General features: G+C 60.5%; 1 protein-coding gene across 1 annotated transcript; it reads right to left on the reverse strand.

Annotated features, from left to right (window-relative positions):
• Positions 1–697: 697 nt before the first annotated feature.
• UMODL1 (uromodulin like 1) lies at positions 698–57,099 on the reverse strand (the record flags this gene model as incomplete). The annotated part of the gene is made up of 24 exons (XM_080822410.1): positions 698–879; positions 7,394–7,454; positions 8,889–9,048; positions 9,271–9,507; positions 10,022–10,167; positions 14,366–14,703; positions 16,094–16,231; positions 18,490–18,703; positions 21,097–21,209; positions 23,127–23,384; positions 24,519–25,061; positions 25,513–25,644; positions 26,678–26,763; positions 27,318–27,419; positions 27,577–27,799; positions 29,514–29,733; positions 31,098–31,210; positions 33,519–33,773; positions 42,364–42,504; positions 44,365–44,551; positions 46,193–46,311; positions 47,236–47,397; positions 53,237–53,479; positions 57,024–57,099. The coding sequence occupies 24 exons, from the start codon at positions 57,097–57,099 to the stop codon at positions 698–700; spliced, it is 4,449 nt and encodes a 1,482-aa protein (XP_080678536.1).
• Positions 57,100–69,968: the final 12,869 nt, after the last annotated feature.

Here is a 69,968-nt window from a genome sequence, read left to right on the forward strand (position 1 = left end):
GAGAGGGCCAGTGGGTCACATACACGCTGGTCTAGGGAGGGCCTGTCGGTCCTGCACGCACTAGTCCAAGGAGGGCCTATGAGTCACGCACACGCTAGCCTAGGGAGGGCCCGTGTGTCGTGCGCGCGCTAGTCTAGGGAGGGCCCCGTGGGTCATGCACACTAGTCTAGGGAGGGTCCATGGATCACGCACACGCGCTAGTCTAGGGAGGGACCGTGGGTCACGGGTGCGCTGGTCTAAGGAGGGCCCGTGGGTCACGCGCACGCTAGTCTAGGGAGGGCCCGTGGGTCATGTGCACTTTGGTCTAAGGAGGGCCAGCCGCTCATGTCTAGTCTAAGGCACTGTAGCCCTGCAGCTAAGAGAACGGACCCCAGACCCAAATTCCAGCTCCGTCCCCTCCTAGCTACATTCCCAGGGCAGTCCTTTACCCCCCTGCCCCAGGTCCCCATCTGTAAAAGTGGTCATAACAACCTCACGCAGTTGGGGCGCACCTGGGCCTGACCCCGATCCCACCCCACCCCGCACTGCCCCAGGCTCCGTGGGCTTAGCGCTTGTGCAAATCGACAGAACCCAGTCCCTGACAACGGATGGTCCATTTCCCCGCCCGGGACCCGTCTTGTGGCTTTCCACCGTGAGGGTAGGATGCGGGCATGGGAGGCGCCCGGCTCCTCACCCACCTCCAGGCCAGCAGGGCCTCCTACTCATAGAAGGCCTGGTAGCTGACGGCGTCCGATGCGGCTCTGAAGCTGTATTTGCCGGTCATTCTCTGGTGGTGCACAAGGACGAGGGCACCTGCTCCTGCCACCAAGGCAAAGACGGCCACTGCGATGAGGACGAGGTAGCCGGTTCCCAGGCCTAGCTCCACCCCTGGACGCTCCCCTGCAGGGAACGAGACAGGCGCAGGTGGAGGGTCTGCCCCAACCCCGAGGGGCGCGTCTCCTAGTGCCCAGGGCCGCCTGTGGCCCCAGCACTCCGACCTCACGGTGCGGGCGGAACAGAGGGTGTGGGACGGAACAGCCACGGAGCAAGCGCTCCACGGGGGTCGGCTGCTTCGTGCCGTGTCATCTGGATTTGACCGATCCGGAGCACACGTGCCCATGTGCACACGGGGGTCCTGAGGGTAACTAAGCAGGCGCCCCGACCCCAAGAGAAGGGCGCGTGGAGCAGGACAGTTTGACCCGCCCAGCGTTCTGGACCATGGCTAGGGGAGGTGGAGGGCTCAGGGGGGCTTGGCATGTGGACACGTGGCTCGCCCGGCACAGAGAGCCACGAGCCTTCCCCACACCCAGAGGGCCAATACAATAGAGGAGAACACAGACCCAAAACAGCTGGAGATCGGGACTCGCATCCCCAGACACCCATGTTCATAGCCGTGGTATCCACAGCGCCCGAAGCTGGACACAACCCCCGTGTCCGCCAAAGGAGGGACCGATCAGCAAAGTGGGGTCCCTCCGCACAATGGGATATTGTCAGGCATAAAAAGGAACATGAAGCTCCAAACCTCACGCTGAGTGAGAGAGGACAGTCACAAAGGACCCCACATAGCAGGACCCTGCTTGTGGAACTACCCGGAACCAGCAAAACCAGAGGCAGAAAGCACACCGGTGTCATGTTCTGAGGGAAGGGGGCAGGGAGGGACCCCAAACTGATGCAGAGCCGCTTTGGGGGTGATGGAAATGTTTTGAGCCTCGAGAGGTGGTGGGTGTAGAGCGCGGTGAATGGGTGCCATGCCGCTGGGTTGTTGATTTTAAGGTAGTTCCCGTATGGCGTGTGAATTTCCCCTCAGTTCTGCCGCAGGAGAAACCCACATGGCCAGAGAGAGAAGGAGGCCACCAGCCGGCCCTCTGGCCTGACCCCCCACACCCCAGGGGAGAGAGCCGCCCACCCCCATGAGGAAGGTGGGTGTCACGGGGCCCCGAGCATGTGAGTGTGACCCACGGACAGGGCGGCGGTATCACGTTCACTTCCGTCCTCCTCCATCATGGGATGTCCACCTGGGGGACAAGGGGCACCCGGATCCTGTTTCCTGTGCAGTTCCTTGTGTAGACGCTGCTCTGGGTCTCCCAGGGTGTGGCACGGGTGTGCACAGTTAGCAAGGTGGTCCAACAGCAACATTGGGGACCCCCTCCTGGCTGCCTGGGACTTAGGTCGTCCCCTCCTCCAGAAGGAGGAAGACCCTGGGGACAGTTGCCCCAAGTTTCAAACCTCCGCAGGCGCCCATCTGGGACAGCCAGCTTCCCCAACAACAACCGCACAGCCGGTCTCCAGGTCCAGCCTCTGCGGGGTGCTGATGGGCCCCTGCCCCCCTCCTGTGCCTCGGGTGCGGGACATCTTGCTAGTGGACCGTAATGGAGCAGGAGGACAGGAGAGCTAGCCCCTGCCATGCAGGGGAGCCCAGAGCCAGCCCCGGTAGCCGGGGGGCGGTGCTGGCTTGCGGACCCCGCCTGGAGCTGCTCCGGGTCAGTGGGTCGTTAGGAGCCTTTCGCTGCGGGGAACAGGAAACCAAACCATTTGTCCGTGGAGCCGGCATTCTGGGGCTGGCTCTGGGCTCCCCTGCAGGGCAGGGGCTAGCTCTCCGGGGCTCGGGAATGGTCACCGGTGCACGTGAGACAGCTAGAAATGGAGAGCGAACACATGCTGGAACATGACCTTTGCCAACAGTGGGGGCGTCCCCAGTCCAGAAGAGACCAAGTGCGTGTTGTGAGCCGCACGTGGGTCACGCAGGTGGACCACCTGTCAGTCTTTTAATAAAAACCTGGCCCTCCACCGGGATAGGTTGGGCAGCCCGCACCCACCTGCAGGACGGTTACCGGGGTCGCTCTGCAAACATCATTTTGCAAAGACACTAAGCCATCAGGGCCTTGGTGAAGAGGATAAGGGAACATTTGAGCATTGGGCAGACATCACCTAAACTATTTCTTCCTCTTTGGACAAAGAAACTCTAGGGGGGGAGCGATAATGAGGTATCTAGCAAAGCTAATGGCCACGGAAGAGTTCCAAAAATTAAATTGGAAAACTGTGATGCTGCTATGAGCTTGTGGGCAGCACACAGTTGGGGACAATGTCCAGATGGGTTCTTCCATAACATCACCAGTGCGCGGTGCCGCGTGTGTCCTCCAAAAAGATACGTTGAGGTCCTAACCCCCCGTACCGCAGCACATGATGTTATTTGGAAATAGGGTCATTGCAGATGGAATGGGTTAGCTTCAGATGAGGTCACGCTGAAGCCAGAGAGGCCCCCGATCCAAGAGGACCCACGTCCTTATAAGAAGACAGCCACGTGAAGACACAGAGGCAGAGGGAGAACGCCGTGTGAGGACAGAGGCAGAGACGCGGTGATGGGATCGTACAAGTCGGGGAGAGCCAGAGCAGCAAATGCCGGGAGCTGAGAGCCCGGAACAGCCCCCCCCCCTCACTGCTCTAGCAGGAACAGCCCTGTGACACCTTGACCTTGAATTTCTGGCGTCCCGTTTTAAGCCCCCCAGTCTGTGCACTTAGTTTCCTGTGGCACCAGCGCCAGAGAACTAACACCAGTGGTGCCCATGCACTGGCGCTTATGGGCAAACGGAGCCCAGGAGGAGGCCGGGTGGATTAGAAGCTGGGGACTGCTCCGAGAAGCCCCGCCTGTCCAGGTACCAGCCTGTGAGCTTGGCCGCCTTCCCGGGAATCCCCAAGTATTCTCGGTCTTCCCCGCCGTGGGAGTCAGGGTGATGGCAGAGCCAGAGTGTGGGCACCCGTCGGGGGCAGAGCGTGGGCACACAGAGGGGCAGAGTGTGGGCACACGTGGGGGTGCAGAGCATGGGCGTATGTGGGGGGCAGAGTGTGGGCACATGGGGGGGAGACCGTGGGTACACATGGGGGTACACTGTGGGCACACACACGGGGGCAGAGTGTGGGTGCATGTGGGGGCAGAGCATGGGGACATGGGGTAGAGCGTGGGCGCACGTAGGGGGCAGAATGTGAACGCACATGGGTGGTAGAGTGTGGTGCATGTTGGGGGGCAGAGCATAGATGCATGTCGGGGTAGAGTGTGGGTGCACGTGGGGGACAGAGTATGGATGCATGTCAGGGGTAGAGCGTGGGCACCTATGAGGGGGCAGAGTGTGGCGCATGTGGGGGGCAGAGCATGGGTGCACATGGGTGGATAGACCGTGGGTGTGCATTAGGGGTGGGGGCCGAGTGTGATGCGCAGGAAACAGAGTGTGGGCACAGTGTGGGAGGGGGGCAATCCTGAGGGGATCTGTCTGCCTGTCTTTCTCACCCCTGTAGTCTCCAACGTTATTTCCGTTCATGTGCACAATTAAAATATGAAGCTTCGACCAGCTGGGAGATGCCATGTTTCGAAATGCTTTTTATATATATTTGTGTGGCACGGTTATGGCGCAAACGGAAGCTAATAATACAATAAGAAAGAATGATGGACAAGATGAATAATTACGGTTCTTGTTTTTGAGCCCGGCGATTTCTAGCCTCATTCTATTTGTTGTTCTCTGCAGTGGTTGTTAGTGTGGTGCTCTAACGGTTACAGATGATAACAACGAACACTTGTCCAGTAATTTTGATGGACAAGGCACTGTATGAAGTAGAAATTATTATTGTTCCCATTTTATAGATGAGGGAAATGAGGCACAATGTGGCACATGTGCACATGTTGCAGAGAAAAAGGAGAGTGCTGGACACTCAGTAGGGATGTATGCCTGTCACATAGACAGATGAAATAATGAGTAAGTGCGTGCACAGATCGATGGATGGAGGGATGCTGGGTGGATGGATAGATGGAGGAAGGAATGCTGGATAACTGGATGGATGTGTGGATGGGTGGGTGGATGGATGGATGGGTGGATGGGTGAGTGGATGGGTGGGTGGATGGGTGGGTGGATGGGTGGGTGGGTGGATGGGTGGGTGGGTGGATGGATGGATGGGTGGATGGGTGAGTGGATGGGTGGGTGGATGGGTGGATGGATGGGTGGGTGGGTGGATGGGTGGGTGGGTGGATGGATGGGTGGGTGGATGGGTGAGTGGATGGGTGGGTGGATGGGTGGGTGGATGGGTGGGTGGGTGGATGGGTGGGTGGATGGATGGGTGGGTGGTTGGATGGGTGGGTGGATGGATGGGTGGATGGTTGGATGGGTGGGTGGACGGGTGGGTGGGTGTGTGGGTGGGTGGATGGATGGGTGGGTGGATGGGTGGGTGGGTGGATGGGTGGGTGGGTGGATGGATGGGTGGGTGGTTGGATGGATGGGTGGGTGGATGGATGGGTGGAGGGTTGGATGGGTGGGTGGACGGGTGGCTGGGTGGGTGGGTGGGAGGATGGAGGAACAATGGAAGGATGGTTTGGATCCAGAAGACTCAGTAATTTTCCCAAGACCACACATCTAGACGCACTATATTCAAACTCGGGTCTCTTATCTCCAAGTCCAGTGCTTTTTCCACTCCAGCAGTTTTGACCTTATCTATAATATTTATGAATAAATAGAAGTCCCATTTCTATAAATGAAAATGCCGAATAGGACCACCTGGTCAACCAGTTCTCCTTAGAAGTTTGAGAAAATGAAGAGTGTAGAAGAAACACGCAGTCCTAGGATGGGCCCTGTAACCCCCTGATGACCAGTGAAGACCCCAGAACCTGGAGCCCAGCTCCAGAAATGCACCATCCATAGGCCCCCAAACCTGGAATCTTTTAAATTTCACAAATACTTGGGATGAGAACCAGCAGTCGGGATTACCAGCCAAGAGGCCCTGCTTCCCTCTTCCTGCTCCCTCAGCCTCCTTCCCAAGCCGTGAACAGCCTCGGACTCAGGCTCCAACCCCACATCCAAGACCCCCGAAGGTCTTGTGCAGGAAGATACAGAGAGGCAAGGAGAGCCGTCAACGTCAGGGAGGAAAACAACAAAAAAAGGAGAAAAAAACCAAAGTAGCAGAAACAGAGATCATGGAAGTTTCATTCTTTCTGGCACAGAACTCGGCGGTCGGAGGCCCGGGCTGACACACTCGCTCTGCGGTGTCTTTGGGAACGGGGCTCCTTCCAGCTCCTGTCCCCAAGGCCTTCAGGGTCTGCCAGGCCGAGGACTGCAGCCTTCCCCACCCCACCCCTGTGCCCACCAGGCAAGAGGAAGACAGGGACGCGTGAGGGGCAGCCCTGCGGGACCTGTCACTCCACCCCCCCGTTTGCACCTCATTGGCCAGAATTTACTCACACGCCACACTGGGCTGCCAGGCTGGCTGGGGATGACAGCATTTATCCCAGCAGCCACCTACCAGGGAAAACCTGGGGGTTCCGTGACTATGAAGGAGGAGGACAGATGTCGGGACCCAGCTAGCAGTTTCTGTCTTAATATCCAAAGCCCACCATTTCCCCCATCCAATTAAAGAGAACAACAGCAACAATAAAATGAGTCTCAAAGGAAATAAAATGCTTTTCTGGGAAGGTGATGGTGGCCTTGGGAATCACACGGGATGTCATCGACTGGTGGGAGTTTTGTACCAAGGGAGAAAGCTGTGCCCTTTTTTTTTCTCTTTTGCATCTTCTGCTGTAGCCAAGCCCAGAATAGAGAGCTTTCTCGTGCGTGCGCACACTGGTACACGCACACACACGTGCGCGTGCATACACACAGAACCCGACCTGGTGCAGCCCACCTTCCTACCCCCGCCGCCACCACCACCCACGCGGTGTATCAATACCACATCAGGAAACTTCACCGGTTTCGTGGGACGCAACTCAAAATACCGCTTTGTCCAAGAGCGAGCTGACTGCCCGCAGCGCCCGCCGTTCCTTCTGCAGCAGCGTGAGGACATGAGGACCGCGAGGGCTCCTCCTGCCTGGGGCTCCCGGGAGGGTCGGCCCCACTCTGCGTGCGGAGGCCGGAATCGAGGCTCTCCGTGAACCCAGTGCCGCGTCCGCTGTGATGGGTCGACGGAGCGTCCCGGCCGTGGCTCCTGGTCGCGGCAGGCAGGCTCCCGCGCGGGGGAGACGGAACCCGGTTCCATCTTTCCTTTAACTGACCCGACCGAGTCACCGACTCACCTTCAGACCGAATGAGGGGTCCCCAGGACGTCTGGTGCGTTGCAGACGCTTCCCGGCTTCTCGGGGACCGGATGTCATCGCAATTCTGTTGTTTTGAAATGAAGGAAACTTCCAGTTAGTTGAATGGAACTCATCAGCTCTGAGAAATGTGGTCACTGTCGGGGTAAGATTCTGATCCGGACGTTGTAAACCAGCTAGATGAGCTCAGGCAGGGAAGGGGACGAGCGGCCTGGACCGCCAGGACCACGGGGCTCTGCCGGCGCGACGGGAGGGACGGTGGGCAGCAGGGGCTGGAGGAAACAAGGTTCGAGAGAACACCGGCTGAACCATCTCCAGCCCCAGACCCCTTGGCCCCTCGGGCCCTCTGACAACTCTGCATCTCCTTGGTCTTCTCCATGGCCTGCCACAGCCGCTTGGTCCTTTCCACACTCTGCCTCGCAGACAGCTTCAGGGACGTGGTGGGACCCGCTCACCACACACCTGCTCTATGTCCCCCTAAACGATGTTGACGCCCTATGCCCCAGCACCTGCTGATGGGACCTTATTTGGAAACATGGTCTTTGCAGATGAAGTTAAAGTGAGGTCATTGGGGTGGGTCCTAGTCCTACCCAGCTGTGTCCTTGTGAAAAGGGGAGGTTGAACACAGACATGCACAGAGGGAAGCTGTGAAGACACGGGGAGAAGCCGGTGTCTCCGCGCCAAGGACAGAGCCTGGAATGAGTTTCCCTCCGGCCTCGGGGAGAACCGGTCCTGCCACAGCCCCTCGGAGGATGCGGTCCTGCTGCCTGAGCCGCCCTGTGGTGCCCCGTGCTCACAGCCAAGGACAGCAGCACGGCACCCTCCTCCGGGGACGTGGCAGGGACTGTGTAGAGCCGTATCGTAAAGACTCTGGGGACTCGCCACTCCTCACAGAGGTCGTTGTGACAACTAATACCCTTCGCATTTCTGACGGGCTTTAGAGCAGGTGCGTGCCTGGGGCCGCCCTTAGCCGGTGGTCATCCTGGGGTCCGCGTGCCTTTCAGCCCTTTTTTCTGCAAGGTCTACGGGATGAGACAAAGTGACATCAACAAAGTTGGTTCTTCTCCTCTGCGTGTCCTGGGGCTGCTCGGGGGCTGGTCACCGAGGGAGGCTGCAGGGTTCTGCGAGCCGCGTGGGAACGATCCCGGCCCCCAGAAGACGGACACACACGCAGCCGCTGAACCGGGGGCTAGCAGAGCTCTCGACACTGTCCTCGGCACAGACGCCGTGGGACGGTCCGCGACGCACTTGTCTGGTGTGAAGAATGGCTTTCACACCTCAGGACCACAAAGCGTCATTTCACAGTTAAACAGCTAAGGAAACGAGAATATGAAATTATTCAAGATCCCGGTGTGGAGGATGAACAGAGGGGGGAACCCTCTTATCCAGTATCACAGTGGCTGGGACTCCACAGCTTTCCGTCCGTGTTGCTAAAAATAATATGAAATAATATGAAATTAATATGAAATATGAAATTATAACTGTTTTTATACCATGTTTATAACCGCGTTTATACCGCGTTTATACCCGGATACGCATCTCCACAGAGACGAGAAGCCCTGCAGCGCCAGGGGCGGCCCGGGGTGTGCTGTGATGACCAGCAGGTGGCACAGCCTCCAGGCGGAGGGAGCTTAGCCACAACCGCGAGGGTCGCCACCCACGAGCTGCCCGCCGCCCACACCTCCTTTTGTGCCTTTATGGGGCTCTGGCTGTAGGGCCCTGTGTCTCCTCCCAGAACTCGGGCCCCGGCGCCGCGCCGGCCCCGGGCCTCAGCTAACGGAGCGACCCTCCTCGGAGCCGCAGGGACGCGAGTCCAGGCACAAGTTCAGGAAAGCGCAACACCTACTATTTTGCACGGGGTCCCAGGGGAGTCCATGCAGATGCGGAGCCGGCAGTGCAGGTAGACGATGGAGTTGTTGATGAAGGAGAAGATTTTCAGCTTAAACTGGGCCTTGCTGGAGTCCCCGTTCTCGATCACGTGCGTGTGCGTGTTGGGGATGGGACAGCTGGGAAGTGAGGGGCCGGGACTCGTCGGTCAGGAGCTGCCCCCTCCGCACCCCATCCCATTCCCGGTCGGGCTTCCCGGCTGCGCCCCGGCGCACACACCTTCCGTGCTGTGCGTGGGCGGCAGGGACCGCCAGCTCTCCCAGTCCCCCGAGACCTGGGCCGCCTCTCCGTGGGGGTCTGGGAACTCAGAGGCCCCCAAGCAGCGCGCCGCCGGCACCCACCTGTCGTTGATGAAGACGAACATGACCGGGTCCCTGGCGTTGCTGGACGGCGTTGCCCAGCACTCGGTCAGGACCACCTTGAGGTTGCTGTTCTGGTTATAGAGGCCCACCTCGATCTTGATGTCGTCGCTGGCGGACACAGTGTAATTCCGGGGTATAGGGGAGTCCCCGATAAACAGCTGCATCTCGGTGACAAAATTACCGGCGCCGTGGAGGTCCTCGATGATGGTGTAAAGCCTGCCAGAGCAGGTGCGTTGGGCAGGTGCGCTCCTGCGGCCCCGCCCCTCCCCCTGCTCCCCAGGAAGCAACCCGAGGAGGAGGGAAGCAAAGGCAAACCGCCCAGCGGGACCGGCGGGACCGGGCGAGGAGAGGCTGCCTGTTCCGAGCCGGCTGGAGTGCGGCGTCGGCCCCCCGACGTGGGTGTGGAGGAGACTTGAGGACAGGCAGGGGCGGGGTCGGCTTCCCAGTGGGACAGAGAGGCCCCAGGCGGCTGGTGAGGCATGGTCACAGGGAAGCCGTGGGCGGGCGCACCAGGACTGGGGCGTCCCCTGTGACTGGCTAGGGCGCACACTGGCTTTCTTTGGTTGGTGCAGGTTTGCAAGGGAACACAACTTGGCAGTTCCTAACCACGTCTGGCCACTGTCAGTCTCACAAAAGGGTCCTCAAGTGATTGAAACCCCAAAGAAATGCAAAGCGAAGGCGCTAGAGGGGAGAGTGAGCTGGGGAGGGGCGGCAGGACCTCTGCACTCACCCCCACTCCGGGGTGTAGCCCGACGACGTCAGGAGGTCATTCTGGAAGGCACAATGGATGGGGCTCAGGATCTTCAGGTGGTGGATGATGGTGTCGGGGGACAGGTCGTTCCTCAGCGTGGTCCTCACCACCGTACTCGTCATGTTCTGAACACAAACAGGCATCAGTGCGCTCCCGGACCCCAGCAGCCCCCGTCCCCAGCATGGCAGCCACCACGGGGGAGTGCCGGGGGAGGGGTGGCTCTTCCTTAAAGCTCGTCCCCAAATACGAACAATCTGACCATCTTTTCCCGACATCAATTGCCAGAGAGCATGTCAAGAGCTGACCCCTGATTTCGCCTGTGTCCTTTGCCTGTTTTCCCCATCAGAGGAGAACCAGAGGCAAACCAGACCAGCAGATACCCCCAAATGACAAATGGGGCTCCTCCCCAGACAACCCCCAGCACATTTCTGAAAGTGAGAGCGCAAGGCCCTCCCCAAAGAAATCGAGCTAAAATCACGGTGTGGAAGCCTGCGTGGGCCACCAGAGTCCCCTCCCCGTGCCATCATCCGAGCGGAGAACAAGGAGCCCAGGGACCCGGGGACAAGCTCCAGAGAGGGACGGTCATTGTGACGGGGACTCGGGGCGTGGGAGCACATGAGCCCCCAGGGAACAACGCTGAGCCGTTCCTGTGCATGAAGTGAGGCCTGTAGACCAGCACAAAGACCAAGCACACGAGAGTTCCGGAGTTTCTCCGGATCCCAGAACAGAGACGGAGAGCCTGGGGCGGGCAGCTGCCCGATGTGCTCAGTGGACGGACACGTCTGTGAAAACCACCGTCGTTACACTGGAGCCGAGCCAAGGCTGTCGGACCAAACGCCTGAAGTGACATTCGTTCGCGGCGTTTTGCTCGCTCGTGGCTTGGAGTTGGATCGTGGTGGGCTTGCCAAGATCAGCACGCATTTACAGGCACCTCCTACGCTGTCACTAGATCGTGGCCCGGCGCCGGCCAAGGACAGCTGCGGACGGTCCGTGGTTGGCGCATCGCGGTGGATGTGGCAGGGCCTCGGCCGGTCACCGGCCTTGGCGTCTCAGGAGTAGACAAGAGACCGGGGAAACTGTGGAATAGACAAGCCGACCGTCCACGAAGAGGAAGCAGGGGTGCGGCTGAAACCTCACGCTGAGAAGCCGCACCCGGGAGCGTCCACAGAACCACACAGTCACTGAAGCAGGAGCCCACGGACGTGGCGTGGCCAGCAGGGCGTCTGCTCACGGAGAACCTGCCAGGGAACGATGGCTGAAAATAGACACTGGGAGACCAGCCGTGCTGATGGGACCCACAGATCTGATAGAGACACGGACTCCAGGGGCCAGTCAGGCTCTGGCAAGAGAGGGTCACGGCTGGTGCAAAGTCTGCAAGAGCGCGACGAGGAGTGGTCGCTGGCGGAGGCTTCTGGACTGAGTCACCGCAGGGCAGACGTTTTCGGTGGTCCCCCGCTTCTCCGGCTCCCACACCGACTCCTTACTTGCTGCTCGCTCCTGGGAAATTACAGCAAGTGTATTTTCCCTCGTGTGTCCGTGACGCAGACCCGCGCAAGCCCCAGTAAATGGACAACATCAAGAAACCATTAGCTTATATCGAAAGCACCTGGATATTATTGTTGTCTCTAGGTTTTCGTATAAATGGTGAAATTAGAATTACTGAAAACCACGTGGATTCTTGGAACTCATTTTCCTTCGTAGGGACTAGTGACTCCCTAGCTTCGGGGAACAACCTTGCCTACGTTCTTGATTGCATTATCCAAAAACGGAAGCGTGGAAACAGTTTGGCATTTGCACCTGTCTCTGTTGGCGTCTGTCTGCCCCTCCGTATTTTGGAACAGTTCTCTGCATGATGTCTGCAGGTCCGGCGGCTTCTTCCGGCTGAGAAGCAGAGGCTCCTTGGGGAGTAGAGTCATAACCGACGCTACGTCAAGTGTCCGATGGGCCGCGCTCCAGGCACCCTGGCCGGGGTACGTGCTCGCTGCGGCATTTGGTGTCTTTGAAAACTGCTTCGGGAAGCGCCTCAGACCCCCTGGCCAGCTGCCTGCTGTCTCCGCAGAATTTGGGAAGATGGCCATGGACGCTGCTGAGTCTTCTGGGGCGTGGACCGCTGTCTCTGAGCATCGTCGGCACGATCAGCTCACAGCCCCTCAGACTTGGCGGGGGCGGGGGGCGGAGCGTAAAGCCTTAGATTTAGCTTCTAAAAAATTAGGAGGTCAGCACAATTTAACTGCTTAACCACCCCCAAAAATAAGGAAAGAGGAGGAGGCGGCGGAACCTGCTGACTGTACGTGTCCCATCGTATTTGTGTAAGTCCGTCTTTGGAGAATCTTGGGTTTTGGCAACTGCCAGAAACGTCAAGAACTTTCGTGGATGCCGGGGCTGGGATGATTCAGTGGAGACGCATTTCCCTCCACTGTGAACGGGCCCTGAGCCCCACTGGAGGTAACAGGTGGGCCGTTGTGTCCATGCAGCTCGGGGAAACAGAGGCGGAGAGCCAGTGCACTGGCCCACCTGGGACCCCGGTCACCGGTAGGACACTCGCCCCGCACGGCCTGACGGCACCGACCACGTCGTTTCCCGCACCCTTCACTCGGGTCTGCGAGCCTGCAGTGTGCTGACTTGGACCTGAGACCCTCGGGGGCAGCCCTGCCCGTGCCCGCCCTCCAGCCCGTGGCTGCCTCGGGGCTTTGGGGCTCCGAACTGAATCCCCCAAGAAGCTGCCGCCCCCTGTCCACGCAGCCCGCCTCCACGTGAGTCTGAGGAATCCTTAAGAAAGAGAAGCAAGCCCCAGGGCCACGTTGAAGTTGTGCTGGTTGGAGGGTGGGAGGGGGGCTGACGAAGCCTCCGTGGTCACTGGGGACATCCTGGTGGCCCCTTCGACCCAGGACCCCTGAGGAGGCTGGAATCACACTGGAGAGAGGCAAGCAGACCCACTGTGCAAGTGCACCGCCCTGCCATGGCCCCCCACAGGTCCACATGCCCGCTGACCCCACAGTCCTAGCACCTGACCCCCGGCTCACCTGCCCCTCATCTGGCGTGTTATCTGTCACTGAGCCCAGCCCATGCCCTGGGGCCCACGTGTCCCCACGTGGGAGCAAGGACCAGGCTCCAAACAGAAGCATCTGAGCGCAAGGATGCTTCCCCACCTTTTCCTAGGAAACAAGGCCTCCAACTGCTGTCACAAGGTTCTTAGGGGCTAAAGTCCGGGTTCCCGAGTCCCTGCCCAGTGGACCAACTTAGCTAAGGAGGATAACCTCCCCATCCCCACTGCCATGCCAGGCCCCTGCTGACTGTCTCCCAGCCCCCCTGACAACACCAGCCCCTTCCATGCACACCCCCCAACCCAGGGCCCTGCCTCCCAGAACCACGCAGACACTTTCCTCCTGGTCACCCCGCCCAGCTTTCTGCCCCCCTCACCAGCCACTGTCACGAGTTCCCTGGCTGCGCACACAGTCCTCTCCGCACGCATCTGGGGACCATGCCAGTCCTGTCCCAGGGGTGCCCGTTTCTCAGTGCTGCCCTGTCCCCCCATGTCCAGTGAGGCAGGTGCCCAGAGGACACTGGCGTCCTCCTTCCGTGGCTCAGTGCACCCAGTGCAGGGAGGAGGGAGGCAAGAGAGACACGGAGCTTTAACTGTGGCCTCGAGCCAGGCTGGGAAGAACCAGGGCCTGGAGCTGGTCCGCCCAGCACACGGGGGGGGGGGGGGGCACAGACCAGGGGAGGTCACAGGGGAGACAGGAAAAGCTCCCAGCTGGGCGGCCCTAACTGGGCTCCCCTCTGTGCCGGCAGAGGGAGGACCCCGAGCCTGTCGAGGACTCTGTGGTGAAGATAACCATTCGCAGGCCCACGATCCCTCTGCCCAGGTCCTCCTGATCACACCAGCCGCTTGCCCAGTGTGCACAAACACGCACGCACACACTCACACACGTGCACGTTCTCAGACATATGCACCCCTGGGCACTCCTGTGAACACACTTACAGCCTTTTTCCTCTCCCACTGGCCATCTATCCTGCCCACGCTTCAGAGTCACTGGAAGTAGTCTTTAAACCCTGAGGCTGACCCCAGGCCCTTTGCACCAGAACCCTGCAGGGCAGAGCTCAAAACTCCCCCTGATTCCAGGGCACAGTCTGGTCCCTGGTGAGAACTTGCCCTATCCTGTTCCCCCTTTCTTGGGTCCCCCACTTCTAGTCAGAGACCCTGGGGTGCAGAGTCTTGCCTGGTCCCCTGGGACAGTTGTGCCCCCCCCCCCATCTGGTGCTCCTGATGCTGGACGCACTGCCCCGCCCACGTGTCCCCGAGCCCGGCCCCCCAGCCCTTACGCTTTGCACGACGGTCCCGCACTCACTCCACCCGGCCACCAGGAGCACGTGCGTGCTGTTGTGGTCGCTGACGTTGCAGGATGGGTGTCCCAGGTACAGGGAGGACTCGGGGATGGACTCCTGCTGCAGGAAACGCCTCTGGATGGTGATGGCCACCTTCTCAATCTCGCAGAGCACCCTGACCGCCTCGGTCAGGCTCAGCCGCTGCGGTGGCCCCTGGGGGCCCTGGCTGGTCCCTGGCACAGAGGCAGCCCTGGCTCCTGCTGGGGTGGGAAGCTGCTCCGGGCCCGGGACCAGAGAGGGGCCGGGGGCCTGGGTTGTGTTGCTGGGAGAGTCACCTGCGAGGCACAAGGAGATGAAACCCAACGCTGGGTCTGTGTCTGGGGTCCGCTGCCCGAGCCTGGGCTGTGCGGCGCGCACGGGGGAAGAGGACGCAGGGCGGTGAGGGGAGGTCAGATGGGACGAGCAGCCTGTGCCAGGACTGAACATTCCGGCCACGGCCGCACCCACGCACCTGTCGCACGTTCCCGCCAGCCTCCAGCGCGGCCAGGCTGGGCTTGCCGGGGGCTCCCGTGAGCCGGGAAACCAAGGTGCCCTCTGCCCCCCGGACTCTCCCAGGCTGACGCCAGGTGTGGGCCAAGCCCTCGTACTTGCTGGGACAAGCCCTCTAGTCTCTAAGGTGGGTTGATGACGTTTACTCTCAGGATCCCGAGTCCCCAGCTCTGGGTCCAGCGTCCTGCTTCCCCCAAAGCATGGTTTCAACCTCCACTGGACCACAGCCCAGCCCGCTCCCTGTGCCCGGCCCCATCCCCGCCACCCTGGCACCTGTCTTCTCTTCTCTCAAGGTGGGGCTCGCCCACTGCTCTGTCCCCTCGCCTAGCTCCCTTGTCTCCAGGATGCGGTCCAAACCCCTGCCTGTGGCGTTCATCGCCTTCTCAACCGGCCTCGGCTACTTCTTGGCAGCTGGCTTCCCACTCCCTCCCACCCATCTCCTGAAGGCGCCCGCATTTCCGCCAGCCCAGACTGCGCCCAGACCAGGTGTACCACCAGGAGCTCTGTTCTCACTGCTGCATGGGCCCAGCACCCGCTGCCTAGTGCTGTCCTAGCCGGCCTTTAAGGCTGGCTCTAAGACACCTCTTGCAGGAAGCCCTCCCTGACCACACTCACGGGGCTGCCACCACTTAGTCCCTCAGAGCCTCCTGCTTCTACCTCAAGCAGAACACATTCCATATTCCTGGTGACAGATGTTTGCTTGTATAAACGTCTGTCTCGTTCCACTTGACCGCAGATCCCTGGATGGCAAGGGTCCCCTCAGGGTCAACGTTGAATCCACTGAGGCCCCATTTAACAGGAAAAGCACCGTGTGGGGAGAAGGGGCCGAGCAGAAACACTTCCCCCGTGTTGCTTATCACACGGGCTGTAGGCTCTGGAGGTCAACTTCTAGGATGGGAGAGAACACAGCGGCCCTCACATGTGTCGTGTCTCATCAGGGGCACTTGGAGACATGAGGTGTCGCCCAGGAGGCTGGAGACGCATGGGAGAGCGTGAGGGGGCACATGCGTGTGCACGGGCACGCATACACGCACAGGCACACACGTTAGAAAATGAGTCCGGGACATAAAAATATAATGCAGCCCTCGTTAGGAAAGGAAGCACTTTGTGAACAAACATCCTTAAGAGAACAGATTGCCCAACAGGGTCTCAGAAAAGGGATTATGGGAATCTCACCTTCACAGGGTCTTCCAGAATATTCCGGGGGGGAACGGGGGGCGCCGCCCACGCAGCTGCAGATGAAGGAGCCCAGAGTGTTGCGGCAGGACGCGCCCGGCTCACAGTCGTGCTCCTGGTTCTCACACTCGTCGTAATCTGCGCGACATCAGAAGCAAGACAGGACACGGTCACAGGGTCGCGGGGCCTGAGGGCCACACAGCTCCCCCCACGCTGGATGTCGGGCCGCGGAGTTGAAAACTACGGAGTGACAGCAAAGCTGCCGGGTTCTGGGGAGTTCAGGAGACAGGGAGGCACCTGCTTCTGGCCGGCGTCCGGACGTCTGCGGGGGCTGCCGGGGGAAGGAGGGTTCTTGGTCCCCAGGGTGCTGGGCGGGGCAGCAGAGCAGCTCATCGGGGGACGAGCAGGCGGCCAGCCCCAGCCGCAGCCCCTGGCCTCAGGCCCAGACACCCCCCCAGCAAGCCCGTCCCCGCAGACGGCCATCCGCCTCCTGCTTGCTTTGGTCTCTACGCTGAGCTACTCTGACTCAGTCTGCCTGATTTCTCCGCTATGACGGCGCTATCAGCCGCTTGCAACCTTCTGCTTCTCAAGCAAGACGGAGGGTGGGGGTCTTTGTGTATAAACTATGGTCCCAGCTGAGGTCGACTTCCGTAGGCTGAAGTCCTGCCGGGATCTTCTCAGTGAGCGTTGTCAGACCGATTTCCAGGAAGCGCAAGCAAATCCTGTTCGCACCCGAGGCCCGCCTCGGCCCACTCGGCCGTCTCCGGTGCTTCCAGACAGAGCCCCACTGCCCCCGTGGCCCATTTCAGTGTGAACACCCGTGGTTATTACTCTGCCACTCATCCGCGTTTCTTCCGTCCTGCGTCGTCAGCTCAGTCTGGCCTGCATTTATCTCCGTCCTAAAGACGTGCAGGTTCTTGCCCTTATATATTTTTTTAAAGATTTTATTTATTCACTTGACAGACAGAGATCACAAGTAGGCAGAGAGGCAGGCAGAGAGAGAGGAGGAAGCAGGCTCCCTGCTGAGCAGAGAGCCCAATGCGGGGCTCGATCCCAGGACCCTGGGATCATGACCTGAGCCGAAGGCAGAGGCTTTAACCCACGGAGCCCCCCAGGCGCCCTGGTTCTTGCCCTTATTATTGACATGTGGGGGTCCGTCCCTCTACGGGGTTGTAACTCTTCACGTTATTCACGCGATGTTTTGGGGTGTTGCTTTCTTCACAATGGGGCCTTTATTGTGTATAATATAAAAGTGACATTTTATGCAGTCAACTATCTTAGCCTTTGCCTCGGTGGGCTTGTTTGCCGTCCATTTTTAACTTAGAAAACCCTTCTCATCCCCCAAACCGGAAGAGTAACGTATATGGTCTCTGATTGTTTTTGTGCACGTAACTCTTAAGTTTTTTGTCATTTATTTTCAAGTATGCTACGTGCTATGAACTGAACTGTGCCCCCAAAATGCATATGTTGGGGTTCCTGGGGGGCTCAGTGGGTTGAGCATCAGACTTCGGCTCAGATCATGATCCCAGTGTCCTGGGATCGAGTCCCATGTCGGGCTTCCTGCTCAGCGGGGAGCCTGCTTCTCCCTCTGCCCCTCCCCCTGCTGGTACTCGCTCCATTAAATAAATAAATAAATAAATAAATAAAATATTTTTTAAAAATGCATACGCTGAAGCCCCAGCTGCTACTGTGACCGTATTTGCAGATGGGGTGTTGAGAAGGTCATTGAGACTAAATGAGCCCATAAAGTGGGACCCTTCTAAGAGGGGGCACCAGGGCTCTGTGCGCACCCAGGGGAGAGGTCAGAGCAAGGAGGCTCTGTCCACACGGCAGGGAGAGGCTCACCCCAGAAAACAAGCCAGCCAGCCCGTGGATCCTGGACGTCCGGCCTCCAGGGCCAAGAACTACATGTGTGCTGCGGAAACCGCCCCGTTTGTGGCATTGGGTTCCGACAGCTCCAGCCGACGACTACGACTTGAGAGAAAAATCTAAATTGCCTTCTCTCCCTGCTTTTCTTTTCCATTATTTTTATCAGGATCTCCCTGGAAACTGTGCTTGGGAGGAAGTGTGGTCTCAGAGAGAGACAGGTGTGTCCCCAGCCCGGTCACTTGGGTGCCGAGGAGGCCCAGAGCGGGGCATGGCCGCTGGAAGGGGACAGCATCTCCGGGCATCTGCACAGCCTCAGGCCAGAACGTTTCCGGCCCCTAAGCCTGCAGAAACTACGCAGAAGCGGTAAGAGAGCTGAGGGTCCTGTCTGCTCCCGGCTTTTACCTCCCACCTGGGGACCCTGACAGAAGACACTGGGGGTGACATCTTCCAAAAGAAAGCAGAAGGCAGGCTCTGTCCGCCTCTCTTCCAGACACGGTGAGTCTCCGGGGGGCCCGGCCTCCACCTACCCTGGATGAAGGTGTCCCCTCCAGACACCTCCAGCAGAGACGCGTTCTGAAAGGCCACGAGGAACGCGGCAGACACCTCGTGGACATCCACGTCTGCGGTGATCAGCAGGTTAAACTCCACCACGACGCTGCCGTTGGTGAGGCTGGTCACCTCCAACTGGACCCCGCCGGTGTCCACGAGCCGGAGCATGGCGGCCGGCAAGGACGCCCGCACCTTTGGAGAGACCGCATGTGAAAAGAGCCGCCCGCCGAGGGGAAGCCGGGCCCCTGACCCAAGGGGCAGCTCCTGGGAGTCTGGCCAGCGGCAAAAGGGCCAAAGCCAACAGCCAGTTCTGGGCCTGGGCCTGTGTTCCGTGTCCCAAGCCCAGCACACGTGCCGGTGGGTCCTGAGGCCCTGGGGAGAGTCCCGTTCCCTCCCCGCCACCCTGAGGGGAGGGCACGTCTGCTGGCCTGTGCGGGCAAGATGCGACAGCCCTTCCTGGGGGGACACATTCCCCGAGGGGGGTTGGGACGGCATCTAGAATCTGCTACTCTCGGCGCACGGCCATGGCAGGGCGGGGGCTGGGCGGGTGGTCATGGCGGGACACCTCTCTCTCACTGTGTGTTTTCTAGAACAAACCCCCTACTCCTGATCCTACAGAACAGCTCCCGCCCCCTTCTCCCCTCCCTCCCCGACACTGCGTCCCGGTGAGCCTTCCTGCAGGGACAGGAGCTCCCGGCCTTGCTTTCCGCCACCTTGAACGGAACCTGCCTCGAATGCTGTGGGGTTTTCCTGGCCCCTCACGGCCAGAATGCCCAGAGAGACACACGACCGTGTCACGGCTTTAAGCAGTCCACACAGCGCGAGTCTCCAGGGTCCGGCCGCACAGAAACCCTCTCCTCATCTGGACCCCGGAGGGGGCGGCCCCAGGCACAGGCTCATGGATTCCCTTCCCAGCGTTGGGACAGCTGTGAGCAAATCCGCTGTCACCCACGGCTGCCTGGACCGTCACACAGGGATCACACAGGGATGGCTGGCTCTTCTCTGTCTGTCTGTCTCTGTCCTCTGTCTGTCTCTCTTTTTCTGCCTGGGACTTCCAGAGAGGGATCCGTTACGGGCTTGGGCTAAAGACATTTTGGGTTGCATTTCGAATCCGTCTCAAAGCAAAGTTCCAGGCCCCCCGCGAAGAAGTGACAAGGGACACGGCGTCCCGTGAGCCCACAACCTCCCGAAACGTGTCCTCGAGTCCTAGCTCTGTGACATGTTGCAGTTATTTGCTATCCTGAACTCTAGACAAACCGACAACCGTCCCGAGAAGCAGGAGAGCGAGGCCGCGGTTTGGAGAGGAAGGGGTCACGCAGACAGTGGGGTGGAGGTGGGGTCGCACGTGCCCCCGGAGCTCTGGGCACTGATGCTTAGTTGGTCCTACATGACCATCTCGGAAACAAAGAAGCCAGAGCCCGGAACAGGCAACAGCTCTTGACTCCACGCACCGTGCCGGGAGCAGTGCACCCGGAACAAGGCAGGATCCCAGGTCCCAGGTCCCAGGTCCCAGGTCCCAGGTCCAGAGGCGCACTCCCTGGAGGCGACAGGACCCCTCTCACGGGCTAGTACTGCCCTTGGGCTCCGTGGAATCCGGGCCGCGCCCTGCCACGCTCCGCCTCCAGGTGGCGCTGCCAAGCCCCCGTCCTGGGTCTTCAGCCCCGGAGCCGGGAAACGCTGGAACGGACGAGACGTCCCAGGTCCAGACAAGACCACAGGGTCGAGACGAGGGCACCCTCGGTGCGTCAAAGGGGAATCCAACCTCCAGCCGGAAGGAACACGGGGACGGCCGCCCGGGCTGCCTGTGGCAGGGCCGCCTCTCTGGGAGCGTGCGTGGGGCGGCGGAAAGCCCCAGAACGACGAGGGAGGCTGGCAGCGGCCCCGCTCACGCCGGCCGGGACCGCAAGCACCCCGAGCACCCGATGCACCCCGCGAGGGAATGTGTGCGTCCACACGGTGGGGACTATCCCGCCGAGGGCACGGTGAAGTCCCGCTGAGCCGTGGACGTGCCCCGACACCCGCTCGGAGGTAGAGGCCCGACGCAGAAGGTCCCTTCCTGCGAGATTCTGGGCGCAGGAGAGGGCAGGGCGGACAGAGCCACAGACAGAGCACAGGAGCCGTGGTCAGGGATGCTGGGGGCGGGGGGTAGGGAGGGTTGCCGTGAACGGGCAGGGCCTCCTTTTGGGGGTGATGGGAACGTTCTGGAATGAGCAGTGACCATTGCACAATTTCACAAATAAGACCTCAACCACAACACCAAGCCCTTCAGAAGCGTGAATTTTAGGGTGTGTGAAAAAGATGTCAATTTTTTTAAATGTTTCCTTCCTGAGGCTTCCTGCCCCACGGGGTCCCCCGTCCATGAAGGAGGCTCGCTCCCTGGCTACCAGGGCCAAGGAGGACGCAGCGGGGGGTCAGGGCATGGCTCTCCCCTGCTGAGGCCGCTCGTGGCGGACCCCAGGGGCACCCAGCTTCCTTGGGAGGGGAGGGGTCCCGAGCACCTACAGGTCTAGGTCCTGCTTGGCTGTGACTGGGAATCCCCCCCCCCCCGGCGCGTCCCAAAAGGAGGGGGTGGTTTCCCGACTCACCGTCCTCAGGAATCGCTCGTGGAAGTCCCGGTACTCCTGGCTGCTCGCGTCACGGAAGGCGTCCACGTAGCTGACATCTGCCACTCTCACTCGGCCTCTGAGTTTCTGGGCCACTGCGGGACGGAGAGCAAACACGTCTGTGGTGGTGACGACTAGGGGACGGGAAAAGCGTTGGGTCATGCATTCCGGGACACATCTCAATAGCGACATTCTCGTGGCCAGCAGAAAGACGGTCACATCGAGGCAGACGGTGCCTGGCACGCACAGGCGGAGCCCACCGACCCCCGAGGGTGCCGGCCCACTGTCTGCATCCAGAGGCAGGACCTTCTGGAGGCCGTGCTCCTCCCTGTGCTCCCCCCTGTGCTCCCCCCTGTGCTCCCCCCCTGTGCTCCCCCCTGTGCTCCTCCCTGTGCTCCCCCCTGTGCTCCCCCCCGTGCTCCTCCCCGTGCTCCCCCCCGTGCTCCCCCCTGTGCTCCCCCCTGCCCCCACACGGCTCTGCACACAAGGCGTCCAGGTGATTTACCAGCAGGGATGACTTTGAGAGTGAAAGGAGCCACTATCCGTTAAGTTGACGGATGCCATGGGTGTACCCCTGGCTGTCGTGGGCAAACCAAACCGTGGGGTGGCCCTGCCCTGCCGTGGTCAGAGCCCGCAGCCCACAGCAGACTGCCCAGAGGTCCTTATCCTCTTCTCCCTCCCCCAAGAGCTGTCTCTCTATGGAGTTAAGGACCATCCTTGCTCCATTAGCATCTGTCCCCCCCACGTGGGGTTTCCAGGAGGCCGTGGGACAAGAACGTGGTTCAGGGACATTGCCAGGCCACGTCCTGGGGTCCGGCACGGCGGCCACCTTGTCCAGTCCTTCACCAGATATCTGTGAAGCATGTGCTACGTGCCCAGTGTTCTGGGCAGTGGAGGAAAGGCCAAGGTTCTCCTGGCAAAGGCCGAGAGTCCTGCCCTCATGACTTGTCACCCAGGCCTAGGACAAACCACAAAGCCGTCCCAGGACGCTTGCTGGATGACCCCCAAAGCCGTGTCCTTGGGATTCCTGCTGTCACAGCACCGGAAGGCCAGTGGACCAGTGTTCAGCCTCGTCTAAAAGCCCCAGGAGCGGGACAGGTGCACAGGTGTCCAGGTGAGAAGGGACACGGACCCGCCCCAGGCACGAGTCTCACGCCCACAGGGGACTCCTCCCTCCAGCAGGTGAGACAGTCCGAGGCCACAGCGATGCTGACAGCCCAGCACGGGCTCAACCTGACCGGTGGCCGACACTGACCGCCCCTTCTCCGGAGGCTCACCATGAACCTGCCGGACGACGTCCTTGCACAGCGTCCTCCCTCTGACCTCCCAGCCCACAGCGACTCCGTACTTTAAGGGACACAGACAGAAGCCCTACACGCTTCTTACTGGCATCCCCAAGGGCTGTGCCCCCCACCTTGGAAAACGCTGCCATCAGCCCTGAGGCCACACTGCCCAAGGTCTGAGGACCCACTTGCAACACCAGCCAGCCCGCGGCTGCCCGAGCAAGTTAGACATTCAGGAAAACATCTGGATGACGGGAGCAAAGGAGGAGAAACGAGGCGTTCTCCGGACGCGCAGCGATCAGGACCGCGAGAGCCGAGCTGTCCAACAGTCTGACTCCCCAGTGTCTACCGGTCCCTCCTAGAAGCCAAGTCCAGGTGTGCAGAGAGCGGGACCAGCCAGAGGGCTTGCCGAACGCTCAGCACACCAGCACCGCCCGAGTCTCCCACGGCCGCCCCCTCCGCCGGCAGAGTCCCAAGCGCTTTGCGTCCCCGCCTTGACCGCGGTCTGCCCCGCGCCTTTCCCCGAAACGCGCCGCCTCCTGGCTGGGCTTCGCGAGCCAGCCCCGTGGGACCGGAGTCAGGCACTCCCCGGCCGACGAGAGGACAGAACCCCAGCCCCTCACTAAGGAATGCAGCTCTTTCGCACTGAACGTGCTGCTGAAAGCCGTTCTCACGCTCGTTCCCTCCTTTTAAGAACGAGCAGCAACGAGCGTTTCTGAAACCGGGTACCTGTCCTCACTTTCAGGCGGGCCCGGGCACTTCCTTTCCCACAGGCCTGGGCCGCGATCTCCACCAGGTGCAGGACGCCCGGCTCCAGTCCCAACAGCGTCAGGCTCGCACTCCGGGTCTCCAGGTGCACCGCGGGGCTCCGCACGGGGATCAGGGTGACCTGGAAGGTGGGGTGCAGGGCGAGGTCCGCCGCCCACGCCACGTGGAAGCTGGTGCTGGTCACGTTGGAGACGGTGACCCTTTCGATGGGGGCGGGAACTGTGAAGTGGACGTAAATACCGAGAAGATTGAAATTAATCCAGTTCCGAGGAGAGAGGACCGGAGAAGCCTCACCAAATGCAAACGTCAGATACACCGCTCGGGGCCACGAGAGGGCATCCGGGGACGCCAGGAAGTCCTACGAAGTCCCCTCCTGCCAGCCGTGCGTGCGGTGCCGGCTCCCGAGACGGCCCTCCTGAGCCCGACTCGCTGGGACAGCACTGCTGCCCCTTCTAGTATGGGGTCCTCTCTGCCACCGAGGTCCCTGGTCTTCCGCAGAGTAAACCTCCTGAGCCAATTCTGGGTGGCTCTTCCAGAGGGTTGCCCCTCCACCCCCGAGCGGACGCATGCAGGGGTCAGCAGAAATGGCCCCTGCTGGCTACGGAGTCGTTCCTTCAGGGTGATCCCGGGGGTGCCCGACAGCACTGGCTCACTGGGGATTTAAAGTCTTGTCCCGGGACCTACACCACTCAGCCGAGGGAACACACTGACGGAGCGACATCCAACCGTTAGTTCTGTCTGCACGCGGCCCAGGGTTGGGCCGGCGCAGTGACCTCACAGAGACACCAAGCGTGGCCTCCTCTGTGGGAGCTGTAGGGCCAGGCCCCTTTCCTACACAGGACTGTCTCCCACAGTGTTGCCCCAGGACCTTGGCAACGGGCTAAGGCCTCCGTGTGGTGTAAGCGCAACTGTTGGGGGTTGACACAGCAGGGGGCTCGCCCCGGGCTCAGGGAGACTGTGCTCAAGGGGAGGCGTGGAGATGTCGGGGTGTCCAACACTTCTGGGGGATGTCCCACGGTGCTTGATAGGACACACACCCCCCCCCACCCCGTCCCCTCCCGATGCCTGACTTCCTGCTTCTGCTGTGGGCGGCTGGAAGCCTTGGGGACAGGGAGGAGAGGCCTGGAGAACACACGGGGACAGGTTCCCATCCTAACAAGACAGAAGCCACCGGCAGGGATGCGGATGTGCCATGCCCCGCTTGGCCCTACAGTGAGCCACGCCCCTGACTCTTCACAAAGGTCTTTGACTCAATGATCAAAGTGAGCCTTTGCCAAGTGGAACTCAACAGTTCCCGTTCTGCTGGGGCCTCAGAGCCCACGTGCCCCAGGACACGCCACCCGAGGCACTCACCACAGGCCGCAAGCTTCGGAGACTCCTCAGTGCGGGCTGAGGGCAGGTCTGGGGGAATGGAGGACCCAGGGTCCAAGTCGCGTGGCTCTGTGGGGCCCAGAGGCGCTGGTGGCGTATTCCAAGTGGGGACGCTGGCGTGCCACTCCATGTGGTCTGTGGGGCCCTCGCTAGGGGTGGGCCAGAAGGACGGTTCCGTGCTGGAGTTTCTTGCTAACCATCCCGTGGTGTCCAGCAAGCCCCTCATGGTCCTAGGAGAGGAGCTGGGGATTGTCCCCGGAGTCCTGCTGGCTGTCCACTGGCCGCTCGCCAGGCCTAGGGCCACGCTGGACATCTCGTCCATGCCTTGCCCTGTGCTGTTCCTGTCCTGCTTGACCACGCCGCTGCCCCCTCTCCTGGGTGGGGGCCTTGGGGTCTGGGTCTGGCCTGCTGCAGGGGTGCCCCAGGGGTGCCCAGGGCTGGGCCACAAGGCGGGAGTCTCCCGGCCAAGGGCTGTTCTGCCTGTTGCCGGAGGCAGGACACCCCCCGCAGGGTTCACCACGTCACCTGCCGAGACACACATCCACTCTCAGAGGGGACGTCTGGTCCAAAAACCCTCCCGATGCCACCCTCGGGTGAGAGCTCCCCCGGTGGGCCCCAAGTGGGGACGTGGGCTGTCTCACTGGGGATTATGGGATTACGAACATGTAGTGGGGCCCCTGTCCGCAGCCCCCCACGTGCTCTCAGGTGGGGAGGCAGGGCCTTTCCATTTGGTAAAGGAGACCTCTCTGATGGGCCAAGAGTGAGCACCAGCTGGGAGGCTGCCGAGCCCCAGATAAATCCACAGGGCCCTTGTGCAAACGGGGCAGTTTCTCTAGATCTGTGCTCAGTGTAGGGTTTGGTGCTGGGCACCGTCCCCAGCCTGCCGGACATTACATGACTAAGGAAATCATGTAGGACAGCGGCCTGTGGGCATTAGAAAGGCTATGGGATATCAGGTCCCCGGGCAGGGGCGCACCCTCGCAGGCCCGGCCGGCGCGGGAGGGGTTGGCGTCCCTGGCCGTCGGGCACCGACAGGTGTAGGAGCCCTCCAGGTTGATGCACTGGGCGGTGGGGAAGCAGTCGTGTCCCTCTGCACACTCATCCCAATCTGCCGGGCGGAAGGAAGAGAACCGGGAGCCGGTGAGAAACATCGGAGAACAGAGCAGCAGCGGGACAGAGTTGTCCCCAAGCAGCAAACAGTCGGAGGGATGAAGGTGGGAGTCAGGGGTGTGCCCTTGGCATCCGGCAGCCCCGGGAGGCAGGCCCTGGGCAGAGCCCTCCGCAGAAGCCTGTCCCTGACCCAAGACAGCCCACCGGCCTGTGCCAACCTTCACGCCAGCTGGCCGGTTCGCGGGCAAAGATTAGGGACTGTTGGTTCCTTTTGGAGCAATTAGCACCCAACAGTATGAATATAGGCCTCTCTTGTTTATTCTTTGTCCCCAGGCCCCCAAAGAGGGACACTTGCCCTTCTCTGTGATGCACCAACACCCCTAACGCTTAGCACTTCAGCAAAGAAAAGCGACCGAGCCCATGGGAGTCTGGTCAAGTGTAACACGGACTTTCAGTGACACAGATAGGAACGGCCCTCGAACACCTCTCCCCCGGTCTGGGAAACCGAGAATCCCAAAGGCCTCATGTCCCTGGGAACCCTTCTGAGCTGAGCAAGGAAGAGGGTTAGGTAAGCGAGTCAACCCCCACCCCAGGGCCACCCGCCCCCCACCTACTTGCTCACGCACCGCGCGCACCACAGCCCGGGAATTTCCAACCAGCGGCCGCCAGGACCAGCATCAGCCAAACCCTGAGACTAGGCTCACGGGGACCCCCATTCCCTTCCTTCTCCCGCCTTCTCCAATCCTCTCTTCCAGTCCCCCGGGGACTGCCACCCCCGCTCTAGTAAGGAAACATGGGATGGTCTCCTGCGTTTTGACACTGATTGATGAGGGGCTACGTGTAATACGTGTGATAAACCTTAAGGGATAAATATCTCCAGCTGGGGGGACGGCTTTCCCACGTCCCAGAGTCCATCGTTCAGGTCACTGCCGTCCCACGCGCCCCCAGGGGAGCAGGTGGCGGGGAACGGAGTCACCTCGGCTGGTGGAGCAGGCTGGTCACCCCCCAGGCTGGGCGGCCTGTGCACGCACCCTTCTGTACCAGGTCCCCCCGGAGCTGTAGGCGGAAGTGCCCGACCCGTGCTCGGTGAGCCGGAGGAGCCCGGACTTGGCCCAGACTGAAGTCAAGACAGGGCACGAGTTCAGCTTTGCGCAGAGAAAACTCTGCCTGCACGTGCTGTCCGCGGCGGTGGTGGTTCTCGGTTTTGCTTCATGCGATCTTCACGGAAGCTCACGGCAACAGCTCCCTGAGACCAGCAGACGCGGCAGCTGATGCGACGGTCACCCCCCCCCACGCCCCACCCCTGCCCGGGGCTCCTTCACGGACCTGTCTCCCTGGAGCCCTGCCCCCTCCAGCCTGCAGGCAGCTCGAGCAGGTTCAGGGACGGAGCCCAGGCTGGCGGGGCGGCGGGGACCCGAGGAGACCACAGGTCCCACGGCCCAGACCGGAGCTCCCACTGCTGAACACCTGGTGGCTATTTTCAGTCGGGGTGGTTCACCGAGCCTTGGCTCCCCGGCACGCGGCCGGCAGGCAGGCCCAGCGGCCGGCTCCGACTGCTTTGCTGGGTCCTGCGTGAAAGCCCGAGGTCCGGTGGTTCTGGAGCCCAGAGGGAGGAGGCGGGTCTGCGGTGAGAGCCGCCAGGTGGCACGGGCTCCCTCTGGACGTGCCCACCGAGGCCGCGGGCAGGGCCCCCGAGCGTGGGCCGCACTGTGCTCCCACCAGCCCTGCTGCAGGGGCGAGGGCGGGCGGGCGGGCCCCCGGAGGGTGCGGTTCCTAGGAACGGGGTGCAGCTCAGTGAGGGACACGCCCTCCTGGAGCACGACCAAGGACACGTGGCCACCCAGTGACTCCCCCCGCAACAGATGGACTTTGGGAGAAGCTGAGGTCATGACAACGTGACCCCCCACGCTGCTGGGACGTGTTGACTCACGGCAGGCGAGAGCCCCCAGTCACCAGGAATGCTCCGAGGCCGCCAACAATAGCATTTCTGTGCAAGCCACAGAGGAGGGGCGCTTTCTGGCCCGTGGCCCGGCGCTCCCGCCAAAGGCTCCGTGCGTGCTTCTCCTGTAGGCCCCCGCCCGTGGGGCTGGGGCGCTCCTGGGGAGAACCCGGGCCTGGGCTTCCTGCCAGAGCGGGGGCTGTGCCTGCCAGCCCTGGGGACAGCAGCCAGCGGTCACTGGGTCAGGAGACCCTGCATGGGGTCTGGCATCCCCCCGCCCCAGTCACTGGGCAGAAGAGGGGTCCCGGCCCTGAAGGGCCTCCCACAACGGCCCCTCAGCAAACAGCCCGCCGTGGGGGCAGGGAGCCTGCAGGGCGAGCGCCTGGGGGCCTCCTAACCGTGGAGAGGCTTCCGGAACCTCATGGGGACACGGAACATGACCTGCTAACCACCCTAGAACATGAGTGACAAAGGTGCCTCCTCTCCCTCTGCGTCACTTCTCAGACCCTGCAAGCCTCCCGATGGGCTGGAAACCCCTGATCCGGGACGATCTCAGACCCGTACCTTAATTTTATCTGCAAGGACCCTCTTCCAAACAAAGTCTGAGGTTCTAGGTGGACGTTTCTTTTGGGGGCTACCACTCCATACATGGGCTAAGATCTTGTGCCACCCAGTGCCTGATGCACAGGGACAGGGCTGGGAAGCAGCACGTAGGGACTGGCTGGGTCACCCGGAGGTGGCTCGGATCCGGTCTCAGGGGGTCCTGGGGGTGCCCGGTGAGGACCCACCCACAGAGCGCCCCCATGCCTCCCTGCACGCCGTCCCTGAGCCCAGGTAAGCAGGCGTCCCCTGTGCAGGGGACCGCTGGAATCTCCGTCCCTGCGAGTGAGTGACAGAGCGAGCCCCAGGCTAAGCAGGCAGGGGTATTCCGGGCCTGACTTCCGATGTGACCGTCCCGTGGCCTTCCCTGCATCCTCGGGCCGGGGGGAGGTTGGAACCGCAAGCCGGAAGGCGACCGTGCTCGAAGGAGAGGACGGCCCGCTCTCGGACCCCCGGGGCCCCGGGCAGGCTGCCGGAGTTCTCGCTGCGCGGAATTTCATCCCCGGGTTTGAGTGGCAAGAACTTCCTCACATGTCAGCAGGCTCTCTCTGTGTCTGTGTCTCTCTCTGTCTCTTTCTCACTCTCTGTCTCTCTGTCTCTGTCTCTCTCCATGTCTCTGTCACTCTGTCTCTCTGGCTCTGTCTCTGTTTGTTTCCACGTCTGTGTCTGTCTCTTTCCAGGCCTCTATCTCTATCTCTCTGACTCCGTCTCTCTCTATCTCTATCTCACTATCTCTCTGTCTCTGCCTCTCTCTATGTCTCTGTCTGTCTCTGTCTCTCTGTCTCTACCTCTGTCTCTCTGTCTCTCTCCATATCTCTGTCCCTATCTCTGTCTCTCCCTGTCTATATCTCTGTTTCTCTCTTGTCTGCCTCTCTCTCTGACTCTCTCTCCTCCCCGTCTCTGCCCACCCTCCTGTCTCTCTGTCTCTGGGTCTCTCCCCCTCCCCCACCTGTGACTTCCTGCCTCAAGGCAACATCAAGTAAAATTACGTAACGTTTGGGCCAAGGAACGAGACCCCTACGTGAGCAGGTGGCGTGGTGGCGGTGGGACTGGGCCCTGACACAGTCAGCCCCCAGTGCCCGTCCCCTCCAGGGTCCTCTGGGTCCATCCCACCTTGCGTTCCGGGCCATCTGCGGGAGCGAACTCCCCGGGCGCGGGGGTCCCTCTCCCACCCAGAGCAAGGAGGTGTGGGACGTGGGTGGGCTCCCAGATCCCGTGCAGGAGCACAGAATAAGGAGACGAGTTCATGCCCTTGATCGACCTTTCACAATAAATGTGCACCTGAAAGAACGTGGCCGGGCCAGGCCTGGGTGTGGAGGGGAACCAACCTTGCACACGTGTCCCCCGCGGGTCGATGTGGAACACCGTGCTGGCCAGGAGAGGTGGGAGCATGGGGACGAGCGTGGAGACTCCCACGGGGAACTCGGGGTCCTGAACCGTCAGCCTGAGCGTCACCACCACGCTTCCAGCCCGGAGAGAGACGACCCGCAACCTCAGCTTCCCTCTCCTGTGCAGGTCGGACAGCGCCGGCGGGAGGGAGTTTTCAACCTGGCCAAGAAGAGACGACAGATGTCTCCATCAGCATCCTTCCATGGGACCGACGGTCGGGGCACAGAATCTGTCCCCTTCACGACCGAGAGGAGGTGTCCAGCCGCCAGCCTCTTGGGGCAAACAGAGATGCCCCGGCTCCCTGCACCCCAGCCGGGCCTCCCCCGGGACAGCCGGGCTGGGCCAAGTCGGGCTTTGTGAGAATCCATGGAAACCGACTACTGGGTTTCCCACCACAGAGCAGGAGACGCACAGTCCCCTCTGCGTGCCCGGAAATCGGTGTGCAGGTAACGTGCGTGAGCCAGACCGACAGTGAGTGGCTACTTGGAGCTGCCCCCCTTTACTGGCTGGGTCCCCGGGGAGACACGTGGGCAAGCACGTGCCCAGCGCGGGAGGCCAGCCTTGCCCTGCCCCCACACCATGCCTGCGCACGCGCGAGGATCACCAGGCAGGTGAATGCGGAGAGACACCCGCTTTCCGTCTGCCCTATGGCTGCGCATCTTGCCAGCAGAAGTGCTAACATCCAAAGTCTCCTTCCAAGACGTTCGTGGGGTTAACGGCCTCCGGAGAGAGACAGAGCAAAGGGCAGATCGCATCTCCTCAGCCGCCACAAAGATAGTGTCTCGTTCTGGGGCAACATTTAGGCAGATTTGCCTTCAGCCTTTTACGAGATTCAGTTTCCCTGAGCTCGGGTTTCCTTGGCCGTGATGCAGACCCACAGTGTGCGCCCCATCCCCGCACTCCTCCACGTCAGCCCGGTGGGACTCGCGGGGCAGAGGGAGCTGTCACCGGCACCATGTTCCCGCTGCCCGCCCTGCAGGGGGGATAAAGTCCTCGGTCTCTGACCCCAGAACCCCGACAGGAGCCGACTAACTTGTCAGTTTGCAGAAGGATAAACTCTCAGACCATTCCGAGAGTTCTCGGTCGTGTAGCAAGTCCCTCTGCTCCCTAATTGGCCCATCACCCAAGGGTAGACAGCGCTGGCCACTGGCCTGGTGCTCGAGGACTCCGTGCCACTGTCCCCGGGGAGGCACAGGGAGGGACGGAGGCCGTGGTCCCTGGTGAATGCCTCCCCAGGGAAGTGGCTCCCGTGCCGGGAGACAGATCAACGCCCAGGGCCCCCGGAGGGAAGGCGCCACAGGAAACTCAGGCGCACCAGCAGGAGCCCGCTTGAACCAAAGCATGGTTCCAAGGGCGGCTGCCCCAAACCCAGATCCAGTGCCCGTAACAGGGAGCTCCTGGGTAATTAGTGCGGGGTCTGGACTGCGGCGGCGCGGGCACAGAGAAGGGGCCCCGGAGCTGGAGCGGGTGGTTGTCTCCCTCGGACGCCCCCACGGGGCACCGCGTCTGCGCTCCGGCTTTACCTCGCTGAGCAGCTGTCGAGAGAAGTCCCGGTACTCGGGGCCGCTAAGGCTACGCAGCTCCTCTGTCGCGGTGCGGTTTAGGACCCTGATGGTGACCTGGAAGACGCGGGCGTCTGCAACAGTGGGAACACACACGAGCCAAGCGGTGACGCGCCGTCACATGCTGTGCGCTCCCTGTCCCCCAGAAACGCTCTTCTTCTGGGGGGACGTTGGTTATGTCCTCCGTGACAGACAGAGGCAGGAGTCCTACACGGGGAGCCGTGGTGGGGGACACGGAAGGAAGGAGCCTCCCGACCCTCGCACCCTTCTCAGTCAGAGCAGGGGCGGGCGGGACAGGAGCCGCTGTCCCACGCCAGCGGGGACCGGCTCTCAGCTGCCACAGGTGGGGTCTGAAGGCCCCTCCCGCCAGCCGTCACCCCACCTTCCCGCCCCATTCACAGGCACGGCCAGCCAGGCCCTCACGCCGGACCCCACCCAGGCCCTGGCCCTCAGTGACCAATGCGCCCCATTCACCCAGACCTTTCCAGGGGCGTGCACCAGAAGCCCCACCTGAGGAGCCTCCTCTGTCCCTGCAAACCATCGGGGCGGTCACCCTGCAAGGGAGGCACCCTTCGCTTGGACATAAGCAAAGCTGGAAACTATGACGGGACGGGGGACACGTGTCTCCTTCATCACTGGAGTGAGACCCACATCCATGGCAGGTCCCACTGCGTCTCTGCTTCTCCGACGACTGAACAGCCGCTCCCCCCAGATGAGCAAGGCCGGGCCAGAGGCACAGTTTATCCCCACGGTGTCACACACCTCGACGGGCCACGGAAATGTCACCAGCTCGTGTACCGTGTGTTTCTAGCTCAGGTCAGCCAGAGTCCCTGTGATGTCAGCCTCGACCCTGCCCACAACACGCAGCATCCCAGAAGGGCATGTCACCTGTGCCCGGGAAACCTGGGTTCTCCGGGAGGCTCTGTACGCACTGCGGCCATCATGCCCACCGTCTCCCGAGGCAGCCGGCTCCTAGCATGGCCGAATTAATGCACTAGAGAGCCTTGAAAGTGAACCAAGTTCCTTAGAAGGGCGGTGTGCCCACGAACGGTATTTTGACAATACAAAGAAGGAGAAGAAAACCAAGGCTGGGGAGAGAAGGGGCTGGCATCTCGGGAGTCTTCTGGAACTTTCCTGAGGGCACGGGTGCATCAGTTCCCAGGGCACGTCCTGCTGGACATGAAGTTGCTCCATACATTGTCCTGAGAGGAGCTGGGGAGGGGGCAGGGGACGAGGGACAGTGGTGATGGGATGGGGAGCCCTGGGGTGCGCCCTCATTCCTGGGATGACCTAGGGAGCAGAGTGCTCCCCCCACTTACTCCCCGCAGCCCTTGGAAGAGGGAATGAGCAGATGAGGTGCTCCCTGCCCTGAGATCAGAAACCTCATATATCACGGTTTGCGTGTTTCTTGCTGGGGCTGGTGGGGCATCCTCTGGGTGCCCATGCCATGAGCTATGACAATTTAGCAAGAGTCAGCCCCCAGATCGGCTCACAAAGGGTATAAGGTTGTGTCCTCAAAGGCCTGCTCATTCCATCCCTCTCTCATTCACTGCTACGGTCATTGGCACTCATCTCTACAGGAGACAGACCCATAGGGTCTCCCATGCAGCGATTTCTGTGCACTGTCCCTGGACCAGCATGTCTGGGAGCCCCACTGTTCCCAGCCAGCGGCCAGCCGAGGACACCGCCCCCAGTGCTGGACCTGACCCAGACCTGCCCCAGCCAGGGACCGCTGGGGCCAGGCCAAGAGGAGAGGGAGTCATGGGCGGGCAAGGACAGCCACTGGCAGAGCCCCCTCGGCCACACCAGGCACCCTCTCTGGAACGGAATCCCTGGTTCCCACCTGTAACATGTTCGTTTGGGTGAAAGCAGGCTGCCTCTCGGACCCTCTAGTGGGGACAACATTAGCTTGTCGGGTGTGTCACGTGGGAGAGGAAGCAGGTCCGTGAGGATTTCACGTGAAGCTCACTCTGGTTTGGGGACTCAGTCCTGGGAACTCGGTGTCACGAAAGCTCTTTCAGGCCATGAAGATCGCTGCCACTTTTGCTTTATTACACTTTTTTCTCTGTGCTCTCTGATTGCTTTCTAAGTCCTTCTAACCAGAAGATGGGCTCCCCACAGTCCCGCGTCCGCTCAGGTGTGACAGTGAACCCCCGGGACAGGACGAGATGTAGGGGCACAAGGGGAGCCGCGGAGAGCACAGACAGCCACCAGGGCCCTGCCCCGAGGACGTGGAGCCCCCACAGCCCCGCCAGGAAGGCAACGCCCTACCCTGTCCTGCCCTGAGAACCGGATGAAGGAGGATGTGAATCTCGTGGCCAACAGAACGAAGGTGGGACCAAGACCCACAGTACCGACTGGAGCGCGTGCGAGGGCACTTACCTGTTCTGACGGTCAGCGTGGCGGTGACATTGGCCCCGCACGCCTGGTAGCTGGTCTTCACTGTGTACAGCTCTCCGGCCTCCAGCCCGGCCACCTGCAGGGTCCTCCCCGTGGTCCTGGCACTCCAGACGAGCTCCTCCCCGTTGTAAACCCGCACGTGGAGAGGGCGGCGCCGGGTAGAATTTAAACTCCAAGACACCCGAAAGCTGCTGCTGGTGACATTGAGGATGGCGTAGTCCCGGATGGGAGGGCAGTCTGTGAAACACGGAACAAGCGAGATCAGCGAACCAACGCGAAATTCACCAGTGGGAAAACGGGAAACTAAGACCAAACACCTCGGCACAGCAAGGGAGACCGTGCACGAGGTGAGGAGACGGGCTCCGGGTTGGGAGACGACATTCACGGATCACACATCTGAGAAGGGCCGATATCCAAGACACAGAAAGAACTCGACAATCCAACAGCAAGAAAACCAAAAAACCCTACACAATCCAATTAAAATACGGACCAAGGATCCGAACAGACCTTTCTCCAAAGAAGACATCCGGATGGCCAACAGACACACGAAAAGGTGCTCACCGTCCCTGGTCATCAGGGAAATGCAGATCAAAACCGCAGTGAGATCCCACCGCGCATCCGTCCGAACAGCTAAAATCAAAGCCGCAAGTGATAAGACGCTGGCCAGACGTGGACAGAGGGGAGCCACCCGCGCCGTTGGTGGGAAGGCGGCACAGAGACCTTGGAAACAGTGAGGAAGGTCCTCAGAACATTCAAAACCGGATGGCCGTAGGGTCCCGCAGTCCCTCTGCCTGGCATAGCCGCAGGGACGGAGAGTGCTCACAAGCATGCACTGCACGGCGTGGATTCTGCCATCCTTCGGAGGGACACCTGCCGCCGCCCCCTTCCGGGCCCTTGGGACACCGGCTTTGGACTTCTGTCCCCAGAGCTGGGACAGGGCCGGGTGCTGTGGTTTCCAGCATCCGGCCTGTGCTGCCCTGTCACCGCCGTCCAGGAACTGAGCTCCTCCTCCGAGAGGCGTCAAGGTCTCGACTGGCAGGACCGTGCCACATGCTGGAAGATTGGATGGCGCTGCCCACCAGCCGCCTTTCAACACTGGAAGGCCGACCCCAGCTCTGTGGCCCGGAGGAGATCGTCCTTCGCCTCCTTTCTTCCATCTTCCCTCTGACATGGATTTTTGTCCTTCGGTTGCAGGACACCTTCTCATCGCCCGCTAGTTCTCTGACTTCCTCTTAAAATGTGGCCCCAGAAAATAATGCTCAATTCTCGGCCCTGCGTGATCCGAGAGAATGGCCACCTGAGGCCTCCCCCGTCCGGTGGCCGTGAGCCAGACACAGGACCTGATGTTTGCCGGGGCGTGTCCCCAGGTCTGGGCCCTCGTTTCTTCAGGGCAACCTTGACCCATCTCTGGAGTCCCTGGGGATCCCGCCTTTCCCGTGATCACCCAGGGCGGGCTCTTCTCTCTTCCCTCGGGTCCGTCAGCTTGACACCTGGAGCTTGTAAAGGTAGAAATGCCAAGGATTCGAGCCAAGATTCTGAGCATCCCATGGTCAGAAACCTGACGGCCGGTGAGGAGCACTGGCACGGGTGAACCCCTGCTTCTCGCCACCCTGGCTGCCTCTCCCACCGGCAGCCCTGCCCTCACCAAGCCCCGGGTTCAGGGGACATTTCTTCATGGAGCTGAGTAGCTCTTAGGCTCCTGCTGGGAAGGAGACCGCGTCAGAGGGAGTGCGGGTGACCTTGAACACAGTTCCACCTGATCCTAAAAACAGACCATGTTCCCGGAATAGCAGGCGGGAGCCATGAGGGATTTCTGACGGTTTTGTTTTGTGCAAGGATCCAGCTGCCCTGCGTGTCATTAATTGGATGACTAATTTCCCAAGAAAAGCAGCTGAAACTTGTGCTGTGTTTTCCACGGGTTCGTACCTCCAGCTCCTGCCAGCACTGCTCAGTCATACTGGCCTCTAAATGGAAACCCTATGCTGCTGCCCATAGCCACGGGGATTCACTCTGACATTCGGAGCTGGGAACTGCGTTTGTCTTTTCTGCCTGTTAGAGGAGAGGTCGAGGGGTGCAGCTTCTCCCCATGATGTTTTGCTCCCTAGCGGTTCTTTATCTCGAAGGAAACTCGCAACCCAGGACGTTGAGTGACACGGCACAGTGTGGCTGGCAACGCTCCTAACTGTAATGAGAGTCTGATGTTATCTCAGATCGCGAGCCAGAGCACTTTCGGTTACTGTACTCCCGCCTTCTCGGCTCGCTGACTGTTCGGCACGCTCCCCCGGAGGCCGCGGTGCAGGAGAGGAAGGACGGCCTGCGGGGGCTCCGCGTAAAGCTTGTGGGCACGTTTGCGCAGGGAGGGTAGCGCTGATGCAGAGGAGGGTTCCGTTGCCAGGAGTGGGGCTGGCAGGTGCATTTCTTCAACACCCAAGAACCCTTGGAGTAGCCACCATCCCTCCTGCCTTTCTGTCACTGACAACAAATGTTGGTTGAGCGCCTACTGTTTACTAAGCACAGAGACTCGCCGGCAGTGACCGGGAGACAAACCTTCTTGTTCCGTGAAGCTGCATCTGCTGTGAGATGGAACATTCCAGGAGGGGAAGACTGACCCTGGGCACCCCCACTCCTCGCGTGGTGCTGGGGACCAGCCCGCCTCCCAGCGTCAGCTCGTGGCCTCTGCCCCTTCCCCACAGCAGAGCGGGAGGAGTCCGAGACAGGAACCTTAAATCATCACGCCCGTCAGGCTCTGCAATGGCGAAGAAAAAACCCCATTGCCCTGGAGAGCTGGTCAGATCCTGGTCCTACACACGGATGGGGAGGAACGGGCATGGCCACCGGCCACACGTACCCTGTCACAGCTGTCCCCGCAAGAAGCACCACCGTGGCCCACAGACAGCCCAGGATCAGCGCAGGGCCCTCCCGCCAGAGCGCGCTAGGAAAGGCGGCCTCGGGACCCGGTCGTCTGTTAGAAATGGCTTAGAGACCTCGGACCAACAATTACCTTCTCTCACCTGGCCTTTCTCCTCTGAAGATGAGCGGTGCACCAGCAGGTGCCTCCAGGGGAGTGCTCTAAAGGCTAAATGAGGTGAGACCATACATCGCTTATCAAAAAGCCCGGGGAGAGTTAAGTGCTAAGTAGCTCTCGTCTGTTATGAACAAAGGGAGGGTCCTCACTGTTCCGTCCCTCTAAAAGGGGTTGTGAATTAAGTGACTCATTCAACTCCGCAATTACAATGTGCTCCGTAACAATGTTAACGGAAGTTGCAGTTCTTGAAGCAGAATGTTGGAAACAGAAGGGAAACAGCAAAGAGCCTCAGATCACTGCTGTAGAAGACGATCCGCGGTCCCCCTTATCCGCGGGGGAGGCATCTCAAGGCGGCCGGTGCCTGAGCCGCCGATAGACACGGAGCCTCTTCTAGACCACGTGCTGGCCTATCTACATTGCTATGGTAGGATTCAACTTACAAACCAGGCACCGGAAGAGATTAGCAAGAGTGACGAGAAATGAAAGAGGAATTCTAGCAATATGCTGTAATGAAAGTTACGGGAGTGTTCTCTCTCTCTCTCTCTCTCTCGCTCTCGCTCTCAAACTATATCACGGCCCTGCGTGCGGCCTTCTTGGGATGACAGATGACAAAATGCCCATGGGACAAGGTGAATGGGGGTGAGACACACAGATGTTGTGACCTGGGGTCAGGCTCCCGTTGACCTTCGGACCTCTGTTGACCTTCGGACCACGCGGCCACAGTGGACCACGGGCAAATGACCCCGTGGAAAGCAAAACTGCATATAAGGGGGCCCACTCTGTTGCTCAACCATTGAAAAGCCTAAGGACGAAGACGAGTTGGCTTCCCGGAAAACTTTATATGACATGATGGTGAGTGAAGAAAGCAGGATACAAGACTGTGTCGACGGCAGGATTTCAAGAGTGTAAAAAACTGGGCAGGGAGCGGGGGAAATAAACACACGGTGCTGGGCCACCAAGGGCACCCTACCTTCCCCTGCTGGTGCCGGTTGTTCAAGTAACGAACCAGGTTCCAGAACGACCGAGTTTCCACCGCCGCACGGAGTGGGCTGTCTCTGCCTCTAGCCTGTGTCACCGGAGAGAAGGTCCCAGCCAGCACAAGGCGCAGCCCTGACCTGCAGCCTTCGCTCCGGCAAGCCTGGCCTGTAGTTCGCGCCCCATGGTCCTGGGGAGGCCCGTCCGTCCCCACCCCATCCACCGTCCCATCGCCAGCCACGGCTCCCGCGTACTGCGCTCAGCTGGCAGGCTCCCTGCTTCGTGTCCTGCCTCAACCTCTAAATTAGAGTGGGATCAGCTGCGGCCCATGAGGGGAAAGTCCGCAGGACTGGGCTCCAACTCACAGGTGTACCCCTCATGAGGAGAACATCTGTGGCCGCTCAGGCCCAGGCTCCTCCTCCATCTTCCTCCTCCATCGCTAGGGTCTAACCTCAAGGTCACCCTGTGGCTCAGATGGCGAACAGGGCCTTGGCCCTCATGGGGCCGTGACCACCCTGGTCTCAGCAGAGCCAGCGCCCTTGCCGAGCCTTCCCGGCCCCCGGGAGACCTCTGCTCTCTCTCCTCGGCTACGGTGAGTCACTAAGGAGGTAGAGACACGTAGTCTTTGCTGCGGGGCACATCGCCGTGTGAAACTCCCAGTTTCGTCACTATGGGATCTGGGGTCTGCCATGACCCCCCTGGTCTGGTCTCTGCCCCGCGCCTGAACGCAGGTGCGTCGGGTCGTCCGGTCCGCTGCTGGGCGCCCCCCACAGGCCTGCCTCCCTCAGAGGACGGTCCCCCCGAAGTCCCGCTTGGCGCGTGAGGGAGTCCTGCCAAGCAAGGGTCAAATCTGAGTCTGAATCTGCTGGTGCCTCTGCGTCAGGGGTTCTCGTTTTGGTTTTTTTTTTAGTTTATTCAAATCCAATTAGCCCACATAGAGGGCGTCATTCGTTTCAGAGGCAGACGTCAGTGATTCATCTGTTGCCTGTAACGCCCCGCGCCGGTCCCGTCACGGGCCCTCCTTCACGCTCGTCGCCGAGGTAGGGGTTCTTAACCCGGTCGGGGATCACAGGCAGACATCGGGCGTCCGATGTAGAGGAGATAAAGCATCTCAATTCTCGCTCGCCTCTACCTAGAACGTAGCCTTTCCTTCGGTCGTGAGTTTGGTGCCCGCAGGAACCCCAGAGTCTCGAACCACGGGACAGTGTGGTCTGTCCGAGCATCCCCTGTGCTCCTCGCTCCCACGGCTGAACCCCGTGATTCGTGAAGACATGCCTAGCCTACAAGTCTATGTGGGCTCCCCCTGAGTCAAGGACTCTCAAGCAGGTGCTTCGGGAAACCTGGGCAGCGAGGGGGGGACACAGGGAAAGGAAGGTGGCAGGGAAGGGTCTCTTCCATGACGTTGGGGCCAGAGCAGGCAAGTGCACCTGGTTCCGTCAGGAAGCTCTGGGACTTGATGGCACACGCCTGCCACCTTCCCCGAAGGCTTCTGGTGGGGGGACAGAGCAGCCGAGTCCAGCAACAGACGGCTGACCGAATGGATGGGAGGGGACAGCGTGCTTTGGGACAGCTGAGTCGCCATCTGGCGGGTTGAGATCTCGACAGCTGTGTCTCGGTGCTGTCAGTCTGCTCTGGTATCCCGTGTTTTTGACGCACTTGGGAACATTTTAGGAAGGGGTCCACGGGCCTCGTCGACGTGCAGGGATCCGGGCGCCACCAAAGGACGAGCCGACTGTGGCTTAGAAAGCCCAGTGGATGCGGCCCTGGAGGCCAGTCCGCAGATCCCAGCTCATGGGAAACTCAGCCGGGGGAGGGGGTGCCGGGTCCTCCAGCAATTGCGAGGAGAAACAGAGAGGTGGAGGGAAACCCCCACGTTGCCATTCGAACAAACCATCCGAGAGTTATGATGCTGACGGGGCAGGGAGAAATTTCAACAGACTGGATGTTTGATGAGATTAAGGAACTGTGGTTTGGGGTTTTTAAGGGAAGATACGATCTGGTATTTGGGTTTTGTTTTTTTTTTTTAAATCTCTCTCTCTCATCTCCTAGAGATACATCGTGGAGTACGACAGATGGAGTGATATGTTGAAGGAGGTTCGGAATAATGAGGCCGGGGGCAGCCAGCAGACGGGGAAGGAGGAGCACGGACGGCCTCGAGGGTCAGCGGATGTTCGTTGCTCTCCTCTCTGGGCTTCTCTTTGTCCACAAGTTTCCAGAATAAAGACTTAAGAATCTCCGTGGCTCTATCACCTCTGTGCAGGGTGGGTCCTGCCGGGTCCTGCCCCTGTCCCCGTCCCCTCCTCTGCACTCCGTCCCCACCACCTGCTGGTTCCTGGACTCCATCAGGCACGCGCCCCCGCTGGGGCCTGACCTCAGTCTGTGCCCGAGTTTCCCGAAGCTGCCGTACAAATTAGCACAAAGGTGGTGCTTAAAACAAGAGAAATTCACTCTACTGCTCTGGAGCTCGGAAGTCGAAGACGCAGGCGTGCGCCGTGCTGTGCTCCTTCTGGAGACTCCGGGGGAGAAGCCAGACCTGCCTTTCACCGTCTCCGCGGCCAGTGGTCCCTTCACCTTCAAAGCCACGCACAGCCCCTGTGCCCCCTCTGCTTCCCTTGACCGTCTCCTCTCCCTGCTTCTGAGCCTCCTGCCTCCCTCTTACAAGGACCTTGCGGTGCCACGGCCCCCCCAAATAGTCCCCCACCGACCCCCAGCCCGAGATCATTAGTAAATCCAGAAAGCGCCTTCTGCGGTGAGAGGGGCGGCCGCAGGCCCTGGGTCTGCACGCCGGCGGCTCTGGGGTGTGTTAGCACAATCCTGCCTCGCACGCTCACGCCCGACTTCACTCTGGTCTCTGCCCAAAGGTCACCCTGTCCGGGGGCCTGCCCTGGCCACCACACCTGAGACCACAGCCCCGGGCCCCACCCCTCCCATCACCATCCTTTGTCTTGGAAGCCAACCACCGCCCCACATTTGGTCCACACCTGTGTCTTCCTCACTGACATGAGAGCCAAGGGAGCGAGGGCTCCTGGACACTAAAGAAAGCACCAGAACAACACCTGGCACAGCGCAGACACTCACTAGAGTGTGTTGTATACACAGCGGACGAGAGAATGGATGGATGGATGGGGGATGGGTGGGAGGGAGGGAGGGAGGAAGGATCTAGAATGGACGGATGAATGAATGAGTAGATGGATGGATGAGTGGAAGAATGAATGAATGAATGAAGAGGAATAAGACCGTCGCCGCTCCCTCCACGTTCCAGTTCCAGGGGCTGCTCTCCCCCTCACCACCCTACAGACAGCCCTGCAGCCTACGGGCACCATGCCTGCCCTGAGCCGCACACCAGAGCAGCTGCAGGTGACCGTCATCCCAGCCGGGGACGGCCTGCGGGGAGGGGGAGAGGACATTCCCAGGGCAGCCTCCTGGAGGAGGGAAGGCTGGACCTGGGTCCCGGAGCTGCCCAAATTAGCCAGGGTCTCTCCTCACCAGCACACACGTGTGCTTGGGCATCTCCGGCCTTTTCAAAAGGCCCTCCCGAGAGCCGCACCTCCTCCAAGTCTGCTCGTTTCTCCGAGCCTCTTTGGGTACCCGTCCCCGAGGGATGGTTCCTTCTGGACTGTTGGAGGCTCTTTCCTGCCGTGCTTCCTGCCTCGCCCTGGCCGAGTGTCAGCGCCTCATCCCGCACAGACTCCGGGCCAAGGTCCCCTTCCCCTTCGGAGCGCCAGCACCAAACGTCCAGCTCGGCCAGCCCCTGGCGTGGACCCTGGCTTCCACTACCATCTCACATAATGACTATAATCAAAGACAATGCTACTCACCCGAGCCATCCCCGGTTCCCCCAGAAATCACCACGTATCCGTGGCTCAACCAGGATGTGGGCATGCTGCCTTATCCCGCTTCCTCTCCTGCTCCGAATTAATCAGGGAGTCCCAAGGGCTTCTCTCCCACGGACGCCTCGATTCCACCCCTCCGCATCGCCTTCCGCCCCCCGGACTCCAGGGCTGACCGACGCCACGGCACCTTCAACACGCAGCCACTTCTTACTAGAAGCCCCTTGATGGCAAAAGCCAATCACACATACCCAGCATGTAGACACCTGTCACGTCCCCTGACCCGCCTGGACCAGAGCTAGACCCGTGCTTGTCAGTGTTGTCTAGGTTGACCCTGCGGTCACAGGACAGTCAAGGTCACACCTGTGTCTCAGTGTAAGTGTCAGTCATGTCCCTTTCACTCTCGGAAGGGTCCCGATTTAAGCAGTACGCAAGAGAGGAATCTTCCTAGCCTGCCACGCCGGGCAAGCGTCTGGTGTGTTCTCTTCTGAGTTTCCTGGGAGCAGAGGTTGTGACCTATTTGCATGTGTTTCTTTTTTTTTTTTTTTTAAGATTTTATGTATTTATTTGAGAGAGAGAGAGAGAGGGAGCACAAGCAGGGTGAAAGGCCGGCAGCAGGAGAGGGAGAAGCAGGCTCCCCGCTGAGCAGAGAGCTGGACATGGGGCTTGATCCCAGGACCCCGGGATCATGACCTGAGCCAAAGGCAGCGGCTTAACCGACTGAGCCACCCGGGTGCCCCTTTGCACATGTTTCTATCACCAGCATCCAGCATGGTGGTCGGCACATAAACCAACATCCACCAGCTCCGAGGACGAACGCAGGACTAGCCCACTACGGGATCCAGTATGTTGGAAAGAATGAAGCGACTGTCCTCGGAGCACGAGCCAGTCATTCCCTCTCTGCAAGACAGGAGGGTCCCTGTGGGCTGCCGACCAGTTAGCCTGAGCAGATTCCCTCGGCCGTGCCTCCCCGAGCCGGGAGGGCCTGGTCACTCACCTCCACACGTGCGGTCCAGCTTCTGGGGAGCTGAGGCCAGAGGCTCCGGGTGACAGGTGCACTGGGACGAGCCCTCCACGTTCAAACACTGGTCCTTCCCAGAGCAGGCACTGAGTTCATCGATGAAGCATTCGTCGACATCTGTTGACAAGAGGAGTAGGTGAGACGCTTGTCATAGCCCTTGTCACACCACTTGTCACAGCCCTAACCACCTCATCATTCGCGATAACCTCCAGACGGGCGTCACACGGGCTGAAGAAGGGGCGTGGGCAGTGGTCTCAGAGCAACTTCGGGAGCTCTGTCTTAAAGAGCTCTGGGGCCCGCCAGGCGCCTTCATCCACGCAGGTGGCCCACGTCTCAGGCCACGTGCAGCCCCGTGGGCTGGGGTCAGGTGGAGCTGCGGCCACCAGCAAGTCTGAAGGGTCCTGAAATGATGGGGTCCGAACCTCCTGCCCAGGAATAACCCTTGTGGCCGGGTAGTTCTCCAGACCAGAAAGAGAACGGAGCCGCCCCTGGTGTCCAGAAGAGGCCTGTCACCCCCCCCCCCCGACAGCTGGACACCTCGGCAGCACACAGGCCCGGACAAGGCTGCTCCATGACCCGGATAAAGCTGGCAGAGCAAGACGACGTCACAGTTCTATCCCAGCCGGACGGGACACACAGACGCCGAGTCACCTGCAAACCACCACCCCACTTGCTTTCCTCTTGACCGACTGTGGCTCCTCTTTGAGCTGCGGGGCCCCTCCTTCCCGACAAGATGTGCTGAGACGCCCCGTCTCGGCTCCGTGCCCGCTCTCTGAGAGGGTCCAACCTAGAGCAAAGCCCCACTCCCTTGGACCTCCCCCAGCTGTCCCCGGGTAGACTCCTGACACCGCTACGAGATGGCCCAGGTGCCCCTGCTGGGAACAGTCTCCGCCTCGGGTCGCAAGCCCCACTTGCTCGCCGCAGGCGCCTTCCCTTACGGGCGCGGCTCAATCAGGTCTTTAAGAACGTCTTGGATTTTGAAGGGAGTGAAATGCAACGCCTGGAGCTTTTCCTGGGCTCCAGACCCCGCACCCCCCCCACACGTGACCGTCGGTGTCACAGAAGCCCCCCCAGCAAGAGAAGCCGTCCCCCCTCAGCCCCGGGAGCGGCAGGGGCGTCTGGCTCCCGCCGTGGGCGAGAACGTTCCACGGGGCCCGGCCCTCCGCTCACGCGCTGTCCACGGCCGCCCAGCGCAAGGGCAGAGCTGAGCCGTGGAGACCGAGGCCATGGGGCCCACGGCCAAAACCCCGTCCTGTGTGGCCCTTTCCAGAAGAAGTTTGCTGACCCCTGACAAAGAAGAGGACCAGGTAACTCCTTCCAGAAAGGAGACCAGCTCTGTGTGGTTTACCAAGTTCTGTGTTGTGCGGTTCTACTGAACGGGCCTCCCAGGACCAAGGGTGTCTTTGGTGAAGGTGAAGGACGGCAAGAGGGCAGGTGAGCACCCCAGTTGATGAAGGGATAGCTGTGACTTAGTTGTTCTGGGACCTGCTCCCCGGCGCTGCAGTGGAAAGGGAAATCCGGGGCGGGACAGTGTGGAGGGGACCCGGAGGGAGGGAGCCAAGGGAAGGCCGATGTGGGTGCAAAACCCTTCTCGGGGCGCCTGGGTGGCGCAGTCGGTTAAGCATCTGACTCTTGGTTTTGGCTCAGGTCATGATCTCAGGGTTGTGGGATTGAGCCCCGTGTCGGGCTCCCTGCTCAGAGGAGAGTTGGCTTAAAGACCCCCTCTCCCTCTGCCCGCAACCCTGCTCATGCTCACTCTCTCTCAAATAAATAAATAAATCTTAAAACAAAACAAAACAAAACAAAACCTCTCAAACCTTCACCTTGGAGCTCAGAGTTTCAACTTGGCTTGGGCCCGAATGAGCTGAGTACAGGTCAGACCTCCCCTCCCCTGCCTGTTCGTCCCGCAGGGCCCGCGCCCCCCGCCCCCACTCCTCTGCCCTCACCACCGCAGAGAGGACCGAGGGGAAGCGGCACCTTGCGCCTGGATGTCAATCACTTCATAGATGCGCTTCACGACCTCGTCCAGCATCGCGGAGACCCGGGCCACAGGCACCGGCTGCGGCAGGCCCAGGAGCAGCTGTGACACCGTGAGGGAGGTGTCCCTGCGGGCTGACTGCAGGTGGTGGACAGCGGGACGCAGCGGCTGCAAGGCGCCGGTGACCTGGGAGGCCAGAGTCAGAGCGTCACTCGTGGACGGGCGCCCATCTGACAGACAGGGAGACTGAGGCCCAGAGAAGCACGCACAGGTGCACACGCACGCGCACACACACTTGCACATGCACACACGTGCGCACGCCGTTCTGCCCCTTGGGAAGACCTTCTGCATTGTGGCTCCATCCGTCATCATCCCGGTAAAAGTCCTACAAACCAGACCATGAACACTTCTGCAAACACACTGCCGTGGGTTGAATTCCGGTCCCTTCAAAAACCCAGTGTTGAAGTCCCAACCCCCGGAGCCTCGGAATGGGACCTTATTTGGAAATAGGGTCGTTGAGGGTGTCGTTAGTCACCGGGCGGTCATTGGGGTAGGCCTCTGTCCAGGACAACTCGTGTCCTCCCACAAAGAAGAACCCCAGCCACAGACAGAGACCCCACAGGCCCAGGAACAGGGCCGGGACAGACCTTCCCTCGCAACCACAACTCAGAGCCTACATCGTGGGCACCTCTGTAAGCTCCTTACGTGTACGCTGTGAACCCCAGAGCCCCTGTCTCAGGCGGGAGGATGATTACTCTGTTTTCATGGAGGTGTCTGAGGCCCAGGGAGGTGAAGCAACTTGCCCCAGGTCACACAGCAACGAGCGGCCGTGTCGGGATTTGCCAGGCAGTCGTTAGAGCCATGTTCTCACTGGCCAGCCGGGCAGCCCCAGCCCCTCAACAAGCCAAAAAGAGACAACCCCCTCCCAGCTGGGACAGTTAAGGAGGCTGCCCGGGGGAAGGTGACGTGTAGGAACCCCAGTCTAGCTGCTGTCCCAGATGGCCCAGACACGGGGAGTGTGAGCACTGTCTGTGCTGGGGCGTGGTGGGCCACACATCCAGCCGAGGGTGAGAACGTTCTATTCTCGGGGTGACTGCACGGGTCACGCGACCACAAAGCGAGCCCTGAGGCCAGACCGTCCCCGGGAAAGCCGCCCGGCGGTGACCAGGAGCCAGACCCCTCCTGCCGTGGGGCTCCCAGCCCCGGGGGCTCTGAGCAGCGTGGGGAGGCTCCCATGGAAGGTCCAGCAGGGCCGTGTCCACCGCGGGGGCGCTCCCCCGGGCCTGGTGTGGCTCCTTCGGGGACATGTGGCCACACCTAGAGACAGTTCTGGTTGTCACAGTGGCCGTGTTTCTGGCTTCCTGCGCGTGGAAACCCTGTGATGACAGGCAGCCCCCACAGGGAAGAGCCCCCCAACCCCAAGTGCGGCTCGTGCTGAAGCATAGAAACCCCCGCGGCGAGAGGCCCCCACCTGGCACGGTCCATGAGGCCCGCCGACCTCCACGCGGTGGGGGCTCGAGGGAGGTTAGCGAGGACACAGGGCTGGGGCCTGGGCCGTCTACGCTGCGGCGCCCTTCTACCGAAGCAGAGATGACGGGTTCCGCACTCCGCACGGCGACGGGCTAGCGCAGAGCACCACCGCCTCGGAACCCGGCGAGCCCCTCGCCGCCGTCCGTCGGTTCTACTGCACGTGAACCCTGCCTCTTTCAGGCTGGTTTTTATAAATTAAGAATTCATGTCTGGTTCAGAGTCAGCCGTGTTGGGGTCACTTGTGGAACCCCCATCCCGACCCCCAATTCCCGCCCAGTGCCTGTCCTCCCCACCTACCATGGAGTGCAGAAGCCGCACGTGGTCCAGGAGCCTGGGGTCCACCTCCTCAAGCTCTCTGAAGTCCATTTTCACCAGGACAGTCACCTGGTACCAAAAGGTCACCGGGCTCTCCAGATCTGCACGAGGACACACGCTGGTGAGCTACGGATCTGGGGCAGGCGGGGGCCAACTGAGGCTCACCTACAGGAATCTGCCACCGGGGACAGCATGGGACACTTACCCCACCTGCCACCTCTCCCTTCTCTTATAATATGTGTAACCCTACCTACGCTGTATGATACATTACTGTATGTAATGCATATCAGATAATACTGTATATATTACATACAATACATATTATGTATATAGCATACAATATATTATGTTATTATTATCCATAACATATTATACATTTATATTATACACATATATAATATTATATGTACTATATTGTACATAAATAATATCTTACATAATATAATTATACATTATATATTATGCATAATGTAATATTTTGTATTGTGTATACTATGGCTTCATACTATACTAATATACACTACGCTGATACCATAGCCTATAACATATATCACATATAATATATTTGCAATATTTATATATATTTCCCTTGTTCTGAACCTGCGCCAACCCGTTCTCCTGGGAGCAGCCCATGGTCAGGAGCAGAACTTTCCAGACCAGACGGGTGCATAGCGAGGGCCAGGCTGCTGACGGGCCAAACTGGGGCTCTGCGGAACCCCCAGCCACCAACTTTACGGCTCCCCTCTCTGACACAGCTCAGGTTCCGACGGGCACCAGCCCGACCCCTGGGCTTCTCTGGCACCCTGGGGAGATCGGAGTCACGGCTCCTCCAAGAATATCCTCCCTCCTCGGAGGCCCCATGAGCAGTCCTCCCCCCGAGGTGTCAGAAGGCAGATTTGGACAAAGACATCTCCCGGGAGCGAGAGGCGCCCGTGCACATGGCTGCAGGCTCTCTGTGAAACGGAACCGCGGCTTCTGGAAACCCCCCGCCCCGCCCTTCCCCCACACCAGGGCTTCAACCCTACCTCGGGGGGCGGGGGCCACGCAGTGGCGGCCCCGGGATGAAGGGCAGCACTTTCGAAGTCCCGGGCAGTCCGTGTCCAGCGTGCACGGTGAGGTGGGGGCTTCCGGCCCCACCACCGGGCAGACCCCAGGTCGCGAGGCAAACTCTATGGACCGATTCAGGGCTGGAGGGGGGAGTGATTAGCAATCAGTGATGCTGGCCACAAGCCCTGGTGTTCCCGACCCTGGATTCCAGCTGCGGCTCCTAGAGATGCGCAGCACGACCTGCTCACGGGCCGCGTCCTGGGCTGGGCATCGTCTTGGCACGTCCTGCAGAGCAACCATCCAGGGCCGTGTGCTCTGACTTTCATGTAGTCTAACCATCTTGCCCGGATGGAGGACCGTGTGAGCTGGGGCGCTGGGAATCCCCTTCTTTCTAGGCCCGGTGTGGGGGCTCCCCTCTTAGAGACCACTTTGTGGCCCTGTATCCCAATAACTAGCTCACTCAATCTGTATTTATTGAGCATCTACTATGTTCCGGGTATGCACCAGGTGCCCAGCACCCAGCAGTGGTCCAGAGGCAAAGTACCCGCCTCTAGGACACTTAGATTCCGGTGGACGAGGCCAGTACGCACATAGACCTATAGAAACAAGGCCTGGGGGTGGCAGAGACATGATGGGCTTCTGAAGAAAAGGGCTTTCGGGGACTGAGATGCAGGGAAATACCAGAGAATCCATGGGCTGAAGGAGACTGGCCGGGAGGCATGCGGCTGGTGCTCAGGTTGGTGGAAAGTTCAAGATCAAGGAGAAGAAACTGACCCTAGGGAAGCCGGGGTGCCACCCTCCAGGGGGTGGGATGCTCTGCTGGGACACTCCTGTGGCAGGACCCACGGCAGTCTGCAGGGCTGCACACCCAGAGGGGCAGCTGGACTCAGGGCAGCAGGGGCGAAGGCAGCCCAGCAGCCGAGAGCTGGACGAGGCTGGGGGCAGCAGAGAGGGACACAGGCATCCCAGGAAGGGCTTGTGTGGTCCACAGCCTTCTTGTCACCCACCCAGATGATAAGGGCTCCAGCTACCTTGGGTGTCGGGTAAGTGCACATGGCTCCACCCAGATTCCTCTAAAGCCCCACACCCTGCCTGACCTTTGGAAGAGCCGTTCCAAGTCCTCCAGACTCCAGGGAAAGCAGAAGAGGTTGGCAGGGGACCACGCTCTGCAAACATCCCGCAGGGGTGGGAACGGCTAGCCCCGGGGAGATGTGTGGGGTCCCACGTGGAAGGGAAGCCTCAGGGGCTGCGGTCCCAGAGACAGCCCCCCCGGTCCCCCAGGGTCTCTGCAGACAGACAGAAGGTGGGGCCCCTGCTAGTGTGGGCACACATCACCAGGGGCAGCTGACTTCACTCCCTTCCAGCAGCGGAAGGGAGGAGAAAACCAAAACCGCCCAGAGGCGGAGACTCTGCCCTCCCTCTTCTCACGGAGCCAGGCCAGCTCCTGCCTCGTGGCCCACTCTGCTGACCGAGGGCTTGACCTTCAGCCGCAACGCCGTTTCCTCTCCACGCTGTCCGTGGCCCCCTCGCCACTTCCCAGTCAGCCAGGTGCCTAGTCCGGCGCCTGAAGTCCTGGAGATGTTGCCACATGGGGGCTGGCTCTGGGGCATAGAGCATGGGCGTGGGGGGCAGCCCACGGCGGGGAAACACCAGCATCCCTTTAGGGCCACCGCTCAAGGACCTCAAGGTCATGGACTTCCCTCCCATCGTAAAAACCAGCAGGCTAAGGAGACATGAGACGAGACATAAGGTGGGTTCCCGGGACAGAAAAATGACACTCGGGGGAGAAAAGTAAAGTCCAGGGGCACCTGGGTGGCTCAGTGGGTTAAACGTCTGCCTTTGGCTCAGGTCATGATCCCAGGGTTCTGGATCGAGCCCTGAATCAGGCTCCCTACTCGGCTGGAAGCCTGCTTCCCTCTCTCCCTCTCCCTGCTTGTGTTCTGTCTCTCTCTGCCTCTCTGTGTCAGATAAATAAATAAATTTTTTTAAAAAACGTAAAATCCAAATAAAGTGTAAGGTTGAGTTAACGGGGATGCGCGATGTTGGTTCCATCGTTGGGGCAAAATGCATCATGGTAACGAAAGGTGCCACCAGCTGGGTGGGGGGAGGGCGTTTAGGGACCGTCTGCCCTCTCTGTCACCTCTCTGTAAATCTGCAACTGCTCTAAACTAAGAGGTTTACTTCAATGCCACGAAAATATGGGCCACGGAGAAAAACTGGCGTCCAAAAATGGTCACCCGATCACAACAGCAGTGATCTCCAGTTCAAGTTCATCTTCACGTGGAGACGGCTGGCGCGCCCCCTGCGTGCTCGGAGCCCGACGGCTTACTGAGAGCCCAAGAGAACCGACAGTTCCAACTTGGTGGAAAGTCAAAAATCTGCTTCTCCTTCCACAAACTCAGCACAAACAATGAAGGAGCCTGGCAACCCAAGGTCAGTCCCAGGTCAACGCGACAGCCCAGAGGTTTCTGTCCGGACAGCGGGAGCGGATGTCTGTCCCCGGGGCCGGGAATCCGACCGGCTCTGGAATCATCGTTCCCGCCCCAGAGGGGTCCTGGTCACCAACTTGGGGAGCTTCCCGGCCCCGTGGGGTCCCGGCTCGCCCAGATGAAGAGCCCGCAGAAACCAGGGCTGTCACCCCCGCGGGTGAGTGTCGGCTGAGACGCTCCTAGGAATTCATCGCGAGTGACTCATCCCGGCGTGCCCCCCAGTGTTTGTCCCACACGGTCCTCATCTCGGTGTTACTTATTCTAATGGAAAGTTGGAAGCGGCTAGACATCCAGCGGGGGGGGGGGCTCGTCTCATCAATGCTTCCGTATCTGCGCCGATGACGTAGTGCCATGTGGCCGCTAAATCACGTGGCACACAGCATCTGGCAGGAACCTTGTTCCAGATGAATATGGTGCCGGGAATCCCGGTCAGGGCCAGCAGGCGTTTCTAGAAACGCCTGCCTCTCTGCCCGGGCCTCAGGAGAATGTCAACGGGTTGTGCGTGGGCCACGGGCCTACGGCTCATTTCTCGTCGTTCTTTTCTGCGTTTCCAGATTTCCTGCCGGGCTCGTGTACTCACTTTTATAATCGTACTGATGAGACATTGAAATAAAGTGAACGTATGACTTGTCACTGTTTCCCCAGTGGTGGGCTTAAAAAAAAAGATGGAAAAAGTCGTCTCATCACATGGGTGCTCATAACTGCCTTCCGTTTTTAGAAGGTCGGTGGCTGAGTGGGAGGGGACAGAAGCCAGCCAGTCTGCGGGTCTGCGCTGCCTGGGATGAGACTCCGAGCTGAGAAAACCAGAAAACCGTTGCCGAGATGCCGCTCACCCCCCACTGGGAGGGGAGAGTGCCCTGTGCCCTCCGGTCCTCCCCAAATTCCCAGGCTGTGGCCCGTGGCTACCACAGGGCCTGGCCCCTGTCTCATTCTCCGCAAATCAAGCCGCGGGTGGCGGGGGGCCCTCAAAGACGCTTCTCACTTCTCACTTCCCCCACAGGGCACCTGCAAACGGGCTTTGATCTAAGGAGCACGGACGTGAAGAGGGTGGTGCTGCCCTGTGTGAGGGCCCGTGGCAGCTGCGGCGTCACACAGGCCCTGGCACCGAGCAGCGGCCTTCCTGGGGGAAGAGGCTCGAGCTCCACGCCCCGCCCCTCCCGCCGCGGCCCCTCCCCCACGCCCACCGCGGCGCCCCTCCTCGAATGCCACGAACCGCATCTGACAGGGGGTTGGGGAGACCCGGCCCGAGTCTGTGCCGCCTTGGTCAAGGTCCTTGCCCACTGCCCCCTGATCTGTGACCGCATCTGCACGGGATGGTGGTGGCCATCAGGGACCGGGAACCTGCCTGGCTCGCATATCATCAATAAAGATCCTCTCCTCCTTCCCTCCGGGCTCCTGGCTACCCCCTCTCCACACAGCTGGCTACCAGAATGACCCTCTAAGGCCCAGGGAGGTCCCCCACCCCACTTAGCCACCCCGGGGGGCCAGTCGTCCTCCAGGGGAGTCCTCGCCACAGTTGCGCCCTTCTGCCACCAGCCACACCATTCCCAGCAGTTCCCCCAGAGAGCCCTGCCCATGGGACACTAACTAGAATGTTCTGGCCTCTGCACACCTGGTGAGTTCCTCATGAAAGGTGCCAACGCTCCAAAGGTGGGGTTGACGTCCCCCGAGAGGCATTTCCTGGGGGCTGGCTTGTGGAAGGCAAGAGAGAGGAGCGGCAGGTGACGGGGAGGGGACACGCACCCTCCCCATCCCGTGAGAATTCCCTGGTTTCGCACAGCAGGGCGGCAGCCTGACCGAAAGGCACCGGTCAGCATGGTGGGGCTGGGGGGGCGCAGATGCTCCAGGGGCTCCTCTGGACAGGCGACCTCACAGCAGCAGCGAGCAGGTGGGAAGAGAGTGGCCGTCACAGGGGCAAGTGGACAGGACCGGGAAGCCCCCACCTTCTACCCCTGGGTCCTGACCCTCCACGCCTAGGTGCCGTGGCCTGAGTCCTCCCCACCACGGGGACCCCCGCACCCTCAGGAAGAGAGGTGCCCCCCAGGCAGCCCTTCCTTGGTGCACATGGGCCTTGGAGACAAGGAAAGTGGAAAGGGAGGCCAGTGTCCGCAGAGGAAGGGACACCTTAGATCCAGTCCCTGGCAGGACCCCAGGGGACAGCCCCCCCACCTGGCCGAAAGGGCACCCTCAGGGAACCAGTGGGGACATGCAGCTGGCCGCAGGCTGTGGGCCCCGAGGTTTTTATTGGCAGTGGTGGCCTCGGTGATAGTGGTGTCATTTTATCACTCATCCCCGTGTGAAACCCTCTGAGCGGGGTCAGTGGGACCTGCCAGCCATCTGTCCTCTGTGAGGCAGCTTCGGGGGCCTGAGAAAGCTGTGCTCAGGGCGACTCAGGGCGCCACACCCACACAGCCCTCTGCGGGGCCCGCACCGCCACATCCTGCAACCGCCGGGTGGGGAGGGGACCACCAGCCCTGGCGTGCAGCGTCCTGGCCCCGGGCCGCCTGGGCACGGGCCACGTGGGATGCCCCTCCTGGACCACTGGACGGTGGCTTCGTACACTCTGGAGGCAGCAGCCCTCATTTCTAGGGGTGGCCCCTGGAAACTCAACTGGGGCCACACCCTTCCCACTTCCCCTCTGCAACAGGGGTGGGGGCAGGGACACCTTCTTGGCGGCTCAGAAACTCATTTTTGATCTCATATTGACTCAAATTTAACCACCACCACCACCCACGTCTGCACACAGGCACCCTTTCCCCTGGAACAGGTTTTCTGGAAAGTTCTCTCCATGGCGAGAGGCTGAGCCCCGAATGTTGCAAAAAGTCCAGCCCCCTGGCTGGGCACAGCCACACTGGTCTCCCAGGCACCTGCCCCAAGCATCTTCCAAAGAGCCCCACGGAAGAAGAGGACTCAGGGACCCCAGACGGTTGGTAGGAGGGACCCAGGGGACCTTTCCCTCTTTCGCCCGCGGGCGCCCGGATGAGGATTTCCGTTGAAGGAAGCGTTCAGCTACAGCTTTTAAAAAGAAAAGATCTTCACCAATACAGAAGAGTTTGCAATGCTGGTTCTCAAACAGCTAAAGTTCACATCGCTTGAGACCTTTAAAACAAACCCCAGTGCTCCGCCTTTGTCCCAGACCAATTCCATCCCCTTCTCTGAGGACCACATCCACACGTTTGCGTTTTTAAAGCTGCCCAGGGGCCTCCGATGTGCAGCCAGGCCTGAGAGCCACTGCTCCAAAACAGGGGTTCCCGGGGGGGTCCCCAGAGCCTCAGGACCTGCTGGGAACTTGGACTCCACCCCGAGCCGCTGGTCCCGGGATTAGGGGCTGGGCCGGTGATCAGCGCGGGGACAAGCCCTCCAGACGACCCTGGCGCTCGCTCTAGCTGGAGACTCATTGTTCTCGAAGGGCTCAGAGGTGCCAACAGCGCCCATCCTGAGTCTCACCGGGGGTCGCAGGCCCCCCGCCCACGGGCCACCCCAGACTCACGCAGGACGCAGTAGAGGCCCAGCTGCTCGTAGCCCGCACAGCAGTCAGTCACGTTCCTGGCCTCGGGGACCTCCACGGTCAGGTACTGGGTTCTGTAGACCATCTTGGGGCATCGCCTCCACGGGATCCACCCGCCGCAGGGGGCGTAGGTCATGTGCGACATCTGGACGGCCTCCACCTTCTGGACGTTTCGGGTCACGCTGGAGTTGCACAGCTGGAAACTCAGCAGGGAAAGGCCTTTTTCTAGGAGGGGGTGGGGGAGGAATGGAGGAAACAACGAAGAAGAAAACGCCGGAATCAAATCGAGAGAAGGGGTTCTGGCCAGTCCTCTAGTTCTGCAAGAGCGAGGGAGACCAGACCCCCCACCCAGCTGCTCCCCACCAGAGTCTGCCCACCGGCCGGGTGAGAGGTCAGGCAATCGCGTGAACTTGGAGGAGTCATGGGTAAACGGGGACCTGCATGCTCAGAAGTCCCCGTGCAGAGCCCGGAGCTCGCCCCCAACCCCGGGGTCATCCATGCTTCCCACCGCCCGGGGGGCTGACGGTACACCAGAGACGCGGCGGGAAGGGACCAAGCATCTGGGGCTCGTGTCCCCGTTTCCTGCTCTGTGTGCCCCGATCCCGCCGGCTGCAGCTCTAATCTCCCCGAGCCTCGGGCGTGTCCTCGTGAAATGAACATACGACCACCCCCTCAGTACGTAATGGGAAGGGCTGCCCCGTGCTGGGCTCAGACGGGAGCGGCAGCCTTTTGTGGCACAAGCAACACCTGAAACACACATGAGACGTTCCTGGACGATAAAGCTTGGCCTGACGAGTGCAGCCGTCGTCAGAGATGAAAGCACGGCGCCCCACCGAGGACAGCATCCACCCGCCTGCTGGGTCTCTGTGTCTCTCACCTGGAGCCCCGCTGCTGTGCACAGACACCCATGACCCCCGGCCCTTTGTCAGTCTGATCACTGGGTTCTCAAGACCCCGGGGCACCCCCTCCCTTCACCAGCCCGGGGCCTGGGGCGTCCCGTCTGCCCACGGAGCCTCTGTCACCTCGTGTAGCAAGGATTGTCATGAGTGGAATCGCGTCCCCACCCAGCCTTCCAAAACTCATGGGCTGAAGTTCTGGAAGGAGGCGTTTGCAGATATCATTAGTTGAGATGAGGTTATAGTGCGTGAGGGTAGAGCCCCAAACCGTTATGCCTGGCGTCCTTACAAAAGGGGAAATTTGGACACAGAGACAGGCAGGCAGGCAGGGAGGGCACAAGGCGGAGATTGGAGAGACACCGCCCCCAACCGAGGAGCGGAGCACCCAGATTGCCAGCAAACTCCCAGAAGCTGGGGGAGAGGACGGTGCAGATTCTCCATCCCAGCCCCAGGAGAAACCAGCCCTGCCTCGATCTCAGACTTCTGGGCTCTGGAGATGGGAGGAGGCAGATCTCTGCCCCGAAGCCCCAGTCAGTGGTGCTGAGTCAGGGCAGCCCCAGGGACCCCCCCGGGAAGTCAGGCTTCCCTGCCAGCCCGGGACTCCGCGCACTCGTGGGCTCTTGGTGTTGGATGAAGGGAGGGCGTGACTGTCCTTTATTCCATCAGATACGTAACCTCCGAGCTCTCGGCTTTACAAAACGATGCCATCGCGGGGGAAGCACCTGTGTTACCCCGGGGAGAAGTGTGTACCCCAGGGAGAAGCTGGGCTTCTGGAAGGAGCTATGAGACAGCCGCAGAAATCATCTGCATCACCAAGTCCAGCACGGCGCCCCGAAGACCCCCTCCCTCAGCCTCACAGCCTCCCCCGAGTGTGCAGAGAGCAAGATTCTGGGGGCTGGTGAACCCGGGGAGAAGTGGGGCTGAGCCAGCCCCCAGCCCGGGCTGACAAGGGGGGCGGTCTGCAGCCTTACTCTGCGCAGAACACGGGGCTGGATCCCGGCGTGCAGAGCAAGCCCACCCCGGAGCCACGGGAGCCGCGTGGCCGCCTCCCCGCGCAGCGCTGCCGGGGACGGATCCTCTGAGAGAGGAGACGGGCTGCTGCCCCTCCTCACCAAAGGGGTGCTGCGGCGAGAAATGGGGACGCCCTTATACGGGGGCGGGGGTGGAGATGGTAACAGCCCAGAGCTTGGATATCACGGGGGGAAGGCCCTGGAGACGTGGGCACAGTGAGCATGGCCCCTCACTGTCTTGCAGGTGGGACAGACAAAGCCCGAGGCTTCCCGCTCCGAGAATTTAGGAAGGGGGCTCTGGACTGTGTTTCTCATCTTCACCTAAGAGGAACTGCTAACCACAAACGCAGGTTACGTTCCCAGCCCTGGGGAGCCGCTGTCCCCATCTGATCACGACAAGGCCCCAGTGAGCGCCAGCAGAGCCCTCCTGCTCACAAAAGTGCATGCACACATGCATACACACACACTCGCACGTGTGCGCACACAGGCACACGTGTACCTCCTCTGAAACTGCGTTTGGGACCTGTGCGTTTTGGTTTTTTGCATTCCTCCGGAGGCCACCGGTTCCTCTCCGAGCCTCTCGGCGGAGCCCAGAGGAGATCTCCCTTTCTACGGGTCCTTCCAGGGAGCACACAGCGTGGGAGTCAGGGGTCCTGGGTTCTGGTCTCAGAGGTGGGAAATAACCCTAAGGAGGGAGGGTGACCTGGGGTCAGAAGATCCCCACTCACACCAGCTCCCCAGTTAGCAGCTGTGCGGTTCTGAGCACGTCTCACGCCCTCCCGGCGACCCCCATCTTGTCATCTGTCAAACGCTGGCTCCGTCCTGGAATTCAGTAAATGAAACTGTGCCTGGAAAGGCAGTCCCCGGCACGAAGGGCAGGAAGCCGAGTGACGCCGACACCGCCCTGAGCCCCTGCTCCCCGGGTCCCCACAGGCACAGCGAGGGGCTCGAGGGGGACCTCCTGACAGCTCCAGCTCCTCGAGGCTGCACGGTTTACACAGAACCCGTCGTGCAGGTAAAAGCAAAGGGAAGAAATCACAAACCAGAATTCTGCTTGCCGCGGGAAAAACGCGAAACCGGGGCTTAACGGAAGCCGACGGTAGAAGTAGAGTGGATTTGCGCGAATTCCCAGCGGAGTAAGACAGGTTTCAAAGGGACATGATGGCAAAGGTCTCAGGTCTCTGCAGTCTGGGGCTTCAGAAACCGGCCGTGCTCTCAGCAGGATCGCGGGCCTGGCAGAGGTTGGGCAGGCGACCTCACGGGGTCCCTCACCACCCCGGTGGCCACTTTTCACCTTCATGCACCAAAGAGGACACTGGGGGTGGGACCCTCCCTTGGGTTCCACTTCGAGATCCCGAGCCTGCCCGGCAGGGGAGGCAGGGGCGAGCCAGGGCCCACGGCAAGGATCACCCTGGCGGAAATCCGGCCCGCTGCCGGCTACGCGGCCTGGAGCGAGTCCCTGCCTGCTCTGGGTCTCCCTCCTCTTACTCGCAGCTGGGGACACAACGCTCTGAGACTGGAGACTTGGGAGACTTTGACTGGGACTCTTTAGGAACTCACTCCTCGGCCTGGCCCTTGCCGGCGGCAGAAATGCAGAGTTCCAGGTCCCACCCCAGACCCTCTGACTCAGAATCAGTGCTTGAACCGCGCCCCCGGGCCCCCGCCTCCCCTTCCCCCCCAACCCCCCACTGACTTGGAGGCACACACGCCATCTCTTCTGTGGTTACCAGAAAACTCGGCCAGATGGGACGGATGTCACCTCTCAAAGCAGACGCATCTCTGCAGGGCCGCCGTCCCCACGAGACCCGCTCCCGGGACCCCCCACTCCTCTGCCATCAGCCACGCCGAGCCCCGAGCCCTCACCTGTGAAGCCACTGGCCTGGCTCGGGCCCGCGGCGCTGACCAGAGCCAGCAGGGCCAGCCGCAGAGTCCTGAGCATGGTCGCACCAGGGTAGGGCAGCCCCGCGGAGGGCCTGGAGAAAGGGCCCTTCTTTTCCCGGTGCGCCTGGAGGCGATGGCTTCAGGGCGTGTGCTCCGAGGGAACAGTCCCTTATGCCTGCTGGCTGACACCTGCCGCCACCACGGCCGTGTCCCTCGGGAATCCCGCGGGACACAGCCCATTCTCTCTCCAGACGGATGGCACCTGACCAGCAGACAGCATCGCCAGGTCCCATCTCGCTGTTACGCAGAAAACCCGTTTCAGACCCAAATCTGACTCCCTCCATCAAGGACGAAGTATTCTCTTTCCTTATCGTGGCGACCTCGCCGGAGAACAGCGCCACATCAAAGTGGGTTCCGAAAAGCACCCTTCAGTCGGCTGGACAATACAGATCAAAGCCATCGAAATGTTCAGACCCCTCCAGCCCGCCACCTCCTCCGGCGTCTCGGAGCGGTCCGGTCCTCCGCGTCAGTGTCTGACGCGGAGGAACATCGAAGCGAGCCGTCGCAGGGGATGGGAACGCAGAGCTTCGCAGAGCCCCAGATGTGGCGTCATGCAGACGGGGAGACAATTTAAAGTCGACACTAGTCCCTCGTAAATCCCACCTCCACGAGCGATGACTCTGTGCGCCTCCGTGAACATGGGCGCCGTCCAGAGAGGGCCACGGGAGTCAAAGGGAACCCGTGCAGGTGACGGGGGGACAAGCACTTTATGTCTGATGGCAGTGGCCCGCACGTCACAGGTGACACGGGTTTGTACATCTCTAGTCGGTGGTGCCTCCCCGCTCCCCCGCTGGGTCGTCTTTCACGGCTCCGGGCTCAGAGCCGGAGTGCATTTCCACCGTGAGCTGAAGATCTCATTGGCTCTGCTGAGCAAGCTTTCATATAAGGTAACGAAGACCCATCGTGGCTGCGGGGTTCACGAGAGTTATTCCCTGTGCTCCAGAGGCAAAACAGCCCTCCCTGAAGGTACCCTCCAGCCGCTGCGCCTTCTCTGCTCTCCGGGACAGTGTGGCCGCTGGGCTCTGCCTGCTCTGTCCACCTGCAGGAAGACGGTGACAAGCTGACCTCAGAAAGGTTCTGAGACCCGTGGTCCCGCGCACAGCAGATACCACTGCAAAATCGCGTCTGTCACTACCCTGCAGCCAAAACGTATGTGCCCCAGCACTGTCCTGGGACATGGCAATCGTGTCCCAAGAGACGGATGTGAGCGGCCATAGAAGTGGGGCTCACGACAGTGGTCTAGGGCAGGGATGACACCTGTGGCATCACTCACTGCTCGCAGCCCCCTTCCTGGAATCCTGCTCGACGTGCAGCCTTGGCAATGACCATCCAGGAGGTGAGCTGGCCGGGAGGCACCGCGCGGTTCCCTGCCTTGCCTGGCCTCAGGTTGGGGGGTGAGCGCAGCGAGAGGCACAGGGGCAGGGCTGTCCCGGGGCGTGGGGACCTGCGGTGAGAACTTTGCCCGGAGTCCCGGCTGGCGGGGGGCTCTCCCTTATCTCTGGTGTGATTTCTCTTCACCATCCCAGATCTACACATGGGCATGCGCATTTTTTATCCTTGTCTTTTCTTCCTGTAACGTGTAGCTTTGCAAATCCCCAACATCGTAAAACCACGGCACAGAAGGTTTTTGGACGCTTTTCTACATTCCGCTTTGGTCACTGTTGCCCTCCGAGCGGGCTTGGTTGGGAAGGGAAGGTCTAGCACAGCGTTGGGACGCTGTCCCCAAGCCCCCAGGAGCGTGCAGGACACACGGCTCCTTCGACTTCCAGCCAGAGCAGGTTGGACTCGGGAGAAGCAGGCCCGCCCCACGCAGGTGCCCTGAGCCATTGGGGATGTGACTGCAGGGGGCTGTGGGGGCCGCGGCTGCAACGGCCCAGCCCGCGGCTGCCAGAGGTCCGCAGAAGACTGGGAAAGCTGAGACCTTCCCTGCACATCTCAGCTGGGTTTCGTGGCCCGGGGCACTCATAGTGGCATGATGAGGGAAGCGGCCAGACGTCTTGGGTCCGTCCCTGTTTTCCAACAACCACATGGCTTTATCATCAGTGCGTCTCTGGGTCTCAGCTTCCCGACCTGCAGAATGGGAATAACCATGCCTTCCCGTTTGGTAGTGCATGAATGCCTTCTGATTTGGTCAGTACCAATGTATGGGAAAGCAGCGTATGGAAAAACAGGGTACAGAAAAGCCTTCTAGAACCCCAGTCTGATTCTGAAGGTCTGAGACCTGGGAGAGGCAAGGACGGAGTTTCCGTCGGAGGCTCCGCAGGCCCCAGACCCAGGAAAAGCCACATCTCAGTTTAAGTTCAAAGGCAGGAGAAACAGTGTCTCAATCCAAATGTAATCAGGCAGGAGAAATTCTCTCTTACTTAGGGGAGGGTCAGCCTTTGTTCTATGCAAACCTTCAACTGATTGGATGAGGCCCACCTCTGCATGGAAGGACTATGTGCTTTACTCTTTAAGAAATGCCAGCATCCCTGGTGAGCGCTGTGAAGTGTGTAAACCTGGCGATTCACAGACCTGCACCCCTGGGGCTAATAATACATGATATGTTAATAAAAAATAAAAAATTTTAAAAAATAATAATAACGAGATAGAATTCACATACAACACCAAAAACAAAAAAAAAAAAAGCCAGCATCCACTGCCAATCCAGGAAAGGGGCTCGGGATCTCTGGGGGAGGGAGGGGACCCCCTTTCTTGAAGGCGCTGGGGGAATTTCAAGGGACAGCAAGGCTGACAGCCCCGACCCAATCCGGACTCCGGGCAGTTCGCTAATAAGGAGACATTAGTGAGGTGCCCTAAGTCATGGGACGTCACAGACGAGTCCAGGTTCTAACCCCTGGTGCCCGTGCATGTGAACTCACTTGGAGAAAGAGTCTTTGCAGGTAAGAGCGACATAAAGATCCTGGGATGAGGTCCTCCTGGATCTAGGGCGGGTCCTGATTCTGGTGACCGGCGTCCTCCTAAGAGAAGGGGGGTGAACTGGAGACGCACAGGCGGGAAGGCCGTGGAAGGACAGAGGCACGGGTCGGAAGGACGTGTGTGCAAGCAGCGCTGGTGGCAACGTCGGCGACAGGATGAGGCAAGGAAGGGTCCTCCCTCGGGGCCTCCGGGGGACACCGGCCCTGCCCACATCTTGGCTTCAGACTTTTGCCCCCAGACTTCGAGAGAACAAACGTCTGTGCGTTTAGGCCCCCAGTCCGTGGGGCTTGGTTCCAGCAGCTGCGGGACGTCCGTGCGCCCCGCTGGGCAAGCCTCGCCCGCCCCTCATCGCACCACCACCTTTGCCCTCTGCCCCATCCCGTTTCCGCAGCCCTACTAACCCCCCGGTTCCCGCAGAGATGTTTGGGGTGAACAGTTAGAGACAGTCCGTGCGGGATCTGCGGGTGGGTGACCACGTCAGGGCCTCAGGCGGTGTCCTCCGATGGAAACAGTACGTAGGTTCCCGTGCCTTCCAGCCTCAGGCTCTCCGCCCCTCGCAGGGTTCTAGGAAAGCCTTCAGGAAACTCCCCCGGGTGGTCACCAACCCTGATCGGAGCCTCCCACGGACACCTCCGGTGTCTTCCCCCCCAGCCGCAGCAGGAAGGACCCCCGCCTTCGGTCTAAGGGTCTGTAAATGTCTTCATACCCCACAACAGGGGCTCTGCCCTCCTCTGGCTTGTGCGAGGCTGTGTGATCTCAGGCCGATCTCAGGGGGTTCCCCGCAGGGTCACGGGCACTGGGCCTGCCCGCAAGGCTTCTCCACAAAGCCTCCCGGCTTTCACTTGCAAAACCTCTCAGGTTCTCTGGCTCTCGCCTTACCATCTACCCATCTACGGTGAGCGCTTTTGGAGAGAGCCGTCCTTGTCCTGTGGCCTTCTTCCCAGCTGGAGGGCGCTGGGTTCAGCATAGCAGCCTGAGCAAGGCCGAAGGGGAAAGTGCCAGAACGCCCAGCATGGGGCGGCCAGCCCCAACCCCGGCCTCCTGCCTCCCTGCCTCCCTGCCACAGCCTCCGAAGGTCGCAGGCCGTAGGCAATAGCATTTCTTTCAAAAAGTGATTTGTCCCAAAAAAAAACTAGCGTGCACGTGGAGGACTGGCTGTTTGTGCAAGCCCTCACCCCCCCCCCCGGGGGCTGCATTTAGAGTCGGGAAGTCGTGAGGTCGTGTGGGTGGGGCCCTGATCCCACAGGAGTGGATCTCTCCCCCTCTCTCTCCGTCACACCAGGACACGGAGAGAAGGTGGCCCTCGGCCAGCCAAGACGAGTCCTCACTAGAAACCCAGCCTGTGGGAGCCTGCTCTCGGATGCCCGGCCTCCAGACCCCGGAGATGGCGCCTTTCTGTTCGTTGAGTCCCTCAGGCCGTGGCCTTTTGTCACCGCAGCCCGCAGCTGAGCAAGACGGAGTGATTTAAGGAGCAAGTGACACTGGTGACAGGAAACACCCGTGCCCTCGGTCTCGTGGGCTCGGGGAGATGCAGCCAGAGACGGGCTCAGAGCCTCTGGGGTGGAGGAGGAAGTTCCCAAGATCAAAGCCAGAGCCGGCCTCGGAGGGGCCACGAGCACACGCTGCCAGCCACTGCGGGCACGTCCCACTCCCTCTCTCCCCGCAAGCCGCTCAGGGCCCAGGACGCCAGCAGCCCTGGGGGACACAGGAAGCCGCTGGGGACACATGAGGGGCCGGGGGGCGGGAGAAAGCGCAGTCACTGTCTTTTACCCGGGCAGCCCCGTGCCTTCTCCCCCAGGCGCGTCTAGCCCTGCTGGTGTGGCTTCTGGAAGGGCTCAGCCAGAGGCAGGAAACAGGGAATGGGGACAGGAGAGGGCTGCTGTCCGTGCAGACTCAAAGCTACAGGAAAAGGAGAGGACAAGACAGAAGTAGACTGCACAAATCACACTGTCCTACGTGTTGGCTCTTTGCAGTGACACTTGCAGAATCAGCTTTCCACCTGCCCACGCATTCATTCCCGGGCCGTCCACGTGCGCCCTCCAGCACCCCCCGCCAGGAACGCGGCCACGGCTGGGGCTGACCCAGACTCGGAAAGCCTTCCAGTCTGCTGTGAGTTCCGTCCTGTCCCCAAAGGGAAATGTTCAAGCCTACCCAGGTTGTTGCGAGATAAGGTCTTTGCGGATGACGCTGAGTTAGGGGGAGGCTATGGCTTGGGAGGACCTCAATCCAGTCGGACCGTGTCCTCCTAAAAGAGAACCGCGGACACCCAGCCACACGCACAGAGGGAAGGCTGTGTCCCCGCAGAGTCACGGACTGGAAGGATGACAGTACAGGCCCCGGGACAGTAGGACAGAAGCCACCACAGAAGGGAGCGCGGCCCGTGACACCCGGATGTGGGGCTTCGGGCCTCCAGGCAGCGAGAGGACCCACTTGTGTTGGTTTGAGTCCCCAGCGTGCGGCGCTTTCCCAGGCAGCTCCCGAGGTCTACGATGCAGAGGACAGACCCTGAACAAGCTCACGACAGGTTGTGTCCCCACGGTCGAGAGCTCAGACCCGTGGGGAGCGGGCGCAGTCTGCGAAGGCTCTGGGTGGGGAGCTGGCTTCCTGCAAGGACCTGTCTGCGGGGGGATGGTCCCCGAGGCTCCGAGGGAACAGGTGCGGCCCCACCCCCCTTCCGGTGAGCGTCTCCCCTGCACCTGCGCGCGAGGGGCTGACCCCTCAGGGCTGCGGGCTGGGGCCTCCGGGTCCCTCCGGGCCGGGTCGGTTTCAGCAGGTATCTGGGTCAGATAATGAGGCCTGTTAAGCCCCGGAATGCCTTATCTAGAGGCTGTGACGAGGCACCGCTGGCACCAAGGGGACCGGCCTGAGGAGGTGGGGTGCCCCCCCAAGCCCCTGCAGCCCCCCCGGGGGCACACCCATGCCCCCCCCCATGCACACCGCCAGCCGCAGGGTCTGAGTACGGCCTCACCAGGGGGTGGCTTCGGCTCCGGCAGCAGCGTGCGGACCAGAGGCAACGGGGCCAGTCTAGAAGAAGAAGAGAAAGACTTTCGGGGGACCCCGGGCTCGTGATCCAGCTCCACCCCAGACTCTACTCCCTTCCCCGGGCTGTGTCCCCGTCTGCGCACAGGGAGCACTGCCCCTCACAACGGCCCTGAACACAGGACTGTGTGCGTCGTCAAGGCTGGTCCTCGCTCCCTCCTTACGAAGCTTAAGGACAAGAGCGACCGTGAGTGTCAACCCTAGTCCCTCTCCACGTGGGGGACCCACTGGCCGAACGGACTCCTTGCACAGGTCATCTGGGGACAGGCAGGCAGGCAGCAGGGGCCACGCTGCACCAGATGGGAGCCGGCCAGCGCTAGGAAGCCGTCCGTCCGCACTAGGGAAGCAGGCAGGGAAGGCTTGGCCTGCGCTGGGCCCGGGGGACGGGAGCCTGGCCTCAGGGAGGTCAGCCAGTGGAGGCAGGGCTGGCCCTGGGCCCAGAACCTGCTGACCCTGAAAGGGAAATGACAAGGGCTGTCGCGGGAGAGCGTGGGCCATTGAGCAGACGGTCACGACCAGAGCACGGACAGACGTAGAGCCGCGCGGCAGGAATTGGGTCCTGGGGCCAGCCTGAGGTCAGAAGCCGAGGTCAGGTCTCACAATTGGGGCCGGGCCTGCGGGGGCCATCAGGTCAGCGTTGGACCGACAAGGAAGCAAACATCGGTCCAACTGGCCCCGGGTGAAAAGCAAATTCCTGCCCAGCCTTCCTGCCCGGCCTCCGTGCCGGCTCCAACCCTTTCCTCTGGGTTCCGGCCTCTCTGTCCATTGGATCCATGCGCGTATTCCTCATACCTGCCTGGAGAGACGGCGCCGACACCGCAGTGGGCATCGTGGCCAAGACCATCTCCTCCCAGTCCCCAGCCCAGTGTCAAGCATATAGTAGGAGCTTAATAGGTGCTTGTTGACTGAGTGGCCTTGGGTCAATCCTCCTGAAACTGAGGGGATCGTCAGAAGAGAGGTGGCCTTCCCCTACCTCCATTTCCGAGGGCGACTGATTTTTCGGATACCCCGACAGCCACGGTCCCCAGAACAGACAGGAGCACTGTGGCGCGCAGGCTCTGCTTCGGGCGCCTGTCCCCTTCCCTGGGAGACCCCAGAGCGGGGAGCTCCCTTCCCGGCAGCGCTCCTCACCGGCTTGCTGGCGGGAGAGTCCAAGAGTGAACGGAAGTGCCTCCCGGCTGGGAACCCAAAGCTCAGCGGGGCACCGGTCTTAGAAATAGACTTCAATGTAATCTTACCAGGTATTTTATTTTATTTACTTTTATTTTTATTTTTTAAAAAGATTTTATTTATTTATTTGACAGCAATATCACCAGTAGGCAGAGAGGCAGGCAGAGAGAGAGAGAGGAGGAGCAGGCTCCCCGCCAAGCAGAGAGCCCGATGCGGGGCTCGAACCCAGGACCCTGGGACCATGACCTGAGCCGAAGGCAGAGGCTTAACCCACTGAGCCACCCAGGCGCCCCTCTTACTATGTATTTTAAATTCTCATGGGGGTGGCAAGTCCCTCTGCACTACCTTTCCCTTCCCTCCACCACTTTACAATCCCAGACCCAGGAAAAGCGGCCGGGCTGCCTCCCAGGACAGAGGGTAGCTGGGAAACCGGCCGTTCGCCTTCATCTCCCTGGATGCTCTGCTCGCCCAAGCGAGCGGCCGGCTGGCCTGGGGAGGACCTGACTCAGGCTGGCCCCACAGGGCCGCTCCTTTGGGCGAGCAAGGCAACCCGCCCCCCCCACCCCGGGAAACCGTGGGCGAGTATTTAAGCAGCAGAATGGGGCAGAAGTCACCAGACACTCAGCCTCGAGGTGGAGTCCTGGCTTCCCAGGGACTGGAAAGCAGGCGGCTAGCCACCCCTGCGGGGTTTGGTAATGGGTTCTCAAAACTGGGAACTTCCTTCCAGATGACTAAGTCTTTTTCTATTTCCCAAAGGCTTTGCCCAGGCTTTTCCAGGGAAGGGGTGGGGGAGGTGGGGGGCCAGGGTTCCAATCCCAGCATTTGCGGAGCAAATAACCGAGTGTTTACCAAACAGGGTTCTGTGGTTTGGGGCTTGTATAAATAAAAGACAGACAGATGAGAAAGTCCAAGTGGAAAGACCAGCCTGGAATGTCCCACTGGCGGGGGGTGGGCCACGGAGGGCAGTTTTCCGTCCCAGAAGGAGAAAGATAGCGCCGTGTTTCCAGCGCGGTTTCCAGGGCTGCTGCCGAATGCATTAGAGAGAAACGGTATGTTGGCCTCATGTGAGCATCTCGACAGAGGGTTCCAACAAGTTCCAACAAGTCGGGGGCACCCTGAGGAGAAAGAGGTGAGAGCCAAGGGCAGGAGGTGCCGTGGGAGGACAAGCAGCCCCCCAGATTCAGGTCCGCTCAGAAGCTCAGAAGGTCACTTTTTGGAAAAGGGTCTTGGCAGATGTGCCGAAGATACGACTCCAGAATGAGAACACCCCAGATCGGGGGAGGGGGCGGCGAATGCACCGCCAGTCACCCCCCAACACACGGAGGAGGCAGAGATGGCCGCCTGAGAGCACCAGCCGGGCCCCGGGGACCCCAGCAGCCACAGGGGAAGGAGAGACCCTCCCGGGAGCCCTCAGAGCAAGCCGGCCCTGCCCCCACCTTGGCCTCAGACTTCTGGCCTCCGGACATAGAGAGACGATGAATTGCTGCTGTTTGAAGCCGCAAATGTGGTGGTAATTTTTTGCAGCAGCCGAAGGACACTGTTGCAAATGGAAAGGAAGGATCACGGGCGGCTCAGGCAGGTTCCTTGCCGGCGTCTGCTGCTTCTGGGGCTGCGGACCGCCCTTTTTTTTTTTTTTAAGATCTTATTAATTTACTTTGCAAGAGAGAGACCACGTGCGAAGTCCAGAGCCCAGGGCTGGGCTCAATCCCACAACCTGGAGATCACACCCTGAGCCGAAAACAAGGGTCGGACGCTGAACCCACGGAGCCACCCAGTTGCCCCCTGCCCCCCGCCGGGGGCACATTGTTTCAGAAAATGGCTCCCAAGATTTCCAGACTCTTTGAGAAGGTCCCACGGGGGCCCTGTGGGGCCGGCCCGCGACGGCGCAGAGTCCCAGGCGAGGTGCTGCCTCCTCCTTCGGTCTCGCCCGGCGCCTCCCGGCCACACAGGGGAGGCGGCATCGCTCGAGAAGCACCCAGAGGAGGGCTGCGTGGCCCGGGGGCCAGGACTCCGCCGGGCGAAGTCTTACAGTGCCACACGCAGGGCCATGACGCCCGCGACACACCCACAGCGGGCCCGCCTGTCCACCCGGCAGCCACGGGCTCGGCCCCGGCCTCCCGGACCTTCCTCCAAGAGCTGACACCCAGCGAGGCACGAGAATTTCAAAGTCTCCTTGTCTCGGTTCTTATAAAACAGAATAAAATGGCCTTTGGGTCGTCTCATACACCCTCTTGGAAACGCCGTCCCTTAGATGAGCGGAAAGGAGGCGGGGAGGGAGGGAGGAGGCCAAGGGGGGCGGCTGCCCCAGAGAGTCGGCTCCCTCCTCCCGGCCAGGGCCTTCCTCCCACACTGTGCTCCATGAGGGGCTCCGGCCGCGGACCTGCGGGCCTGTCGTGGCCCCGTGGGGAGCCCAGCGGAGAAGGCTGACGGCTGCCCGAGCGCCAGATCTCTGACTATGGGGAGGAACCAGAAGGAGACCCTCCCACCACCAGCCCCCGGAGCCCCAGAGACGAAGGGGAGGTGTGGAGGGGCTGCGTCTGGCCCCCTTCAGCCTCCGTTCCCCGCACAGAAGATCCGAGTGGCGGGACACTCTGCCCAGTGGCAGTCCCTGCGGCTCTACCCGTGTGCGTGGGCCGTCCAGGGCTGTGTGGGAGCCACCAAAGCTTCACTCTACCTTTCTTCGGGGTCTTCCCCCCCGATTCCAAACTCTCCAGCGTCTTCCTGCCTGCACGACCCCCACCACCCCGCACCACCCCCTCGAGCCCCGGGGCGCCAGGTCTGTCCGTGTGTGGCTGGGGTGAGGGGCAAGGGCACCGCAGACTGGGCACCTTCGGCCGCCCGCCACGCCACCCGGGACACCCCACTCCGCTCTGGCTGACACCAGCTAGAATTCGGATCCTCCTAGGCCCACAGGGACCCTCGTAGACATCCCCACCGAGAGGCAACACACTGGTGGAATGTGGACGTGCTCGGGAGGGGTGTGCAGAGGGTTCCGGAACCCACGTATGGGAGGAGGGACAGAAGCAGGCACGGTGGCCAATGCCAGGCGTTTGAAAAGTCTGTCACGGGAAAAAAACACAGACGTATGTGGAAGAAAATAAAAAATGAGAACATGGCGGGGCACCTGGGAGGCTCAGTGGGTTAAGCCTCTGCTTTCGGCTCAGGTCATGATCTCAGGGTCCTGGGATCGAGCCCCGCATCGGGCTCTCTGCTCAGCGGGGAGCCTGCTCCCCTCTCTCTCTGCCTGCCTCTCTGCCTGCTTGTGATCTCTCTCTGTCAAATAAATAAAATCTTAAAAAAAAAAAAAAGAGAGAGAGAACGTGGGATGGACAGCCAGAGGTTCTCCCCACGTCCTGGTGTGCTAACCTCTGAGGTGGGGACCTGGGGCAGCCTGGCTCTGCCCCTCACCAGCAGGGGCACCTGAGACCAGCGTCCCCCGTACTGTGAGCTCCGTCTTCTTGTCTGTTCAGCAAGGTGGGTCCGGCAAAAAATCCAGTGGGGGACCCAAGCCAGACCTAGTGAACTTGCAAGTGTCCCCCAGTTACTTCCAAAGCACCTGTGCCCTTTTGCTGTGAGACAGGAGGGTAATAAATGTTAAAAAGGTGTTTTTCAGATAAAAGGCAGCCTAAAAACACATCTCCAGGGGACTCGTGGTCCTTAGCTGAAGGTCCTTCGCTGGAGGGACACAGGAGCCCCCAGCCTGAGGTCAAGCAGGAGGCTCTGGTCTAAATCCCACCCTGGCTCAGAGCCCAAAGTGCGTGGCCAGCGCCCCCTCGCCTCTCGGGCCCTGTCCGCCCCACACTGGTCGCAGGAGCCCCCCCACAAAGGGCGCCTAGGTTGGGGGTGACCAGATCGCTCTGGGCAAAGATTTATTATCCAGTTGTGGGAAGACAGGCCGACCCAGGCAAGCACGACTTCAGTTGAGCCAGGAAGCCTTCATTCCTTCACGGCTAGGGCAAGATGGGTCATTCAACTCACAGTCGAAGAGCCTGGCCAGAAATCCGCCTTTCAACACCTGAGCAGAGTCTGGAACCAGATCCGGGAGCCGGGAACGGGGCACCACAGTCAGAATAAGGGACTCAGGGCAGGCTGGGGTCCGGACCACAGGGCTTCATAAGGACAGACCCGAAAACAGGCTCTGGCCATGTGCCGGCCACGTGCCATCTGCCCAGGTCGGTTAGGTTTAGATTTTGTTTGCTGAGCGATAGAAGGGACTGCGGATTCCAAGTCTGCCACTGCTCATGCCGGTGGCTGGGTCTCGTTTTATACTTCACAGAAGAAAGTGAAAAGCACACCTTCCTCTGTATCATCACAGTCGGGACAACTGAATTCCGTGTTCCTGGAAGAGATCCTGGACTGCGTAACGGGGTAACCATAAAGGGCGTTTATTTTAGAAACAACGAGAAAGCTCTGCTCATTTGCGGGGCTTGATTATTTCACTCACATCGGTGGCCGCCTCTGCCCCCGCCAGAAGCATCCTTCTGTTCCCCAAAGGAAGTAATCTCCGGACAAGAAATTATTTCAGTTTTTCAAACCTTCCAGACCTCTGCGATGGAGAAGACACAGGAAACGAGCCTCCCGTATTCATCCTGGGACGGGGATCCGTGAGGACAGTGACCATGGACCGCACGGGCGGCAGACACGGACGGGACGGGAGGGGTCACAGCGAACCTGGCCACGTCATGTCCTCCTGTTCCTGGGACTCCCCGCTGCTGTCTGCATTTGAACCAATGTGCTGGCGGTGAAGGTTCTAATTTGACTTCTAGCCACGCTAAAGGTTAACCTTGTCTACCCGCTTTTAGCTTTAAAAAGGGGCTTGAAATTCCAATAGGGACAGCGGGTTAGAGACGAGCTTGCGGTCATGTCAAGTCTCCTGATGTTGACGCGTGCACGGGGCTGACGTGAGAGAATGAAAACACAGAGACACAGAGACATCGCATGCTTATGGGAGGCTGTACGCAGAGAAAGAGACATGTCTATACGCACATAGAGATGCACGGAGACAGAATCTGAGTCCGTTCCGGCTGACAGCATAAACACCAGAATGTGTCTGCCACCTTTCTGGAGGCTGGGGACCCAGATCAAGGAGCTGGTGGGTTGGACGTCTGGGGAGAGCCTGCCTCCGGGTCCACAGGCAGCCGTGCCCTCACTGTGTCCTCACAGGGGTCAGGAAGCTCTGTCAGATCTCTTTCATTCGGGGGCTAATCCCGCTCAGGGGGGCTCTACCCTCCTGACTCCTCACCTCCAAACACCATCACGTGGGGCGTCAGGGTTCATCATAGGAATCCGGGGAGGACGGAAACATTCAAGCCATAGCGTAGAGGACACCAGTGTATGAAAAGATATAAAGACATATTATTCTCTCTGTATATGCATGTATATATAAGGACATGGACATAGAGATTATACTGTAAGTACATAATATATATAGAAATACATAGACAGCTCGTTTCGCATATCTAAGAAAAGACACATATGCATAGATGGAAATTATACTCTCCGTATACGTAAGACATAGAGAGAGACAGAGGTTATCCCATGTCTGTAAGATACATATGAAGATAGATGTTTTATGAAATGTATATGAACAATATATGTATAGAGAGATTATGCCCAAGAGAAAAATCTGTCGTGCACATGGATGAAATCCTAACCGTCGGTGAGTCACTGGAAGGGTCCAGGAACTTCGTGCCGTTCTTTTGTTCCGCGGCCGGGACAGGTTCATGGCATCAGATGCCG

This window comes from Martes martes (genome assembly GCF_963455335.1).
Source record: "Martes martes genome assembly, chromosome: 1".
Lineage (NCBI taxonomy): Eukaryota > Metazoa > Chordata > Mammalia > Carnivora > Mustelidae > Martes > Martes martes.